This window comes from Crocuta crocuta, unplaced genomic scaffold, assembly GCF_008692635.1.
Source record: "Crocuta crocuta isolate KB4526 unplaced genomic scaffold, BGI_CrCroc_1.0 scaffold36, whole genome shotgun sequence".
NCBI lineage: Eukaryota > Metazoa > Chordata > Mammalia > Carnivora > Hyaenidae > Crocuta > Crocuta crocuta.
The window spans coordinates 7,439,875-7,506,617 of record NW_027532203.1 but is presented as its reverse complement, the minus strand read 5'-3'; the positions used below and the strand labels follow the sequence as shown (position 1 = coordinate 7,506,617).

Below are 66,743 nucleotides of genomic sequence, written 5' to 3'. Positions count from 1 at the left end.
CCAGAGCTGGAGGGTAAGGGGTGGGGGGGGGCAGTTTGAGGATAGAAAGGCAGCACATTCGCACTTGGGGAGGATACCGAGAGGACTTGCGCATTTCCTCAGCGCTTGAGCGAAAATGAGGACCAAGGACGTTTAAGGGAGGACTCACAAGATCTGGCGACCTGGGGCTCCTTCACATGTGCCGCTTCTCCGCAGCTTCCCTCAGTCTCCCTGCACCCCTCCCCCCACCCCAGAAGGCCCCCTGGCTCCCTCCAGATTCTGCCAGCATGCTCAGCGACTGCACAGGTCTGGGCCAGAAACCACCGAGACCCTTCCAGGTTGGCAGCAATGATTTCTGGATCCGCGCCGGGAATGGGATGGACATGTGCACAGAGAGCTGGTAATTCTTCCTCCAGCATCCAATGAAGCTCATGGCCTCAGAGAGCCTTCTGAGGCCCAGAGAAGCCCCTTGTAGGGAAACGCCTTCATTTGTAGAGAATGACCTTGGACAAATGTGCTTGAAGTCACACAGCCAATCAATGTCCCACGTGAGTAATCGATCCCAGCCTTATGAGGAAGCATTGTATATTCTGATAGATGCCGTACTACTGCCTCTGCGTTGGAAAGGTAAACGTCACCCACGATTTCACTCCCTAAATCCTCGAGGACAGATTTTAAAAGGGTCTATTTTATCAGAGTCAGGAGCCTGTGACTCACTGCCTGCTCTTGGGAATGTTGGGGAAATGCGATTTAATTTAATTAGAAATACTAAGTGAATTTTAAAAATCCAAAATGTTGTTTTCCATCCATCACGGGCTTGATGTACAGACATCTGGTTGGTGAAGTAACTGTTCCCAGTTTCCAAAATTTGATTCGTGAGTTGCTCTTCGGTCGGAGGCAACTGAGCAGGTCATCATGGCTGCATTGAAAGGCTAAGGAGGCTGGGCACACCTAGGCAGCAGCTAGTATCAGCAGAGTTTCATCGAGGAGTAGGTGGGGGGGTGGGGACAGAGGGACCAGATGGCAGTGGTGGCAGTAGCGTCTGCCTGTGTGGCTGCAGGAAGCCATACAACTGGCTGAGACTGGAGGGAACCAGAAGGTGCCTTCTCTGCTTTGGGAATGGATCTGCACTGAGGAGCTTCTCTTTCCCCAGGCTCTGCCTTCCCAGCTGGCAGTGTAGGCGCCGTGTCCCCTTGGGGGACCTCCTCTTGACTGCTGATTATGGGATCTCCAGCCTCCTGGTCTCCCGCTGCCTGCCTCCTCCGTCAGCAGAGCGATTTCCGGGCTGAAACACAGGATGCTGGTAAGGCACGGCCCACTCTGTTCTGGAATGTGAATATTTCTCCTAGGAACACCGAGGAGACGCGAACCTGGCGTGTGGCTCTTCTGTGGTTTAAGGCTCCACCTTGTAAGTGGCAGGGCTACTGCCCCGCACGAAGGTTCCAGTCAGATACCTCCACCAATGGTGCCGGCTACCAGAGCAAGAAGAGAACCAAAAACGTGATGCTTCCACCTCTTTCTCTAGCCACTGAGTGCTGGCTCTCAACCGGGCCATCAACAAGGTGGCATGCTGGCTGCACGGGGAGAGGCTGGCTGACGGCCACAGAAGACGCCATCTTGCTCACTGGATTATAAAGAGTTTCGGGGCGCCTGGGTGGCTCAGTTGGTTAAGCGTCTGACTTTGGCTCAGGTCGTGATCTCACAGTTCATGGGTTCGAGCCCCACATCGGGCTCTGTGCTGACAGCTAGCTCAGAGCCTGGAGCCTGTTTTGGATTCTGTGTCTCCCTCTCTCTCTGACCCTCCCCTGACCATGCTGTCTCTCTCTCTCTCTCAGACATAAATTAAAAAAAAAAAAAAAAATTAAAAAATTAAAAAAAAATTTTTTCGTGGGTTTCATGAATTTCATGGGCCGTGGTGCTCTTTGGTGACAGTCGCATGGGGTGAAATTATTGCCACACCGGGGACTCACTCTGAGAGGATCTCACCTATAACTTCCCCGCCTAGACGTGTCAATAGTGCCTCTACTCTCGCTCCTCCCAAGCTGCTAACCATCCAGCCAAATGGTTAGGTGCTGTCCAGAAATTAGTTGAAGAGCTGTGTCTGAACACGTCTACTCTCAGGAAACCCAGAGTTCTACTCACTGCAAGGATTCCTCTGTCCTACAGAGGTGGGGTTATGCTCTGCGGTGGGGTTATGATACCGTATCAGCCTTCTGCCTTGTTTCGGACTGTTGTGTGGAACCTTCTGAAAACCAGACTCAACTTCTTCTTAGTCAGCTAATTCGAGGGAACCCCCCGTGAGGTCATGGCCGAGAGCAGAAGGCAGGGGGGGAGTGTGGAAGAAGGTGGTGTGTGGGGGTTGTGCGGCGTCTGGCCAGCGATTTGACTGCTCCAGGTCCTGCTGGTATATTCCATTTCCACTCGGTGATGGCGTACCTCTGCATGCATCCAACCCTATGACTTGCTGGGTTAGACAGTGGGCACTTTATGATGGACAGCTTAAGGCTGACACCCCATAGCCAGGGATTTTATCTTCACCAGGGCGCAGCACCAGGTTAGGAACTATTTCTCAAGGGAAGAATATCAATAGCCAGAGATGGCCTGGCTTGGATCCCTGGCCTCAAGGCTAGTCACGGGATCCACAGAACATCTTGATCTGTCTGCTCTGGGTGCTTGGAGCACCATCGGATCAGCTGGGCGACAAGGGCCAAATGGCAAGCTACAATCCCTGGAGAGCCTTCTCTTGCTCAGAACTTTCAGGAACACTTCTCAAAGCACACCTCAGTGCCATGGGAGCTGCTGCCTCTTCTGTGACCAAGAAGTCACCCATCAATATGAGTCCTCAGCTTTGCAGCTACTAACCCCAGAGCCATGCGTCTGCTGCCATGTTGTGGAAGCCAGTATAAGCAGGAACCTGCTGCGATCAGGACTCCAATACAGCCAGAGACAACCACGGCCCGGCAGCTGCCCGGGAGACCCGGACACTTCCACGAGGGTTCCCAGCAAATCCGACAGGAGCCGCCAAGGTTTTGTGTTTATCTCACTTCCGCCCTCCAAACTGCACACGAATGCCTACTGGACAGGATCTAAATCAAGGTCACTGGCCGTGTTAGTCTGCTAGGGCCGTCTTAACAAAATCCCAGAGACTGGGGGACTTAACAAACAATTATTTTTTTATTGACTCGCTTTTCTAAATTGAGGAATCACTAAAAGTATAGGATTATATGCATTTCAGGGGCACCACACAGAGATGGGTTATTTGTATATATTGTGGAATGGTCATCAGAGTAAGTCAACACCCATTGCCTCACGTAGTTACACATTTTTTCTTGTGCTGAGGATTTTAATTTTTTTGAATTTATTTGTTTATTTTGAGAGAGACAGAGACAGAGTAGGGGAGGAGCAGAGAGAGAGGGAGAGAGAGAGAGAGAGAGAGAGAGAGAGAATCCTAAGCAGGCTCCACACTGTCAGCGCAGAGCCTGACATGGAGCTCGAACCCACAAAACTGTGACATCGTGACCTGAGCCGAAACTGAGAGTCAGACTCTTACCCGACTGAGCCACCCCGGCGCCCCTTGTGATGAGAATTTTTTTAAAGATCTCTTCTCTTCACAATTTTCAAATATTCAATGCAGTGACAGACATTTATTTTCTCACCGTTCTGAAAGCTGAAAATTCAAGATCCAAGTGCCGCAGGTTTGGTTTCTTCTGAGGCCACTCTCCCCCTGTGGCTTGTCGATGGTTCCCTTGCTGTGCTCGCACGTGGCCTTTCTCTGTGCATGCATCTCTGGCCTCTCTCCCTCTTCTTACAAGGACACTAATTCTTTTGGATGAGGGTCCTGCCCTGATGACCCGATTTAAGCTTAATTGCCTCTTTAAAGCCCTGTCGCCCAATNCCCGGGGGGGGGGGGGGGGTGTTAGGGCTTCAACCTGGGAATTCTTGGGAACATACTCAGTCTCTATGAGCATGCTGGCTGCAAAGGACCCTAGGGAGGTCCCCTGGTTTCTCCAGGGGACTCAAACTTCTTGTCTCTTTAAAGCAGATACAATTACTGTCTTTGTTTTTGGTCTCAGGACCCCTTCACACGCTCACAATTATCTGGGAGCCCACAGAGCCTTTATTACGTGGGTTGCAGCTCTCGATACTCATTAGAACCTAAAACTGGAGAAAACATTTATTAACGCATCTAAACAGAACAGTAAGTCTACTACATGCTAGTGTAACATATTTTTATGGAAAATACCTATATTTTCAAAACCAAAGATAATAGCAAGAGACCTGTCATTGTGTTACGGTCATAAAATCTCTTTAATGTCCAGCTTCTCAGATGATACATCTGCATCTCACATCTGCTACTGCTTACAGCCTATTGCAATACCGCACATCATGGAGATTCTGGAAGTCTCCAGCGTATACTCATGAGGGAATAATGGTTAAAAAAGGAAATAGTGTCTTGGTGTTATGGTAATGGCTTTGACCTTCTGGGTGCCCTGGAAGGCTCTCAGGGACTCGGGGTACGGGGGAGGGGTACCCAAATTACACTTTGAGAATCACTGCTCTAAATTGATACGTACACGAGAGCACTGGCTGTCGTATAACCTGTGCAAAAGCCTGAGCTCTGTGATGCAGCCCGACCCTGACCCCTCCAAGCAGGAACTTCTGACTGACGGCAGTGAAGGACGTGGGAAGACGCACACCAGGTTTTAGGGGAATGTGCAAAGAAGAAGAAAAACAGAGATGTGACCACTGAATACCCTTGACTGAGATTCAAAAAGAACAACGAAAACTTCCCTACATAATAGAGAAAATCTCAAAAAGAGGGTAGCACGTAGATAAGTCAGAATGACAGCATAAGGGGTTCTCTGCTAGCAGACACGGGAAGAGACGCAGGAAGGCAGCAAGGCAAACGGGAGGCAAAGAACAGCAGCAGCTCAGGCGTCTGAAAGGAGTGAAGAGAAGGGGTCTCTTGTCCGTTTTGTTTTAAGTGGATTCAGAATCCGGAACAGGAAGGGACTTCAGCGATTATCTGTTCAGTGCCCGCGTGTTACAGTGACCCAGCTGCAGCTGGAAAGGCTGTTACCGGTCCAGGTTCACACGCAGGTCACCACGGAGCCAGGGCCACACGAGTCGGGCAGAGGAGACAAGAAAACCCTCTGTGTCTTCTTACATGTACCCGACACAGACAACACACACACACATTTGTGGTTTTCTCCTCGTAGCTTCCAAATTTCCTATTAGCAAAGTCTAGGGAAATCGACCTGCTTCGATGATTTCTATTACCTCCTTTGGTACAAAGCACTATGAAGCGACAGCCATAGCAACATTTTCAGAGCCGGGGAAACATCTGTGCTGTGGGGGCCTTCCCCCCTTTACCCCCTTCAATGGGAGAAGTGGGTTCTGGTCTCTGCCGTACAGGATCCAGAAGAAAGCTTTAGCTGCATGTGCTCAGGTGGCCACAAGAGGGCAGCACTGGAAAGACCGGTGCAAGGTCCCTTTGCCTTGTGGAAACTCGCCAGAAGCTTCCTAGGAAAACTGTAGCGCTGTTGCTGGGCTAATTAGAAGAGTCAGAGTATTCATGGTGTCCTCGTAAATGGCCAGCCTCCTAGGAGATTTAGAACATCATGAGGACCGGAATAAGGTTTCCAGCGCATCCTTTTGGAAATGTATCTCTTATTTCTAATCTAATCTATTTGTTCTTTTCGACTGAAAACAGCTTATGATCTTCTCCGTGATTTTACTGCCTTTGTTCTGAGGAAGTTGAAATGAACATTATGCTTCATTTGTTTTTCTTTTTTTTTCTTTTAAATGTTTTTTTTTTTTAATTTATTTCTAGGAGAGAGAGAGAGAGACAGTGTGAGCAGGGGAGGGTCAGAGAGAGAGGGAGTCACAGACTGAAACAGGCTCCAGGCTCTGAGCTGGCAGTCAGCCCAGAGCCCGACGCGGGGCTCGAACCCACGAACCGCGAGATCATGACCCAAGCGAAAGTCGGACGCTTAACCGACTAAGCCACCCAGGCGCCCCAACTTCATTTGTTTTTCAATTGTTAAGATGAGGTCAGCCTGTCACACTTGACCTCAAGTTCCTGGATCTTTAACACCCAGGACATCAGACAAATGCCCAGATGTGTCCTTTCTTTTTCTTTTTCTCTTTTTTTAATTTTTTTAACGTTTTATTTATTTCTGAGAGAGAGAGAGAGAGAAAGAGAGAGAAAGAGACAGCATGAGCAGGGGAGGGTCAGAGAGAGAGAGGGAGTCACAGAATCCGAAGCAGGCTCCTGGCTCTGAGCTACTGTCAGCACAGAGCCCGATGCGGGGCTCGAACCCATGAACCGTGAGATCATGACGTGAACCGAAGTTGGACGCTTAACCAACTGAGCCACCCAGGCGCCCCCAGATGTGTCCCTTCCACCTCCATCTCCTGACCCAAGCCGAGGGACAGTGCTGGCTCCTTGGTGATGGAAATCTCGGTGGAAGGTACTGGCCCTGTTCCTTGGTCAGAGGCCAGCTGGGAGAAGTGCTCAGCCCCAGGCCGCTCTCGGGGTTCCAGGACCTGTGATCTGCCCCGACTGTGGGGCCAGCCAAGAGATACCATGAACTTAAGGACAAACCTGGAGCCTGACCCTCCTTGGGAGTCTGAGTGCAGAGCCCCTGGGTGGCCCCGGGCAGAGGCAGAGCCCAAGGAGGTTTATCTGAGTCCTCTTCCCTAGCGTCGCCCCAGACCAGCAGCGACAGCACCTGGGAACTTGTCACACACACAAATTCTCCTTTCTCGGTCCTGGACCAGCTGCATCCAAGATGTGCGGGATGCGGCCCGGCAGGCAGTGCTTCCGCGGGGCCTCCGGATGATTCCGATGCTCTCTCAAGGTTGAGAAAAACCAGCAAAGCCGTATTTCAGCGGCAGTGTTCATGATTGCCAAACCAGGTGAAGCCTGAAATAAATTGTGGAGGAAACACGAGAAAGTATAGATAAAGAAGGAAAACAGGAGAAAAGCGTTTTCAAGCAAGTACAGAACGGACGGGCTTCTCCTGCTTGGGCCGGTGGGAAACGCTAGAGGCCCCTGCCCCAGGGTATCGTCACCAACTTCCCTTCCGCCTAGAGCCTCCCACTCTACTATGTCAAGTTTATTTGGCTAAAGACAACCTTTGTGGTCATGACCTTTTACCCAGCTAATATTGCTCCCCTCCCTGCCTCCAGAGCACACAGAACTCAGAGGGCTGACAAAAATCTTTAAAGTCTACAAAATCCTAAAGCCTTCCCAAACACCGTGCACTTGCCCGAGACTTCTTTTTATTGGGAGTTCGGATTATTGAAAGGTTATCTGGGGCCCGTTCCTGGAGGGATTACAATAAAACAAAAGAGAGAAGGACGTATTGTGATGTGTGTCGGGCGCTGTCCTCCCTCAGCTTGCCACCGCTTGCCCGACCACAGTGTGGGCAGCCGGTGCGAAGGGTCTGAGGTCATTCCAGAAAACAGCACCATGAGCCAGAGGGGGAGGGGGGCGCTAAAGCAGATCAGGTGCTTTGCTCAGCACTTCTCCCCAGAATGAGAAAGTTCTCCAGCGTGACGTAATTCCTTCTGGACTTCTGCAGCTCTAGCTGTCGGAGGTGCGCGTGACACCCTCAGGCCTCAGTTTCCCTTTCTGGACAAATGAGAACTTCAGGGCCTTAGTGCCTCGGACAGCCCTCTGCCCCTTCTGCCCATCTCTTCCTTCTCTCTCCTCTCATCGCCCTCCTTGCTCCCTTCTCAGCCACAGTCATCTCCTCCCCTTCAATGTCCCGCTGAGCTGCTTCCCAGTCTTAATTTTCATTCAGTCCCGCAAGCGACTTGTTATCTTGTTTCGACCCCACAAAATCCACACCTTGAGGTAGAGTGGACTTGGAAGTCGGTAGACCTGATTTTGGATCTTTACACAAGCCACCAGAGCTGAGCCTCAGTTTCCCCATCTGTAAAGTGCTTGTTACCACACATGCCCGACAGGATTATCCCCTTTCCTCCACACAACTAGGTAGTAAACAACCCTGTGAAGTAGACACTATCAATAGCCCTGTCCTATAGTCGAGGGAAAGGAGATTCAGAGGAGTTGAGTGAGGGCCCCAAGATCACACAGCTAGTAAATGACAGAGCTGCGATTCCAGTCAGACTGTGCCCTCAGCACCTCTCATTGTTAAGCCTTAAAAAAAATAATTACTTTCTAATTATAAAAGGAACACTGGAATTAATAAGCATTTCTAATGGGTTTGTAGGATATAAGGTTAAATGACCTTAAGCTTGGTGATGATGTTTTGGACAAAAACCAAAGGCATCATCTGTGAATGAAATAGTTGATAAACTCGACTTCATTAAAATGAAAAATATCTGCTTTTTGAAAGACATTGTGTTTCAAATGAGAGGACAAGCCACGGACTGGGAGGAAAAATTTGCAAAAGCTACATCTGATAAAGGACTCTCATTTAAAATATACAAAGAAGACTTTTTAAAAAAATTTTTAAATGTTTTTATTTATTTTTGAGAAAGAGAGAGAGAGACAGTGTGAGCAGGGGAAGGTCAGAGAGAGAAGGAGATACAGAATCCGAAGACAGGCTCCAGGCTCTGAGCTAGCTGTCAGCACAGAGCCTGACGCGGGGCTCGAACCCACGAACTGTGAGATCATGACCTGAGCCGAAGTCGGACGCTTAACCGACTGAGCACCCAGGCGCCCCACAAAGAAGTCTTAAAACACAATAAGAAGAAAACAAACAACTTGATTAAAAAACAGGCCCAAGACGTTACCAGAGACACTTCACCAAAGAAGATATACAGAGAGCAAATAAGGATATGAAAAGATGCTTCGCGGCATTCATCGTCAGGGAAATGCAAATTAAAACAGCAGTGAGATACCGCTACCCACCTATCAGAACGGCCAAGTCTGGAACACTGACGACACCGAATACTGGAGAGAATTTGGAGCAACGGGAACTCTCATTCGTTGCCAGTGGGAATGCAAAATGGCCTAACGGCATAACTACAATGGACTGGCAGTTTCTTACAAAACTACACATTCTCTTACCATACGATCCAGCAATTGTGTTCCTTGGTATTTACGCAAAGAAGCTGAAAACATATGCCCACCCAAAACCTGCACATGGATGTTTATAGCAGCTTTATTCGTAATTGCCAAAATTTGGAAGCAGGCAAGATGGCCTTCAGTGAATGAAAGGATAAATAAACTGTGGTACATCCAGACAACGGAATATTATTCAGTGCTAAAAAGAGATGAGCTATCAAGCTATGAAAACACATCTTAAATGCATGTTACTAAGTGAAAGAAGCCAATTTGAAAAAGGCTACAGACTGTATGATTCCAACTGTATGACTTTCTGGAAAAGGCAAAACGATGGAGTAACAGTAAAAAAATCAGCAGTTCCCAGGAGTTAGTGGGGAGGGAGGGGTGAGTAGGCAGAGTACAGAGGCTTATTTGAGCAGTAGAACTACTCTGTATGATACCACAATGGGAGATAAATATCATTACGTGTTTGTTAAACCCATAGAATCCACAGCACCAAGAGTGAACCATATTGTAAACTATGGACTTTGAGTGGTAATGATGTGTTGCTCTGGGTTCATCAACTAACGAATGTTCTACTCAGACGGAGAATATTCACAATGGGGGAGGTTATACATGTGCTTGACATTGCTGTGGATCTAAAACTGCTCTTGTAAAATCTTTAAAAAGAAGCCATACACATTCTCAATTAAGAAAACTTAGAGAGGGGCATCTGCCTGGCTTAGCCAGTAGAGCACATAACTCTTAATCTCAGGGCTGTGAGTTTGAGTCCCATGTTGAGCATGGAGCCTACTTAGAAAAAAAAGAAAAGAAAAGAAAAGAAAAGAAAAGAAAAGAAAAGAAAAGAAAAGAAAAGAAAAGAAAGAAGAAAAGAAAAGAAAAAAGAAAAAAAGAAAAAAGAAATGAAAAGAAAACTAATGAGGCTACAGGAAAAGAAATGAAAGAAAGCAATAAAATCACTCACAGTTCTACCTCTCCAAGCTGTAAAAAGATGACTGTTAACATTTTGGGGTGCAAACTTCCAGGAATTTTTTTCTATGTACCCATTCACTTTTCCTTCAACAGAATTTAAATGTCTGTTTAAATTGCCTTCCAGAGTAACTTTATCACTTTGGGTCTTAATATATCCACATTGCAATTGTTGATTTTTATGTTACAAATGATAACTCTGAAAGCATATAAGAACATTTTTTTCCTCTGGTATTTGAAAGAAAAATGCCTATGGGTTCACATAAAAAAGAAAAAAAAGTCCCTCAACAATGGCATGCATATAAGGAAAAGTTGGTCTCTTAACAAAGGTCCTTTAATGTAGTTTACTAGGAATTCATGTCTATTTATTTAATTTATGTGCCAATATACGTATTGTGTATTCCTGACTCAACAAGTAGAGACAGACATGTTTGCCCTATAAAATCCACACAGAGGCTGCCTGACAGCTGGCCACGTGGGCAGAGATGGGCTGGTTGTTACAGATTCAGCAAGAAGAATTTCATCTACTCTCAGTTATGGACTCGTCCCGACTCGGACACAAGCCAGCTCCGAAAGAATGCGGTTGTTTCCCAGTGTTTCCCAGAATGTCCAGCTTACTCACGTTGCTTCTCTGCAGTGTCTTGTGAACGTGTGCAAATGCTCGCTCTGCATACACATAAGGAACAAACCACCTAACTCTCCAGCCTGTAGACCGGCGGGGACCTGCGCCTGGCCCTCAGGTGTGGGAAAATATGATTTCCTTTCATTCCCTCACTGGAATGTGGCCAATATCCAATGATCAATTTCTAATGCAGCCTGCTCCGGGTTCCCCTACAAAAAGAGAACTTTAACTTGTTGCTGCAAACAGGGAGAGTGGGTTTAGTTAAGCCAAAATGGGGGGGGCTTCCGAGGGGAGAGGAGGAGGGTGGTGTTTTTATCAGGTTGGGGAAGTGAGCCTATTGAAGAGTTAACATGGATTGAGAGCCTACCACTGTATTGGAAGATGTGATAATCTCTTTCCCTCCTTCCTTCCCTCCTTCCTTCCTTCCTTCTTTCCTTCCTTCCTTCCTTCCTTCCTTCCTTCCGGCACCCCACTCAGAATCAGGCTGGAGGCTCACTTGTGCATGAGGCTATCTCCACCCCCACCCACATGGCCTGCCTTAGTGCTAAGGGACCAAGAGGCTGGTGTCCATAGTCTGTCTTCATTCCTACGAGTGCCCTGTCTTCAAGCCCATTGTCTTGACCCTTCCCGAAGAAAGAGTTCTAGAAGTTCCTCAAATGAGCTAAATGTTTTCGTTAGGGTTAAGGCCTTCTTGTTTCTCACTTCCAAGGTCATTTGTCTTCAGAACAGTGCATGCGATATCGCATTTGGGCTGTGGCCAGACTTCTCCCCGTTTCCTGACCTGCTTCTCCTGAGCCTCAGGGAGGTCTGGCTGGCCTCCTGCTTACCCAGGGTTCCTACGGTTTTTCAATCCCTGATGGTCCTACCTTCCTCGCCAATANCATAGTCTGTCTTCATTCCTACGAGTGCCCTGTCTTCAAGCCCATTGTCTTGACCCTTCCCGAAGAAAGAGTTCTAGAAGTTCCTCAAATGAGCTAAATGTTTTCGTTAGGGTTAAGGCCTTCTTGTTTCTCACTTCCAAGGTCATTTGTCTTCAGAACAGTGCATGCGATATCGCATTTGGGCTGTGGCCAGACTTCTCCCCACTTCCTGACCTGCTTCTCCTGAGGCTCAGGGAGGTCTGGCTGGCCTCCTGCTTACCCAGGGTTCCTACAGTTTTTCAATCCCTGATGGTCCTACCTTCCTCGGCAATGTCCACGTTCCTCTCTAGGTTCTGTCTCACCTTTNGCTTAACCGACTAAGCCACCCAGGCGCCCCACCTGCAATTATTTGAAGAGATCTTAAGTGTCTTTTGGGCACCAGGTGCTGTACCAGGCCATCAAGTTCACTCCTCACGGGTCCCCACAAGATAGGCATAGTCCCCTAATTTTAGAGATAAGAAACTAAGGATCCAAGAGGTTGAGAAACTTGTCCAAGTTACTCACCTTGAGGTTGAGAAACTTGTCCGAGTTACTCACCTTGTGTTGTGAGATGAACCACATCTGCCTAAAATCCATGTGATTGGGGTCCAAGACTTCAGAATGTGGCCCTATTTGGAAATAGGGTCATTGTGAAGGTAATTAGTTAAGAGGAGGCCATCCTGAAACAGGGGGGAATTCTAATCCAACAGGACTGGTGTCCTTATAAAAAGGGATGTTGGGATACAGACACGCCCACGGGAGAGTGTGTTGTGAAGATGAAGGCAGACGTGGGGGTGATGGGCAGAAGACAAGGAACCCCAAAATTGCCAGCAAACCTCCAGAAGTGAGGAGATTGGCATGGAACAGATTCTCCTTCACAATCTTCATATAGAAACACCTTGATCTTGGACTTGCAGCCTCCAGAACTGTCTTATTCTGAGAGATTGAATCCCTGTTGCTGAAGCCCCCCACGGTCACTCTCCGGGACAGTAGCTCTCGTCAGTGAGTACACCTGGTGTGGCGTGGAGCGCGACAGCAAATCCAGGCTGGGCTCCAACGTCCCTGCTTCAGACTGTAAGGACAAGGCGTGCCATCAGCCTGCCTGAAAGACACTAACAATATACTTCTGTGTGCTTTAGAATCGCTAGGGAAGAGGAGAGGCAGTGTTGGGTGAACTGACCCACAAGGCTTTGTTTTCCACGCCTTCTGTTTTCCTGGCACAGGCAGTGAGAAGATGAACAGTTGCGGCCAAGTTTGATGGTTGATGACGAGAAGGGCACCGGGCACGTGGGGAGGGCCCTCTAAACGAAGGGCTCCCCAGACACTTCCACCCGATTTCCGGACAAACAGGTAATTACAAGACACGGTTTAGTCGCTGCTTTTCACCAGCTGGACTTTGTTTGCTGTTTGCAAGTCTTGGTCCTTATTAATTCAGGTCCTCGATTCAATTCAGGAAAACACTTCCGCTAGTAGCTGTTTAGCAGGCTTCATGGAGACAAACCACACCTAGAATACTTTATCTGCTTTATTTGCCAGATAAATAGCTGGAAGGCTATCCTAGTACAAAGACGCCTAACCAGCAAGGTGACTAAGTGATGGGAAATACACGATTTCACAAATTCAAATCCAGTTCTGTTGATTAAAGGCACCAAAGATTTGCTCTTCAAATACTGAGAGCATGTGTGGATTTAGACCCTTATCCAAGTACAGATAATTTTTTTTTAACGTTTATTTATTTTTGAGAGAGCGAGAGAGGGAAGGGCAGAGAGAAGGGAAGACACAGAATCCAAAGCAGGCTCCAGGCTCCACAGAGCCTGATGCGGGGCTCGAACTCACGAACTGTGAGATCATGACCTGAACCAAAGTGGGACTCAACCGAATGAGCCACCCAGGCACCCCAAAATGTCTATTATTATTAATCACACTAATGAAAAATGACCCATAATCCACAAACTCTATTCCTGAATCCACTCTTTCCAAAATCACATTCCTGTATAGATTCCGGGGGGGGGAAATAAGGGAAGTATTCACCCTGTTAATTAACATTGACGCATCTATTTACACATTCTAGTTACTGAAGAAATATGAGACATAGATCCGACCCTCAGAAGCCGTTCCAGTCTCGCTAGGGAGAGAAAAGAGTCAAAGCGGAAATATTCAAGGGCAGAGCAAGCCCCTGGGGTGAGTAGTGTGGACAGTAGGAGGCGGCAGGGACTCAGGACACGAGTGGCTTTTCTCGCGTCCACCAGAGGGCGTGGGGGCAGGGGAAGAAAAGCCGGGAACCCTGTTCCACCCCATCCTTTGTGCCATCTGGCAGGTGTGCGCGCAGTGTTTTCCCCAAGTTATTTAAAGGGCTTCCAAGAAACTCTCCTGCTGCCTCCCTCCGCCTCTCTTTGCTTATTTTCACACTGACCGACCTTAAGATGTGTGTGTGTGAAATACATCATGTCTGCAAAAGAGGGTATGTATAATGTACCTTTCGAGTTTAAAGAAAATAAAATCGACACTGATGTGTTCACCAACCATTTTAAGAGGTAAAAACATTACCACACCCCTGAATCTCACAGTGGCCCCACGCTTTGTTCGCAGGTCACCATTCTCCTAAGTGTTCACTGCTCACTCTCTTGCTTCACTTTAGTGTTTTGCCACAATGTATATATCCCTCAGCAATGCATGATGTCAATTTGCCTGGTTTTGAAAGATATAGAAACATAATTATACTGCAACTTACTTTTTCTTTTAAGGTTTTATTCTTTTAATGTTTCTTTGTTTTTGAGAGAGAGAGAGAGAGAGAGAGAGAGAGATTGTGAGTGGGGGAGGGGCAGAGAGATGGAGACACAGAACAGGCTCCAGGCTCTGAGCTGTCCTCACAGAGGCCAATGCAGGGCTCGAACTCACAAATCATGAGATCACGACCTGAGCTAAAGTCGGACGTTTAGCTGACTGAGGCGCCCAGGCGCCCCGAATGTGTGTTTTTAAAATGTTTATTTATTTGTTTGTTTGTTTGTTTGTTTTTGATAGAGCGAGCAGGAGATGGGGAGACAGGGGATCTGCAGTGGGCTCCACACGGTCAACACAGAGCCCGACGCGGGGATTGAACTCAGGAACCATGAGATCATGACCTGAGCTGAAGTCAGATGCTTAATCGACTGAGCCACCCAGGCTCCCCTTGAATGTGTGTTTTAAAAAACATTTTGAAAAGTATACCTGGATATCCCTAACCCCTGTGCATGTGGCCCACTAAAATCCAAGCTCTAGGCCANAATACCGGCAGTAGTATTGCTTGCCCACTGAGTCCAAGCTATTGTCTTTTCTGCTCTCCCAGGAATTTATTTTCCCAACAGTTCAGCTGTGCATTAGATTAAAAAACAAATTCAGGGGCGCCTGGGTGGCTCAGTCGGTTGAGCCTCCTCTGACTTCTGCTCAGGTCATGATTTCACGGTTCATTCGTGGGTTCGAGTCCCACCTCAGGCTCTGTGCTGACAGCTCAGAGCCTGGAGCCTGCTTCAGATTCTGTGTCTTCCTCTCTCTCTGCCCCTCCCTTGCTTGCACTCTGTCTCTCTCTGTCTCACAAAAATGAACAAACGTAAAAAAAAAATAAAAACAAATTCAGTGTGCCGTATTGAAAGGGATCTGTCTGAATATCTAGTCCGCCATTATTGATCAAAATGGAAGTGCTTCCCAGTGATTTGTTTTAGCAGTTAGATGCTCTTTATAGCTTGCTGACTTTTCTGGGCGAGGAAGATGCCTCTCGGCTCTCTGGGTGTCCCATCATCTGTACTTCCGCTTTATGGTGGTGGGGGGCGGGGAGGTGGGAGGAAGGCTGGGGTAGGAAAGAGAAGGGTGGGTTCATTCTGAGCCAACGCCTGGTACCGAGGGAGGGTAGCCCCCCAACAGGGCAAGGCCACGCCCATGGCCAAGGGCTTCCCTACAGTGAAACTCGGGACTGCAGTGGGACTGGCGCTCTCCAAGGTCAAGAGGAGGCTGATGCAGCAACAACCAAACTGCTGCCCCTGTTCTGGGGAGCAGGGGGGGGTCCTGCTGTCCCCTGGCTGCAGGCACCCGCCCTGGGTGTTTTCCCAGCATAGCGGGGCGCCTGGTGCTCGCTCCCTCAGGGCCCCCGCCTGTGCCCAGCACTCTGAGCGCCCTGGGAGCTGCGGGCTCCGGGCTCCGGCAGCCTGACTGCATGACCAGCAAGCTCGGAGCCTTGCGCTTGCCTCCCGCGTGGCGTCGCAAACTCTGGCATCAAAAGAAGGAGAGATTAAGAAGAAAGAGAAGTAATAAACCGCCACCAGGGTGCAAAATCCCATGTGTTTGAGCTTCTACCGCGTGGGAAGTGCTGTGCAGGGAGTAATCGCTTCTTAAGGAAAAAGGTCGGATTTCCCAGCCGGTCCTGCTTTCAAAGATTCTGCCCCAAGGTCGTCAAACTAGTTGTCAGAACGTTGTCTCCATTTGGGACTGGAAACGATGTCATGTGCGCAGATGGCTCAGTCCTTCTCTAACCCGGGACCTGCTGTTTCCTGGCTAGAGAGGTAGGCAGGTGACTTCCTCTCCCAGCCTCTGCCTGCTCTTCTGTAAGACGCAGACCCCTGCAGAGTCGTCTGTCCTCTGGTTCTGCTCGGGACCTGCTCAGTCCAATGGGGAGAATACACGCATTTAGAGAATAGCCCCTCTCCCACTGTCGCCTCCCCGTCACAGGGTTCTAGAAGGGGCTGTAGTCACGGTTCCGTTACCCCTGGCCTCAGGGGACAGCATATATCTCCAAGCAGTTAGGATGCTCCGTAATTTCCCCACGGGAATTAAGTGATTCCTTTCCTTTCTGTCTGTGGGGCTGGGAAGGGAGTGCCTTCCATCGCCGCCCCCCCCCCCCCATGCTGGCTGTTAGATGGCGGCCCCATTGAGACTGCTCAGCCGTCATCCACCCATGACAAGCCATCACTGTGACAGACCTAGCTCGGTGGGGGCTGGGGAAGGGCTCCCGGGCTCCCAGGAAGCCTCAGCCTCGTGGGCTCCTCCTGCCGTGGGGAATCGGGAGTCAATCTGCCCAGGTGGCCTGTGACCCTCCCCAGGTCTCCCCAGGCTCGTGTTCGATTTTAACAAACGCACAACCCTGATGTGCTGGCACTTCTGGCAAAAACATATTTTGGCAAATGCAAAATTGCTAATGAAATTAAGTCGCATTCCGCGTAGCATCTGTTCTGCGACCAATGTACCAGCTTCTGAGTGGATTGGCTTTGGAGCCTATCCTGAGGCCCAGCCCACGAAGCTTCTGACTTCTGGCTCCGGATGGGCCTCTGTGGGGAGAAGGGGGTCGGGGAGGGCAGAAGGGAGAGGTGTTTACGGTCCCGCAATTCCTTCTATTATGGAAGCCAGCATCTCCTTCCTATTCTCCCTTTCCATGAGCCTCCTCACACAATTGTAAGAATGTTCTGGATTGGTTACGATTATTGGTAACCCATGACAAAAACCTAATTTCACCCAGGTTAACCAAAAGGGGACTTTATTATAAAAATACTGAGAGTGTCATGGAATCCAGGACAGGGAAGAGGTTGTGCCTGGCACCTCTGGGACATGGACGTCACACGTGCTCAGGGCTCCCCATCTCTCATCTGGGTTTCACCCTGTGCATCCCACTGGCTCCTCCTCTCCTTCTTTCTGTGAACACGGTGTCTCTTCTCGCGTGGTTCCTGAGGAAACATGACTGCATGGAGCCCCAGATACGGGAGGAAAGACTTCCTGTGCAAGCTGTATATGGCGCCCATTCCTGGGCAGGATCCCCGAGGCCAATGGGATAGGCATTGAGGTCAGCCCATTGTGACTGGGAGTCTGTGCCAGGAGCCGAGGCTGAGATCAGGATCCTCCTGGAACGGGGTGGGTGGGGGGGAGAGGGGGGCTGCTCCTGGCCCTCCTGCCTATCTTGACTCCCTGCTCTTAGATACTGACCCCAAATCTGAGAGCTGGGACACTGGTCTATGGCCACACTGTCCTGTACTACCTCCCAGGAAATGCCATGTCCTCCAGCTGTCCCTCCCCAGAGGGTTGACAGAAAATCAGCTTCTAAATCTTCCTGAGATTTAGAAGGCATGGCTGACCTCCCCTCGTCATTCGTAACATTATAAGTGTCTAAAACTATCCTGCTTACTTATATTTACTTGTTTGTTCTCTCTCCCTACTACAATCAAATGCCATGCACCAAGAACCCTGTCAGTATTAGGCACTGCTAAATTCCTGGGTCCGAGGACAACATAAGCAGCAAAGACTCAATAAATGTACGCATTTAATGAGTTTCTTTAAAAGTAGCAAACTCTTAATTTTAAGCTTGGGATTCACATTTAGCAGAGGCAAGTCATGCATGCACGGAATTGTCATGTATATTATTAATAGCTTTGCTTCGTGTCTCCATGTCCTACTTTTTTAAAAAAAATATTTATTTTTGAGGGAGAGACAGGGAAAGGGCACATGTGAGCAGGGGAGGGGCAGAAAGAGAGGGAAGGAGAGAATCCCAGGCAGGCTCCGTGCTCTCAGTGCAGAGCCTGATGCAGGGCTTGATCTCATGAACCTTGAGACCATGACCTGAGCCGAAATCAAGAGTCGAATGATTAACTGATGGAAGTACCCAGGTGTCCCCCATGTCCTACTTCTTAATCTCTTCCTTTGTACCCCAAGATTCTGTCTTTGCCCCAACATAGACAACCAAAGGTGAGTTACCCCCTTTGGGGCATAAGGGATCATTTCAGAATTTGAGACAAAGGTGGTCAATTCTTGATTTCTAAGATCAAAGGCGCCATTCGGATGTAAGAGCAAAAAGATATGAAGGGGGCGCTATCTAGCACAAGCAACTTTTCTTTGAATCCCTTTGAAAACGCTAAGCTCGGGCATGGAGAGGAAAGTTAGAGGGAAACTGGTACAGGTTACAAGGGCTGTCTTCACTTCCACCCCCTTCCAGCTGAGTCCTGAAGATAGAACAAGGTATAAAGATACATGCTTTGTTCTTTTTTAAAAATGTTTATTTATTTTGAGAGAGAATGAGCAGAGGAGGGACAGAGAGAGAGACAGAACCCAAAGCAGACTCCAGGCTCTGAGCTGTCAGTCCAGAGCCCGATACAGGGCTCCAACCCAGGAACTGCAAGATCGTGACCTGAGGTGAAGTCGGATCCTTAACCAACTGAGCCATCCAGGTGCCCCATATGTGCTTTGTTCTAAGATTGGTAATTCCAGACTGGAAGTGCATCATTGGGACCTCTGAGCACCTTACTGGTGTCCCCTGAGCTGCAGTGATGTCAGATAACAGAAGAGAAGGAGATGGAGGCTTCTAAGGCCAAAGGAGGCTGAGTGATGTACCAAAACTCACTTCGGAATTGAAAGACTCAGGAAGGCAGTCAAGAGAGGACCCGAAAAGCAGACCTGGTAGACCCTGTAAGCCTGGGGCTTGAGGTGATGTGTGTGCCTGTGAAGGCTGAGGCCATGACAGGCACGTCAGTGGGGGCAGTGAGGACAGAAGCCAGTGACTCACTAGGGGAAAGGCTCACATCCAAGGGCCAGGTAAGACAAACTACATTTTCAAGGATGCTAGAGCAGGAGGGAAACAGATCAAGAAGGAGAGGCACGCACACCACAGCCTCTGACTCCCTTAACTCGGGTGCCATCTGGGCAGGAAAGGGAGGGGGTAGAGAGAGTATTTAAATACTCTCAAATTGACCCAGTTTTAAAACTGAATGTGATTCTATTAAGTTACTGCGAATGAGGCAGAAGGGGGGCTTTAATATAACTTTTCTCAGCTTTAGGAAAAGTCATTCCAGGCTGGAATTAGTTACCTTTTGCTCCCTGGAGGCCACGCTGTGAAATTGATACCTGCCACAGAACCTCAGAGGCCACAACTTTGTTTCCTTTTTTTTTTTTTTTAAATGTTTGTTTATTTTTGAGAAAGAAAGAGACAGAGACAGAGCAGGAGCTGGGGAGGGGCAGGAAGGGAGGGAGACACAGAATTCGCTGCAGGCTCCAGGCTCTGAGCTGTCAGCACAGAACCCGNCCTTTTGCTCCCTGGAGGCCACGCTGTGAAATTGATACCTGCCACAGAACCTCAGAGGCCACAACTTTGTTTCCTTTTTTTTTTTTTTTAATGTTTGTTTATTTTTGAGAAAGAGAGAGACAGAGACAGAGCAGGAGCTGGGGAGGGGCAGGAAGGGAGGGAGACACAGAATTTGCTGCAGGCTCCAGGCTCTGAGCTGTCAGCACAGAGACCGACATGGGGCTCAAACCCACAAACTGTGAGATCATGACCTGAGCTGAAGCTGGACGCTTCACCTGCTGAGCCACCCAGGCGCCTCACCACAACTTTGTTTCTACAGATGAGGAAACTGAGGTGGAAGGGGACAGATGGGTGGTTCGAGAGGACTCTGCCATGCGTGGGCACCAGAGGAGTGCAGATCTCCCGAATCTTGTCTCGAGGTGCTCAGCACCCCAGGGCATTGTCCTCCTGTGGCCATCAAACTCTTGCACTGAAGCCTCATGGACAAAGCAAATGTAAGAAAATGTCTGACTAGCTTTTTTTTTTCCCCAAATAGAGTTAAACTTAGTAGCTAAGTTTTTTTAAGTTTATTTTTGTTTATTTTGAGAGACAGAGAGCAGGCATGGGAGAGGCAGGGAGAGAGGGAGATAGAATCCCAAGCAGAGTCCAATGCGGGGCTCCAACACCAGATTATGATCTGAGCCGAAGTCAAGAGCCCCATGCCTAACAGACTAAGCCACTCAGGTGCCCCAGGAAACCAAGTTTTCAAAGCTCTTGACAGTCACATGACAGCCAAATAGCGTGGGACATACAACGAAATGAGCATCTTTGGTTAGTGAATATCATCTTCCGCACCCTCCACCCCCACCCCCAACCCCCTTCCTGTTGCTATGCTTGACACTTAGGATAAAGTCCCTTCAGGGCGGCTGTAACAACCGGTGAGGCAGAGGGAGGTAATCAGAAGAGATGACAGCGGGAGAAATGGCTTATTTTTACAAGAGCCCTGGGGCAGCAGGTGGGAGGCAGATTGAGGAAGAGAGGCGGCCAAATTTCCACGCTCTGATGATGCCATTCCTGAGGCAGTGCAGCTCTTCTGAGGCTATCCTTCCACAGAGGCAAGGCACAGAGCAACTCAGCAGGTTGGTGTCTGGCACCGTTGACCAGGTGCTGCGGATTCAGATGTGACACGAAGCGACTCATCGCTGCCCACCCAGCCGAGCTCCAGTGTTCCTTCGAGGATCGACCAAATTCCAAGTCATCCAACAGATGTCTTCCTGTTCGGTCTTCATTTAAGAATGAGTCCTACCTGTCTCCGCCAAGCTCAAGTACACGAAGGTCCCTGAGAGTCTGCAGTGTTCGTGATGGTTCCCAATACCACCGGTCTGTAGGCAGCAGCTTGAACTTGGAAATTGAACGCTGAAACTCCCACCTGGAACTGTGTGGGCTCATGCAGTCCCAGGGGCTTCAAAAGGCAGAAAGGAATAGAGGAGAGAGACTGCGTGGCATAGGGAAGGAGAGAATGAGTTGGGATTGGGCATTGGATTCAAATTCTGCCTTTGTCTTCTCTTAGCTCTATGTCATTGAGAAGGCTGCTTATCATATCCAAAGCTTGTTTTCCATTTTCTGTAAAATACGGTTTTGTTATTGATAATAAGTATAAAGAAGCATTTACCTGATATAAAGTAAATATGGGGGAAAATGTTAGTTGGTATTGACTCTGTAGCAATTCTTCACCCCCCTCCTGCTCACTCACAAGGGCTATCCAGATTTGCTAAGAGGGCTCTAAACTAGAGTCCAGACCTTTTACTGCGCCTTACCTCATTCACCCGTTATACCATATGATAATCATGTCTGCTTCAGCTGGATTCCAGAAAGGTGTCTTATTCACCTCAGGGTTCCTAGTGCTCAATGGAGCAGACAAATCCGTAAGTAAAAGACTGAACCGATTATCATCTAGGAGATCTCTTAGTTTTGTTTCTGATCATGTCGCATGAGGGAAGGGAGGGTGTATGGCCTCTGTGTAGGGGATTTCACTCAGAAAATTAGTATGCTTACTTCTCCATGGAAAAAGGAAAATAAAGCAATATTACATTTTGGTTTAAGATATGCAGTGAATCACAGACAGCTCCAGAATCAACCCCTAGGCAGAAGAATGCTTGATTTCTGGCACTAAACTCGATCTCCGCAGATGCTGGCAGCAGGGCCTACAGTAATTCGATTCTGCTCCTTTTCCTAGGTCTTTGGAGGAAATAAGCTACTAGGACCTAAGACTCTGTATTTGAGATCACAGAACTGCTGGAGATGGAGAATGAGGAGCTGAGAACAGAGACAAAGTGACCAAAGCCCAGTCAACGGGTGGGGTTGGAGACTTCGGGGTTGCTTCGTGGTACTTCGAGACCTCACTCTTACTTTCATGACTTCCTGTGTAAGAACAAGACAAACAGACAAAACTGAGGGCCCAGGAGCATCAGGAGTTGATTCTAGAGGGATCACCCCTGTCACAACCATATCATAGCTTCTGCTTTATCTCCTTCAAAGGGCCTCTTTCCCTGTTTTTAAGAGCCTAGTGTTAAGGCCATTCCTACACCAGGGTGGCAGGGAATGACCATGAACCACACAAATAAATCTACTGAACCCAAACTAAAGGTCTCTCCAACCCAACTTCTCCTTAGCTGGATCTTCAAAAGGCTTCTGTCCCTCCGACATGAGTATGACGGAGGGGAGGTTGGAATGCAAAGAAACAAGACTCAACCAATAGCAATTCAAATATCTTGCGTTTGAACATTTTACGAAACTATATGACCATTTTTTCTCCAACTCCTTCCAAACGGCCTTTGCAAGTGAAGGGTCCCAGAGTTCGCCTTTCATTAGCTTTATAGTAAGTTAGCTTCCGGGATATTTTAAACTACAACCTACCCCCTTCCCCCAGAGCACTTTGTCCCTCTTGCCTGCATTTCTTATTTCTTCTGTAGCACCACTGCCCTCTAGATACTATATAATTTGCTTATTTATTATATCTACTTCTGCTGGAACGTAAACTTCATGAGGCCAGAGATCTTTGCCCGTTTTGTTCACTGATGGTTCTCAAGTGCCTAGAACGAGGCCAGGCGCGTAGTGGATGCCTCAAAAACGATTTGTGAATAAACGAATGAAATAAATAACGCATAACTGAGTCAATGAATGATCTAGCTAATCTAGGGTCAGGGCTGCAGTATTCCAGGACTTAGAATTTGTAAAATTTGAGTTCTAATCCAGACTCGGACCTTTAACGTTGGCCATGTCATTTAGCCTTTGCGGGTCTCTGTCTCCTAGTGTATAAAATTAGGTGGCTATTTACTCATTCAAGTGATATTTGGTGCAACACAACTACGGTCAAAGGGATACAAAGATGCTTTCTTGCATTCAAAATCCTCCCACTTCTTCCAGAGCACAGAATTCCCCGGCTTCAAAAGTCCCGCCTCCTCTAAGCCCCGCCCACCCGCCTGGCCTTTCTTCGGGCTCCTCCCGGATTCAGCTCAGCCGCGGCCAAAAGAGAGGCCCCGCCTCCGCTCGGCGCAACCATCCAATGGCTGAGATACACGGTTAGGTGAATGCCAGGGAGCTTTAGGTGTCCTTTTGGCGCCTGACCAGAGCCTTGGGGAATTCAGTTCCTCTTGAATAGTCACGTCCCCGAGTTGTCTCTCCGATATGCAGGATCACTCTCTTTCCCAAGTTCGCTCGGAAGGGTCGGACGAGGCTCCTGAGTCCCATCGCTGCCCTCCCTAGGAGCTCTGGGTCTTCACTGGACGAGCCTCTCGCCCCGCGGCATTCTGGGAGTGGTAGTTTTCTTCTTCTCAGTTCCTTCCAGGTGGCCCGGTGGCTAAGACTCGCAGGACTACCACTCCCAGACGCCCGAGCGAGTCGCCGGTCACGTGGTGCGCAAGGCCGAGGGGCTGGTGGGCGGGGGCCGGGCCGGTGCTCCGCAGCTGTAGGTGGCACCCGGAGCCGGCGGGCCGTGTCGGCCCCTGGAGAGCCCGCCATGGTGCGCGCGGGCGCCGTGGGCACGCATCTCCCGGCCTCGGGCTTGGACATCTTCGGGGACCTGAGGAAGATGAACAAGCGCCAGGTAAGGGAGACCCGTGCGGGGGGCGCGCCCGGCAGCGAGAAGCGGCTGCGACTGCGGGGAGTCGGGGCTTCCCGGGTGGGGCTCCGGCAAGGACAGCGCCCGGCGCCCCCAGGCTCGCCCACGGGGCTCTCAGAGGCCCTGGGTTCAAGTCCGCGCAAACCGAGGCGTGGGCACGTGTGTACGCTTTCCTGCACTGACAGGAGCGCAGTGAGGGGAGGGCGGCCAGGAAGGGGAAGAGAATAGCAGTCTGGTCCCATGGATGTCAGATGTGGCTGAGAAAGCCAGGGATGGGTCGGGCGTGAGTGACAGCTGTCTGCACGTTGTTTGAAGGGCCACCAACCCTGGAGGAGGAAATAGATTTCTCCGTGAGGCTCTGGAGGCCTGACATCCGAAGGCTACCCGCGGATGGAAGGGGCCGAAAGGCAGGCGAAAGGAAAGAACTTTCTGACAGCGGGAACTGTCCAGTACCGCCCCCCGAAGTCATTGCTTCCCGTGCTGGGAAGTGTTTTGTCCACCTGACTCGGGACCAAATAAAGCTCCTTGGCGCCTGGCGAGCTCCCTGGTGGTGCTCAATCATTTTAGACTGATGCAGTGTTCCAGAAGTTTTCCCTAATCTCCCACTTTGTCATCTGGCTGCACCTTGAATATAGGAGGCAGTTAGCGTGTGGCCTGTGGGCAGCTGGGGTNGAGATCATGACCTGAGCTGAAGTCAGAAGCTCAACCGACTGAGCCACCCAGGCGCCCAGCTGGGGTTGATTTCTCACTCTTTTGTGACCTCAGAGGAAAACGTCCTTCTTGCTCGTGTCTTAGCTCCTTGGCCAGCATCGCTGCCTTTAAGTCTTCAGTATAAGGAAAGAATGAGGAGGGACTGGAAAGGAGGCCCTCTCCGCCAGGAAAAAATAACCGCAATAGTGTAAGCTTCTAGAAGGAGAATTTAGGGGACCTGGAGGGCACGGTACATCCTAATGGATCCTAATTCTTCTGTTGATCCTAACAATAAATTATGCTAAGAAAAACAGAACCATCCTTTGGTAATTTTGATTGTCTTTGAAAATTGTATAAATTCTCATGATTTTGAGACATCCTGCAATTGTTGCCACTAGATTGAGGAGTCAGGCGATGCCTGTGGCATGGCACAACTTACTCCTGTGGACACATGGTTTATTTATTTATTTTTTTGTCCAAATAGAATTCCATACTAGTGCGGTAGTGTGGGAGAGTTTGGTGACTTGAATTTCATGAACGGTTGTCTAGAAGCCTGTTGTTCGTAGGTTTTCATAGCCAACGAGGTCCTGAGAGTTTCTGCAGTTAAGATGAGTTGTGCCAGAGGCGCCTGGGTGGCTCAGTTGGTTAAGCCTCCGACTTTGGCTCGGGTCATGATCTCGCAGTTCATGGGTTCGAGCCCTGCGTTGGGCTCTGTGCTGACAGCTAGCTCAGAGCCTGGAGACTGCTTTGGATTCTGTGTCTCCCTCTCTCTCTCTGACCCTCCCCTGCTCACGCTGCCCCTTTCTCTCTCTCTCTCTCTCAGAAATAAATAAAAACATGAAAAAAATAAAAGATGGGTGTGGCAGTGATTATCAGCAGCTTGACAGACCGACAGCTAATTCCCTGAGCATCGATGCTGTTCCCAAGAAAATCCTCCAGAAAATAGAGCTTTATTTAAAAATCTAGACCTAATTGGCTAGCGTTTTGAAACGTCTCTGAAATTGGTACCGAATCCCAGTGGTTATCATCGCAGACTCTCAGAGAAGGCCTTCTGATGCATGTATCAATTCCTAAACTAGTTTGCTTTTTGAAAAACCTGCATATTCCCTCTCGGTGATCAGGCCTGTCAATAGCCGTTGCATTGTCTGTGTTTTGCTAGTTTTCTCATTAAAATTCAGAAGCTCAAATCTGCTGCCTCCCGGTACTTCCCCCCCCCCCCTTAAGCTTTGTCCTTTGTTTCTTTTTCTTTTCCCTTCCAAAACGGCATCCTCTGACACCTTGTCAGGCATGCATGCTTCGCCAGTCTTGGAAGTCGGATCCCTTCTCTCTGCTGCCCCAGCCTGCTCTGAAGTAAGGCAAGGGCCACATGTGAACACAAGGATTCTTTGTTTCTGCAGTGAGGAGCAGAGGAAGGAAGAAATACAGCGACTGGCATTTCTGTTGCTTTGTGGGCCGGAATCTCTGGTCTGAACTGTGTGTTTAAAACTCTCAGACATTGCCTATTTCATTTTTGGTTGACAAAGACTGAGCGTGGGTTTCCTTCTAAACTTTGCTGGGATTATGAATTGCTGAGCGTATAGAATTGGTAGGTGAAGATGAACAAACAAGGCCCCAGTGAAAGGTGGTGGCGTATTCTTTAGATCCCAGTCTGTCAGCCGTTCGATCCAAATTATGTTTCTAGATTCTACATTTTAATCCTATACTCGGATTCGTTGGTCTCTTAAAAGTAGGATATTGAATTATGATCTGTGGTTTTGCAGCTAGCTTGATGATTAGGTTTTTGTATAGTCGGTCATATTTTTAGCAAATAGATGTCTTGCTCAAAGGAAGTTTTTTTTGGGGGGGGTTGGAGAATCGATTTTACTTCCCCATGATGAATTTTGCAAGCCTAGAAAATCGTACTGGAAAAGATACTCTCAGTGCCAGATCTTTATTACATAAATGACGAGGTTTTATGCTTTGCTTTGATCAGGGTGGAGACCGATGGTTTGAAAACTGGTCTACAAATGACAACTTCTGTTTAAAACTGTGGCTTGTGGCTTTCCCAGTCAGATCTGTAATTCATAATGAAACAGCATTTACTTATCAAATCCTTCAAGTCAGGCAGAGCGGGTAGAGAAGTTTTTGAATGTGAGCTACGGTGAACAACTTTTGCTTGAGACTGATGTGCCCTGCAAGGCCGATTTTACTTTGGAAGCAACAGTTTAATGTCTTACAGCCCGACACCTATACGCTGTCTGCTTGGCACTCCAGTTTCCTTATTTGCTTTTCTGAGAATTTACCGAGAGTTTCTTAATTTGCTATTGACGCAGTAGCCAAAGAGGTTTTTGTTTTTTTTGTTTTTTTTTTGTTTGTTTGTTTTTTTAAGTTTCTATTTACTTATTTTGAGAGGGAGGGGGAGAGAGAATTCCCAAGCAGGCTCTGCACAGTGCAGATGGCAGGGTTCAAAACCATGAACCATGAGATCACGACCTGAGCCGAAACCAAGAGTCAGACGCTTAACCGACTAAGCCACCCAGGTGCCCCACCAAAGAATTAAAATATATATATACACACATATATGGTATGTAGCTTTAATTTTGAATTACGTTTGTCTTCTTTTCAACTCTTACATCAAAACACCGTCATGGTTATTTTAATTCATTTCTATGTTCCCACTTTCAGTTTCCTTCATAACTAGCTGGAATTACATAACTTCACAGATGTCTAGTCGTAGCAATACGGGCTCTGCTTTTCCTACCTTACCGCCATGTCAGATGTGCTTTCGTGTTTTGTCACACTCTTCAAAGTAGTTCTTTTAATGACCATATCATATTCTGTCAAACCCCTTTAAACGTTTATCTTCCCCAGACTTTGGAGTTCTTCCATACCCGTCACTATTTTAAAGCATAGAGAATAGCTTAAAAGAAGAAAATCCAACACCTCATAATTGCACCGTGCTGAGTTGGCCTCTGTCAGCAGTTGAGGGCGTCTCCTTGTGTTTATCTGACAAACTTTTAGTGTGTGGAGATTTTCCTGCAGCCTACACACACTTTTGTTTTAAATAGTGCAGTAACTTGCCAGTATTTACTCCAGCATTTCTCTGTTGTCGCGCCTTCATTTCTTTCTCTCTGTTATGAGAAATGGGACCATGATACGTCTCTATCTGCCTTTATTGGAGACTGAATTCCTAGAGGTAGAATTGTTGGGCCAGAAGTAACCTTGTGATACTAAGGTCAGATGGCTCTCACAGTGGTGGTACCCACATGCACGTTGCGCGTATCCGCGTATCCATATCGTATCCGTATGGCACCTCAGCGCGCCCTGGGCAGGCACTGAGTATTAGCATTAAAAACAAACAAACAAAAACCCCACCTAAGCTTGAAATTTGCTCAACATAAAAAAGGAGAGGGGAAGGGGAAGGCAGGATTTGGTTTGAACACCTGGAGTGATTCTTAATGATCCTGAGCTTTTACCTCTTTTTGTTGCTGTTGGGATTTTAGTGTTTTCCTTACTACTAGTCTGTTTGTACCCACTGTGTATTGAAGATATTTATTTTCTCACTTTTTATTCAACAAATCGAGTACTTACTTTTTGCCAGACCTGTACTGAACAAGATATAGCTGCGAACAAGGCCAAAATGGTCCTTGCTTTTGTGGAGCTTACAGTCTAAATGAAAGACACATGAAAAATGACCTGTATATGGGGCACCTGGGTGGCTCAGTTGTTAAACATCTGACTTTGACTCAGGTCATGATCTCACAGCTCGTGAGTTCAAGTCCCACACTGGGTGAGCTCGAACCCTGCTTTGGGTGAACAGGAGCCCCACTTCAGGGAAAAACACAAACCCTGGGTGAGCCCCACTTCTTTCTCTCTCTACTCCTCACTCACTTGTGCCCTTTCTTTCTAAAAAAAAAAAAAATTACACTAATTACAGTAGTGACAGGTGGCATAAAGAAGTGCAGGATGCAGTGAGAATATGTAACAACTTAGGCTGGTTTACAGCAGAGGGTGGCAACTCCAGCCCACCATCTGTTTTTATAAATAAAGTTTTATTAGAACACAGTCATATTCATTCTTTTACGTATTGTCTTTGGTTTCTTTCTCACTACATGGCAGAGTTGAGTCATTTCAACGGAGACCATGTGGCTTGTAAACCGAAAGCACTTATTATCTGCCCATTTACAGAAAAAGTTTGCTGACTCCTAGTCTAGTAGGTCAGGAAAGGCTTCTCTGGGGAAGTGATGTTGAAAGTAGGATTTAAGATGAGTGAGTATTAGGTATGCTAAGGAGTCCGGGTGGAGAGCCTCTGGGCTCTGGGCAGAGGAAACAGCCAGGTGAAGGAGTGGAGAGGGCTGTGTGCTCTCTGAAGCACTGGCAGGTACCACTAGGGTACCGAGAATGCAGCGCGCTTCACCAGCTGAAGCTGTGGATTTGGGGGGTGTACCAGACAGGGCCTAAGAGACCACACTCATCCTCAGAGTAGTGGGATACGGTTGAAGGAATGCAGTCGAAGCAGGGCGTAGAGATGATCGGATGGCCAGAGGTGCATTTGAAAAGGAGTGCAGAGTGTAACGTGGAGAATGCACGGGAAGAGGTGTGTATGGATATTGGGAGACTGGTTAGCAGGCTTTTGCAGTTGCCCAGTGGGTGACATTGGTGACTTGGATGAGACTGCAGCCAGTGGGAACAGAGAGAATGGAATAGAGTCCAGAAGTATTTAGGAGGGCAGAATGTATAGAGTGAATGGGTGGGTAGGGGGGTGGCCCCTGAAAGAACAAGAGACCTGCCAGGTAGGTGACTACATAGGGCAGAAGAACAGGTGTATGCGGGCAGGGAGAAGGGGATCATTGAAGCAGAGACATGGGGATTGAGCCTTTTCAGTTCCAGGTATGTTGCCGAAAGTGGTTGGTTCTGGTGGAGGGAGAAGGTCTTTAGAAACGAGGATGTCTAGGAACTGAGGCACAGTTCCTACCCACTGAGCGTTGGGTAGACTGTCCACATGGCTCATGGGATCACCCAGGACAGGGGTTGTGAGGAGGAAGATGGAGGCAGGTACTGGAGTAAGGAGCCATCCCGGAGGACACGAAGGGCAGATGCCCGGACGGACTTACATTTCGAGTTGTAGTAGACACAGTGACTTGGAAGACTGTAGGCATCCGGCCCAACAATTCCGCTACAGCCCGATAGGGGGTTGTGCTGCGGGCAGGTACTTTCCCCCTGGAGTCCTCAGGGGCTGGTGGCTGTGGCAGGCAGCTGTCAGCGAGGAAGAGTCTGGCGCTGCAGCACCGCCAGCCCTGTGGATGTTAACTCAGTCGTCTAAGGTGGGACGAGGTCAGCTTAGAACTAGATACCATCTTGTGTGGCTTCCTGCCTATGTTTTTAACCAGATACTGTTTACTTTTTAAAACATTTATGGGAGGCGTGCCTGGGTGGCTCAGTCAGTTAAGCATCCAACTTCGGCTCACGTCATGATCTCACGGTTTGTGAGCTCGAGCCCCGCGTCGGGCTCTGTGCTGACAACTAGCTCAGAGCCTGCAGCCTGTCTTCAGATTCTGTGTCTCCCCCTCTCCCTGTCCCTCCCCTGCTTGCGCTGTCACTCTCTCTCTAAAGAGTAAATAAAACACAAGACATTTATGGAAAATTTGAACATCCAGGTATTTAAAGTTTTTGTTCACTTTGAAACGTAATTTCAGATGCAGAACAGCCTCATTGCTAAGTACTAGAGGACTCTGTTGCTAAGTTCTAGAGGACTCTGAAGCCTCGTTGGGGCCCTCTTTGGCCAGGGGCTCAGGGGTGGTTCTCCGTAAAGCACACTGCCTGTGATGGGCTCTCACATCAGACGTGGGCTCTCTACGCCAGAGTTGTAGCCCCCGGGGTAGAAATTGAGTCACGGACTCTTCAGGGTTGAAGCTTCCGGGAAATGCAAGAGGTAAGTGGAGCCTCCACCAAGGCTTTAACAAAGTAGGTCCCATGGATTGTTCTGCCCCCCTCCCCCTTTCTCTTATTGTAAAAGAAACAATAAATGGAAGGCTCATTCCACAGACAAAAGTTGAAATGCTACCTATGTGTGTGGTTTGCATGAATTAGTTTAACGTCCTAAAATAAACACAGCTTTGTGTGTTTTGTTTGTTTAAAAACCAGCTCATGGCCAGCTTGGGGTCAGTGAATATAATTCCACTGCTTTTCACTTTGGGTCTGGCCTCTTTCGTTCCAGCTCTATTACCAGGTGTTAAACTTTGCCATGATCGTGTCTTCGGCACTTATGATCTGGAAGGGCTTGATCGTCCTCACCGGCAGCGAGAGCCCGATCGTGGTGGTGCTGAGGTAGGTTCCGCAGGCTGTGACGCGGCCGCCTCGTGACAGGTGACGGAGGAGCGGTGTCGCCTGGAGTGAAAGCCTGCGAGGCCACCCGGACTCGGGACTTTAATTGGATAAAGTATTTGAATTTTCTGTTGAGACCTGTTTTCATTGTTTCTGACTTTTGTTGACAAATCTGGTCTTTTCAACAGACGTTTTTGCTAATGCTCCAGTGCAGTATATTTGCTTCTGTGTTTTCATGCTTTAATCTGCCCAAAGTAACAAGCATATGTTATTACTGCGTTGATTGATTTTGAAACATAATTGAAAACTTACTTGGTTTCCTTTGTACAGAGCAGACAGGGGAGCGTGTACCCCCAGGGCCCAGCAGAGCGCACTGTACTTTTTCAAGCCGCTTCCGCAATACTGATGTAGGTGGCTAGTCTCTCGGGACTGTTACTCTTATAAAGCACAGGATGTTAAATTTAGAAAACTTAATACTTTAGTTAACTTCATATAGCCACAAAGTCATGCGGGGGGGAAATTTAATCAAGTCGAAATTAAATAACCATATGTGGGAGCCTTAGGTCCCTCCGGATGCTCTCTGTCCATGTGACTTTGACCATTGGGCCTTCCTGTGGGTGGGAATGGAGCCTGTTTGTTTCATAGGTGGGGCCACCTCTGGCCAGTGCCGGGAGCCCAGGCCAATACGCAGGGGTCTTGGCTCCCAAACCAGTGCCCTTTCCCTCCCCTGCTACCTGCTGCCACATGACGGAACTTCGGCTGAGGCCCCGGCCTCACCAGTTGCCCCCCGTGTGGCTGGCCAAGCAGCCTGCTTCTAGAGATGCGCTGCTTCCATAAATGTCAGAGCCTTAGGAGAGCATGCGGGCCCCCATTCACTCGTTCTCACTCTGCGCTCTGAGTGCCCTGGGGTTCAGCAGATAGGGTAGGAGGGAGAAGGGGACCACGTGTGTGGATTAGAGACACCTCAGCCTTGCTTTAGTTGTGACAGCTCCATTTTTATGTATTGTATGTGGTTATGCTTCCTCGTAAGATTTTATTCGAGGGAAGGGTTTTAGACTTTTTTTTCTAAATAGAAATTAAAAACCTCAAATTTCGACGGGCCCTTTTACTTAACAGATAAAGAGCCCGAGGCCCACCAAAGCCGAGCCATTACAGCTGCTCTTGGCAGAACCCAAACTAGACCCCACATTCCCTGGTTTTCCTTAAATCACACAGACACGCTTGTACACAGAAATTGTTGTAACATTGCAGTGTATGGGGACTTTTTTTTTTTTTTTAAAGCATCCTTTATAGTTCTAAAGCAATTTGGTCTGTCATATAAACTGTTGACATCATGAGAAATGTGTGCCCTTGGGGAACACTAACCTTTGGGGAACCCCTGACTCATGGGGAAAGCAGGTGTAGTTGATATTAGTGAATTATTTCACAGAAGTGCTCTCCTCATGGGCCATGGTCATGACTCTTGGTGACAAACAGTGCTCTTCCTGCCTCCGAGACTTGTCCGGAAGGTTTTCTAGCTGTAGTTCTTAATTGTTTTCTCTTTCTTTCCCTCTTCGTCATTTATATTTCTAGCCCCCTCTCTGTTTTTTATTCAGATTTCCTATTTTGGGATGCCAGATCTATTACAATACGCAGCGTCACTGGTTTAACTTAAAAATAACTACATTGGCAGGTACCCAGTGACAGGCCCAGCCCACTGTATTTCTCCTTGGTGATCTGCACTCGTTGACAAGCTTAAGGTGTTTCAGGGTGCGGAGGGACAGGAAGGTCAACTTCTTGAGCCGCTCCCATTTTGAGCCCACGTTTTCCTTTAAAGCACCCCATTTCTTCACCAGTCTGGCTCTTCCGGCCCCATCCTGCCCTCAACAAACTCACCGGTTCTTGATTCTGTGGCCCCTGTGTTGCTATATTTTCAGGTCTTACTTATTTTCTCCTGCGTTAAGACAGAGCATGAACGTATGTAAAATGAATTCTGTCGTGATAATCTCAGCTTCTGCTAGATTACAATTTATTTGAATCCATCGAAGATTTTGGGCATGAATTTAAACCGGCACGGTGTGGGATTGTTCATTGACCTCCACATCAGATACAGTCAGCGTTTGTTAGAATTGGGCTCTCTGTAGAGTATGGCCTGAAGGATGATGCCGCAGGAGCCCAGAGACCTGGGTCCAAATTCCGTCCCCACCCTCAGCTTGGTTTTCAGATAGATCACTCTCCTAAGGCATTCACGTGTTCGTTTCTCCTCCTCGAGCGGAAGTGCCACGTCCTAGGTGCTGGGGGTTGAGCCACGAAACGCAAGAACTGCCCTAGAGAACTCACCAGCTTGCAGAGTCTGCAGTTCTGAGTGAGAATAGTAATGTCTCCGTAGATGTAGGACTTTTTTTTTTTTAATGTTTTATTTATTTCTAGTAGAGAGAGAGAGAGAGACAGCGTGAGCAGGGGAGGGTCAGAGAGAGAGGGAGTCACAGACTGAAACAGGCTCCAGGCTCTGAGCTGGCAGTCAGCATAGAGCCCGACGCGGGGCTCGAACCCACGAACCGCGAGATCATGACCTAAGCGAAAGTTGGACGCTTAACCGACTAAGCCACCCAGGCGCCCCGATGTAGGACTTTTTTAAGGCTAAACCTTGGCAGCTTTTACTTCAAAGGGTTCACATTATACTTGGTTCTTTTGTCTCCCTAATACACGGTGCAGAGGGGCCTGCTGCTACCCTTTTCCTACTTAAATCTAAGAGGAGGTGGTTTCCTGTCTCACTCAGTGGCCTCTCCAGGAGCACTCAGGAGGAAACCGCGGCACTTGTCCTTCGGGCCCTAGACCGCCACGACGGCGGAAGTTGAGACTCCCACTGACGTGTCTACGATTGGATTCTTCGTGAGTTGGAACATTCCCCTTGGGAGCCCAGGCTAATTCGGGTGTCTCTTCCCAGTGGCAGCATGGAGCCGGCTTTCCACAGGGGCGACCTTCTGTTCCTCACCAACTTCCGGGAAGACCCTATCAGAGCTGGTGAAATCGTCGTCTTTAAAGTCGAGGGACGAGACATTCCAATAGTTCACAGAGTAATCAAAGTTCATGAAAAGTAAGGAGGCTTTCCTTCCTTTTGGTGGGGTTTGGTACATTTCGGTAGCCAGTTTTATTTTTTATATATTTTTAATGTATTTTTTCATCAGCACTGATTGTTATCAAACTTTTATTTATTTGTTTTTTCACGGTTTCCCCCCCTCCTCAAGTTTTTCTTTAAATTCCAGTTCGTTAGTTTCAGGTGCAGAATTTAGTAATTCGGTTTTGGCAGCCGGTTTTAATGGTTGATTAGAAGGTAGCAGAAGCTCAGTCTGGATTATGTTCCTCGTCCCGCCGTTTGCTAATTGGGCGACTTTGGACCTGCCACTTCGCCCAGTCTGTAGGATGGGACTGATAACATTATCATTGCCCACAGTGCTTCACGGGGCCATCATGAGAACCAAATGACAGGTGTTTCCTGAGGCACTCGGAAACTTAAATTGCTGTGTGACGTAAGGTGAACCTGCTGTAGCATCATAGTTATCTGAAGGGAGGCTCAGGGGGAGCCCCATCCCACCGCAGCTGAGGTTGACCTTGATACAAGGACTGTTGTCTGAGACGCAGAAAGCCGCCTGTTTCCCTGTGTCACTTTGGACCGAGTGGCAACGCTCTCGGCGGTCACCTTAGCCCTGGATGGATGAACGTTCCTTTCCCCGGCTCACCCTGTGGCTCGGGCAGCGCGTCTCCTGCACCAGTTATCTCCCCACAGATGCGCTTCCTTTCCTTTACATGCCAGTGGTGGCCTCTGAAGATGCTTTTTGGAAAGTAGAAATTTCTATCTCCACTATACTAAGTTCCCATGGGAGAGAGTACAGCCACAGGATTAGTGGGAATGTTACATTTCACATACTCGGTTAATCATTTACCTTCACGCAGCTTAGTGTAGCATTTTCACCGGCCTGAGGTATGGAATTGCACTTAGATGTGTGTATTTGTGTTTTTAAAGTAACAGCGTTTCTCATTTTCTAATAGTGTGGACGGGGTAGGGGCGTGCGGGGCATGTACACATGTAGTGCAGTTACGTGAACATTTCCGGAATGAGGGTCCCGTTTCACTCACTGCTTCCAGCTGTTCCCCAAAGAAGTTGCTAAAGACGCTGATACTTGAAGGAGAAATTATTCAAAGTTGAGGAAATAATGATTTTCTGCAGTTTGCATGAGTTGTGAGAGAGGCTGTGTGGATTTTTATCCTCTGGGTTTCCTTTATAACCGCAGCTGCAAATCAGCCTGCTCCTTTTGGCAATGGCTTCAAATCTTTGTGGGCTTTCAATATTTTATCTAATTATAAAAGTGTATTTTTCCATTTGTCTTATTGAAAGAAAGCCCTCTTTAGAGCTCTAGAATGTTGTAATGTTTTGTTTCTAGTGTCAGGGCTGCGTAAGCACCAGTTTCGAGGGTTTAAAATTAATCCCACATGTCTTTTTAACACACTGGTTTTATGCCATTTGTGTTTCTGTTTCTCTGCAAACCGGATTTGACACCACTTCTCTCAGTGGTGAAGGAGGTAATGCATGAACATTCCACATTTGGCAAGGCAGAGTAAGTTTGAGGAGGGGTAAGGGCACACTCGCGTTTGAATTACCTTGCGCTCAAATCTATTGACCCGGGACCCAAGTTCGTGTCCAGGGTGAAGAGGAATGTATATAACCCACGGTAACACGTCGGTCTTTGCTGACTAAGGAAGTGAAAGCAGTTGCTGGAAGCTGATCATTGTCTATCGGTGCCCTTGTGCTTTGCCGTGCCTTTTGGTTGTCAGGGTAACTTGAGCGTTCTAGAAGTGGAGCCACAGAACCGCCCGTAGATCTGTGCTTTAGCTGGATGGTTACTCGTGAGCAGTCCCCTCAGACCAAAAGCTCACGTTCTCGTCGAATGCTTGTTCCGACGCCCGCCTCTGACCGTGAAGTGCCGGGTAAACAAACTGTTTTCTAATGATGCCGTGCCAAAAACCGTTTTTGAAAAGACATTATTTCGCTTTCCAGAGACAACGGAGACATCAAATTTTTGACTAAAGGAGATAATAATGAAGTCGACGACAGAGGCTTGTACAAAGAAGGCCAGAATTGGCTCGAAAAGAAGGACGTGGTGGGACGAGCCAGAGGGTGAGCGTGAACCTTTAAGTTCTGTAAGGGATTCGGAAACCAGAAACATAATCAGAAACACACTGAATGTACAGGCTGAATAGAACCACTCATTACCAATATTGTCTGTCCGAGGAGCTGGGAGGGGGCTGAGTTGCGCTGTATGTACTGTGTTCACAGTATACATACAGCTCAGCGCTAGGGGCTGAAAATCTAAAGCTGGATGCAAGCAAATGAGCTCTATCATTGGTTTAATCCTGTTCTTGAAAGAAATCGTCCCCTAGAGGTTAGTTACCTGTGGTTTTAAATAGCAATGCCAGGAAATCCTCCCGAGATCACCACTGTCAAGCCCTTGGGTGAATGTTCTAGGCATTCCCTGCACGTATACAGGTGCGTGTGCATGTTACGTACGAGGGTTTTACTTTCTCTGTTGACCCAGCAAGAAGTCAGAAATAGGTTCCTGGTTCCTGTGTCAAATCTACATCCGTGTATTTTTAAATGGCTACGTACTGTTGCTCCCCTGGGAATCACAAAATCACACCTTATTTAGCCAGTCCTCTTCCGGGGGGACACATTTAGGTTATTTCCTGTTTTTCATGCCCCAAAACAGGTATGTGATAAATCTTGTGATATTCACCTTTGCGTAACTGCGCCAGCAAGGAGTCCTGCTTCTGACGGGCACAGCAGAGCGCGTGGCCTCTTATTTAAAAAAAAAAAACACAAAGTAGGCAGTTCTTCCTTTTTTATGTTTAACCCTTGTTGGAAGTGTCTTTTTTTTTCTTTTTTCTTTTTAATCTTTAAATCCCACCAGTGTTTGAGGCCGGAGAACACCGGTTACCCTTTTCTACGATTCAGCTCTACTAGTCAGCTTGTGATTTGAGGCCTCTTTCTTTCTGCTCCTTTTCTCCCCCGGCTCACCTTTTAACTACTGTACGCGGTTGCGTTGCCCCTTGAACATCTGTGGGGAGATGGGAGTGGCTTCCAGCTGGCCTGTCCTCTACTTTTAGACGTCTTGGGGACAGGCTTTGTATAAAGGAGAGTTGGAGCTGCCGATTTACATAAGATTGAAGGGTCCCCACGTGTTAATGTGGTTTCCCCGGAGTGAGGGAAGACCTGGGCCACACTGATTGCATATTGACATTCACCTCGTCAGCAGAATCATTGGCTGGCTTGTGCCCGGACCGGCGGCATCTGGGAGCCTAATCATGTGTGGGTAGAAATGATGGGATTCACATCTGTGTTTGCTGCCCAGCGAGCGTGTTCGTTACATCTGAAAAGCCCTGTGAAATGAAAATGATGATGGATCTTTCTGTTGCAAACTAATTCTCTGTGTACTTTGAAAGCTTCCTCTAACAGCGGTCTTCACACAGGCTGTCTCTGAATGTCACTTCTCCCCGAAAAACATTAAAAACCAGCTTGATGAAAGTTGTCAGTTCCACTTGTACAAGTGGCTCCACTAATTATTTTAATTCTGTTGCAGTGAATGCAGCTAGTACAGTCAAGTAGCGTCTCGAGCAGAAAACATGTGCCTGCTTAAAAAATGGTCCCGGCCGATCGTCGTGATGCTTTTGATTAATAAAGCCTTCGGAGGCCGGAGTGACTATTAATCTTACAGCCCCAATCAGTGCTATTCCCAAGGAAGATTTGTTCCCTAAGGCTGATTTAGAGTATTTTTAAATGTTGCTGTCATCATGTTACAATCAGTTTTTATATTTCTGGCTTTTCATCCCACAATTTAGGTTTTTACCGTATGTTGGTATGGTCACCATAATAATGAATGACTATCCAAAATTCAAGGTAGGAATTTGCGTGTATGTCTGCATTTAAAAAAAAACCATATACACATATATATTTATATATTGGCGCTTTTACACGTGCAGTTGTAAAGATGCAGTCGGTTTCAAATGTTTTGCTGGTTATTTTATTTTGCAGAACATCTGTATTTAAATACAAATTAACATAACCATTTACATTATCAATATTTGCATTAGTTATTTAAAATAGCTACTTTCATCTTTTATGTTCATTGCATCCTCTAAAATGGCACTTCGGTATTTATTGCTTTTTATCATGAAAATCTTCAAATATAACAAAAAAAAAGAAAAAGAAAGGTGATACAATAGACCCAGTAATGCTGATCTCCCTAGTTCAGTAAAAATGGTATCTATGTTTTTTTAAAAAACCACTTGACGAACAATAGGGAATGGATGCGAGAATGAGGAGGGAATTAGCTGTGTTTGTTGGGTGTTTGATCCTTGGTCCATTAATACACCGGGGGCTTTTAAAACCCGAGCATGGCATTGAGCCACTAGTTGGGGAACAGGGATGGGGGAAGAGGTCATCTTTTGATTCTGTCCTCAGCCTAGTATCCAGCAGGCTTCATCTGAATACATTTATAGACCAAACTTACCTGTAGCCCTCACGGTAATTTTCCACTGTGTTTTCTCCCCAGTACGCTCTCTTGGCTGTAATGGGTGCATACGTGTTACTCAAACGCGAATCCTAAGATGAGAAGTTCCCGGCACCAGATTGAAATGAATTCTGTTGAAAAAGAGAAAAACTAATATATTTGAAATGTTCCACTTTTCTGTATAAAAGGAAACAATGTGGAGACATTTTTGTCTTGTCCAAATAAATGATTCATCAGTGAAGACTGTTTTCTTTTGTGGGCTCCGGTTTGAATCCGCTCAGGCTCTGTGGCCCACGCGGCAGTCATTCTGAACCAAGCACGGGGGTCCGCGGCCACTTCTGGACCTGCTGGTGGGGACAGTGCACAAGCCACACGGTGTAGTTGTAACGTCTGAGTTTCAGATAGAATTCTTTGCATAGCATCATAGCATTTCCAAGGGAAACACACAGGCCCTTAAAAGGAAGTGATTTCTCGTTTATTAAAGTATATCCCAATCAATTAATAATAAAGCCTAAAATCTTTTTAAAAGGAAAGATGTAACCCGCTTTGTTTTGTGGCGTGATCTATCTTGAGATGGTTGGATAAGTTATTGGAAACGTGCTTTTCATAAATTATAAAAACAGTGCATACTCCTTTGAAAACTTACAAGAAGCACAGATGGGTAAAAGGAGCTCATCTGTTTCCGCAGCCTCTGAAGGTCTCCACCGTTTGAGCTGTACGGGCGCCCCGTGCAGTCCGGCAGACATAGCGGCCCGTCGCTAAAATGCTTATCAGGCACTTCTCTCCCAGCCACCACCTTAGGTCCTGGGGACACGAAGTCCTAGCCTGGATGGCGTTCGCCGCGTTTGGGAAGGACGGGTAAGAAACTGACGACGATTTCAGGAGTGACAGTTGCCCTGGGTGAGATGAAACAGGGTAAGCTGATAGCGAAAGAGCATTCTTGCTTTCCACACAGAGCTCAGGGAAGACCCCCCCCGGGGGGAGGACTGGCACAGAGTTAAGAAATAAGGCAGGGGAGTTCTGGGGAGGAGCATTCCCCCCAGGCATGGAGGAGGCCAGGAGAAGGGAACGAGGTTCTCAAGCTTTCCTGAGCACGCAGAGCAGCAGGCTGTTGCTAAATGCGGATTCTGACTCAGGGCAGGGGGACCCGGGCCAGGACCTGAGACTCTGCATTCCGAACTTGCCTCTGCTCCCCTCCCCGGGGATGGCGATGCTGCTGGTGCCCGGACCACAGTACGTGTAGCCGTGTTAAAGGAGCAGAAAGGAGGCCAGTGATGTTTCCAAGCGCACTCTTCAGTTTTACAGAAATGTTCCCTTTTCACTGAACGATGTGATGGTGATATCCTTCCAGTGAGAACTTACAAGTCTTCCTCCTTTGAGGTCTGTCCAAACCTGATGTGAGAGTTGAGAATCCCTAAAAGCCACTTAACCACCCGTAGGCCTTGAGCAGGCTCAGTTCGCACGGCCTCACATGGGGGACAGCGGTCGCACTTACCCGTCCCCTCCACCCCCCACCGGCCACCCCCGGGGACAGACGGCTCCCTCACCGATGCTCAGCACGGGCGCTCGACACGTGCACAGTGCACACTCATAAAAGGTACCCGGTGTTACGTAAGTTTTCCTTTTCAGCGTAAACCTGTGCCTCGTCCCACACCTGCTCTTCTCTGAGTGGGCTCCTGATCTGGGGAAGACCAGCAGGAGTGATCCGGGGGGAGCCGCTGGCCCTGGAATCTTTTATCTCTGCCGAAATAGGCTGTGGCAACAATAATGGCCCTCATCCTGTCGAAATCAACAAAGTGAAAGACCCAGCATTTACAGGATACTTTCCAAACCCATTATTCGCTTGTGCCCATTAATAAATTCTCAAGAAAAAGAGCTTTTGATTTCCTTAACTAAAAATGGAATCTGAAAATGTTGGGTCAGAGCTTTATTATTTTATCATCTTCCCGGGGTTCTGTAGCTGGTTAGTATACACTTTTAAAAAAAAGTCTTAACACGGCGAAGCTTATCGTTACTTCTCTGCACGTGTCTGACATCCTGAAATAAACTTTACAGTGACAGCTGAGAACTGTACTGTGGCCCAGCCGGAGCCGTTCCGTGGTGGCTCGTCAGCAAGCACAGCTCTAGGGGCCTCTTAGATGCCCTTGGTGCCTTCTCAAGCACAAGTGATGTGAGCGGACATTGGAGTGAAGTTCCCTTATCTGTGGGGCTCAACTCTAAGAGGCCTTCCGCAGTTAAATGGTTGTTGCTCTACTGTGTTTTTTTTTTTTAATTTTTTAATGTTTTTATTTATTTCTGAGAAAGAGACAGCATGAGCAGGGGAGGGTCAGAGAGAGAGGGAGACAAAGAATCTGAAGCAGGCTCCAGGCTCTGAGCTGGCTGTCAGCACAGAGCCCAACGTGGGGCTCGAACCCACAAACCATGAGATCATGACCTGAGCCAAAGTCGGACGCTTAACTGACTGAGCCACCCAGGGGCCCCTACTGTGTTTAAATCAATATAGGTTCCCATCAAAACCTGGAAAGTTTCTACCATGGGAGTAGGGCTTCGGTTTTTTTAAACCAGTGGCAGAGCCTCTGATTGCCCAGCCCACGGGCCTGCATCCACCTCTTTGTCCTTTGACAACGAATGCGTCAGCCTTACCCGGGTGCTGCACATGCGCACACACCACAGCAAGCAGACTGGGGACTCTAACCTGCTCTGTAAGCATTTGGAGCCTGCTACTGTCCTCAGCAAGACTGAGCAGACCAAGCATTCCTGAGAGGTGGGGGAAGTCTGCCCGTTTGAAGTGAGCAGGGTGTGAGAATCTTTCACTTAGGGGAAGCGAGCTTGGACGGCTACACCTTAGAAAACTCCCCAGGTAATGCATATGCGGCCAGGGTTGAGAACCACTGAGAAACAGCTGGACACATTAGCTCGGAATAGATGTGATTAGGATGCGGGATTGGTGGTGTCTTCCCTCATGAAGGCATTTTCGGATGGTGTGATGGAAAAACCCAGAAACACAACGTATGGATGGGCTGCCTTCCGGCCACCATTTCCCAGCCCGATGCTGACGCCTCCAGCAATGGTCATCCGGTTTCTGGGTTTCTGCTCGGGCACCTCTTCTTTATGAAGCAGCCTCCTGGCCCGGGGCTGCGGACAATCATTCGGGTCTCACCCAAAAGTTTGGGGCAGAGATCCGACCACTGCCCTCTGGATTCAGCACGTTCCCTGGCTTTCCAGTAAAAGGCCTCGGTGAGGCGGGGTGTGGTGAGAGGAGGGATTTACAATCACAGGGAGGCTTAAGCCCTGCCTCCACTCTCTAGATATGTGGTCGGCACCTCACTCAGACTCTGTTTCCTCATCTCCAGAATTAGCGTCAAAGCAGAGCGAGAGCTTATTAGTCACTCGTCTTAATCCAGTAGAACTTCACCCTCTTTTTCAACATCTCTGGAGTTTGAATACTGAGAAGTGATTGACGGACTGCCTCCCAGTCCTCTTGAACCTTCTTTCCTATCGTCTGTCCCCTGGAACGCTCTCTAGATTTTCTCTGAACTTTTCATTTGCATCCCTATGTTCTGCAAACAAACCCCACGACAGGGGCATGTTCCCTTGGAGCCTCAGCTTTTAGCCACATGAAGCCTGAGGATGATGTGAGAGGAGCACATTTGGTCTCACCTCTGCGTCTGTTCTCAGTGCCAGTTCCACTCAGTGTGGGCGCGGAAGCTTCCTCTACATGCTTTCTGTTGGGTCTCCTCTAGGCTTCCCTCAGTCCTCACCCAAGGCCAGCAACCAGCAGCCACTTGTCAGGCTTCATGCTTTCCCCACAGGGGTAGCTTTCGCTATTCAGCAGGCGTTTCTTTTAATGGACTTCATTTTTTTGGAGCAGTGTTAGGTTTATAGCAATTTGAGTGGAAAGTACACAGAGTTCCCATAGAGTCCCTATCCCTCAAACACATAGCCTCCCCACCATGGACGTCTACAGCACAGTAGTGCGTTTGTTAACGATGGATGAACCTACGGTAGCACGTCATTATCTCTTGGAGCCTATAGTTTACATCAGGGTTTACTCTCGGTGTTGTTTCAAGAGCTTTTTTAAAAATTGTTTTTATTTATTTCTGAGAGACAGAGACAGCGTGAGCACGGGAGGGTCAGAGAGAGAGGGAGACGCAATCTGAAACAGGCCCCAGGCTCTGAGCTAGCTGTCCACACAGAGCCTGACATGAGACTCGAACCCACGAACCGCTAGATCATGACCTGAGCCGAAGTTGGACGCTTAACCGACTGAGCCACCCAGGCGCCCCTCAAGAGCTTTGACAAATGTGTAATGATGCGTGTCCATCATCATAATACCATACAGAATCATTTCACTGCCAAAATCCCCTGTGCTCTGACTCTTCATGCTTCTGCTTCCTCCAGCCCCTAGAAACCACTGATTTTTTTTTTTTTTTAAATCTTAATGTTTATTTGTTTTTGAGAGAGAGAGAGGCTGCACCAGCATATGGGGGAGAGACAGAAGGAAAGGGAGAGAGAGAATCTTAAGCAGGCTCCACACCCAACGCAGAGCCCAATTCCCACGACCACGAGATCATGACCTGAGCCGAAATCAAGACTCTGATGCTGAACGAATTGAGCCACCCAGGCACCGCCCCCCCCCCAAAATTGATATTTTGTATTGCTTCCATGATTTTGCCTTTTCCAAAATGTCATGTGGTTGGAATCACACAGTATGTAGCCTTTTCAGATTGGTTTCTTTCACTTGATTATTTCCTTTAAATTTCCTCCATATCTTTTTGTGTCCTGATGACTCATTTAGTTTTATCACAATATTTCATTGTATGGATGTATCACCATACAGTGATGTATGGTGTGTTTATCAATTCACCTACCAAAGAATATCTTGCTCACCTCCAAGGTTTGGCAGTGAGCAAAGTTGTTACAAACATGCATATACAGGTTTTGAGTGGACATGAGTTCTCAGGTCTCGGTAAATACCAAGGAATGTGATTGCTGGGTCTTACAGTAAGAGTGTGTTTCGTTCTAGAAGAACGTTGCATCCTCACCAACAACACATGAAAGTCCGCATTGTTCCCAACCCCTGCCAGCATTCCGCGTTGTCGGTGTTCCCGAGCCGGGCCGTTCTGATGACCATTTACAGATTCTCATTGTTGACAAGTCCAGCTTGTCAATCATTTTTTCCAGGAGTGACGGCTTTGGTCTAAGAAGACATTGCCATTCCCAAAATCACCTAGATTTTTCTCCTGTTACCCTCTAGGTATCTGATAGTTGCGTATTTACACTTAGGTCTATGCTCCATTTTGAGTTAATTTGTAGAGAGGGTGTAGAGTCTGTGTCTCAACTGATTTTTTTGCACATGGAGGTCCAGTTATTCCAACACCATTTTTTAAGTGTTTGTTTATGTTTGAGAGACAGGCAGACAGTGTGGGTGGGGAGGGAGAGAGAGATACAGGATCTGAAGCAGGCTCCAGGCTCTGAGCTCTCAGCCCAGATCCCGACGCGGGGCTCAAACTCACAAACTGTGAGATCATGTCCTGAGCCAAAGTTGGACGCTCAACCAACTGAGCCATCCCGGCGCCCCAGCACCATTTGTTTTGAAAAGACTGTATTTGCTCTATTGTATTGCTTTTGCTCACTTGTCAAAGATCAGCTGCCTGTATTTATGTGGGTCTGTTTCTGGGCTCTGCACTCTGTTCTGTTGATCTATTTGTCCAGTCTTTTACTAATACAACACTGTCTTAATTACTCTAGCTTCATAGGAGGTCTTGAAGTCCGGCGGTGTCAGCCCTCCAACTTTGTTCTTCTTCAATACTGAGTGGTTTTTCTGGGTCATTTTTGCCTCTCCATAGAAAGTTGAGAATCAGTTTGTCAATACCCACACTGCAGGAGTTTTGCTAGATGTTCGTATTTGGCAAAAACATAGACTCTTCCATTGCTGTCTTTCTTTGTCAGCTCCATCCCTTATACCCATCGATGAAAAATTCCTACCTTCTTTTAAATATCAAGTTAATATTTATCCCATTCGGGCATTGGTATAGAAATACCTGAGCCTCTTCTTCCCCTGAGATTCGCCAGGAGCTTCCTTTGTTATTTTTCTGTTTTGCTGTGACATGCCTCATATCCTCCATAGCATCTGGTTTATCTGCTGTGGCTGCATACATGTTCCCCTCCCTCTTGGTTATCAGTTTCAAGAGCTCTTGATTAGATCAGTGGCTTTAAAGGCAGATGGATTGACTCTGGCTTCTCACTAAGGAAAAAACGCATCGTAACAGGATCAGGCTGCCATTTAGAGCTTCTACCTGGTAGCACTGGGAGCATTCGACTGGAGCTTGGTAGTGGATGAGAGACCCAAAGGGAGCCTGGTGATTCATTCCTGAAGTTAACAAATCATCCTTAAGACAGGATAATTTAATTCCTGTGAGTCCAAAGCTATGCTTCATGGTCCCACGCCATGCATTGTACATAGGCCAGATGCCTTTTTAAGTCAACATGGGAACCAAAAATGGAAAATAGCATTAAAACACCATTTTTCACAGTTTTATGCTTGCAATGTTATATTTCCTACTTTCCAATTTTTAATGGCAACGTGAATGAACCACTGTGAAACATTTTAAAGCCAAGCAAAGACCCATAAAAGAACTTCCTTACATGAACGTAGAGAGTCCGTGTTCTCCAAGTGCTTACTTGTCCTCTGGCGAGGCAGGAGTGAGGTCGGCTGCTACCTTAAAGGTCATTGTGAGTAGTCTTGCCTATTCAGAAACTAAGTGGAATAAATATACCCATGGAAAATCTTTTCCTCTGTCGTTTTGAATTTTGTTTTCAAAGAATCTCGTGAATCTATTGCTTCATAGATGATGGGGTTGAGCGTATTCTTCCCATGAGAAAGGTCTCTCTTAGACATTTCTAGATTTCCTCCCATACTGAGATCCTGGAGGTAGAAAATTTAGACAAGAGGGCCTTCTATATCCAAAGAGTGAATACAAATGAGGCCATTGCAGATGCTTTGATAGGCACCTGGGTGGCTCAGTTGGTTGAGCATCCGACTTTGGCTCAGGTCATGATCTCACGGTTCGTGGGTTCGAGCCCCGGGTCGGGCTCTGTGCTGACAGCTAGCTCAGAGCCTGGAGCCTGCTTCAGATTCTGTGTCTCCCTCTCTCTCTCTCTGACCCTCCCCTGCTCACGCTGTCTCCCTCTCTCAGAAATAAATAAAACATTAAAAAAAATTTAAAAAAAATTTGGAGGTGCTGAGGAATGTGAATGCCCCAAGGCTACGGAATCACATTGCTATTGTCATTCGGTGCCCTGCACCAAGATCCTACCTGCAACTTCTTCAGCAGGTGTAGACCCAACTGGCAACAGCCACCCCAGAGCCACCTCCTGCCTCACAACATGTGCAAGATCTTTTGTAAGTGGTTTTTGGTGGATTGGCCAGTGTAAAGTTGTGTTCCAAACTGGTAAAATAATAATAATAAATTTTTAAAAATAACAAATTTGTATCATTCAAGCAACGGATAGGAACTTGCAATGTCAGAATCCCAGTGGGCACTCTGACAGTTAAGATATAAAATGGAGATTAAGGGTTTTAAGCCAACATTTGAAAAACAAATGGCCTCAGATAAAAAGAGAAGTTAAGAACCTGCTTGGGAATGGAGCTCCGGACCGCACCTGTAATTCTTCCCAGCTCCAGCCTGGGCCTCCCGGGTTGGGGGGGTGGGGGGTGGGGAGTCGGGTGGAGGCCTGGGCAGGAGAGCCACACTGTCCCCCCACCCCCCCCAGGGCTGTGATGGGTTTTCTTGTCAGAATGCCTCTCACTTGCAACCAGGACTCGCTGCTAGGACCCAAGTCTTCGAGAGCCCCCAGTGCGCTGTGGAGCCCCCTCCTCTCTCTCCCCTTCTCTTGCCATTTCCAGCTTTTGCCAAGTGGGGAGGTAGAGAGAGGCAGGGAGAGGCCAGTGGTGCGGAGGGCTCCGCTGGGGTAGACCTAGCAGCTTGAGTTTCTATGTTCATCAGCGCCTTTCAGGCCTGGCCACCCATTCGAATCTCCTGGAACTTTGGGCACACCGTGTTTGAGCACTACCCCCCCCCCATGTGATCCCCACAGGGGTCTTTGCAGGTGGGACCAGACGTGCATGTTGTGAAGCGCCCAGATGACTGTACCTGGGCCGGTGAGGCTGGGTCAGACATTCCTCTTCCAGAGGGTATTTCCAGGGCAAGAAAGCCCTGCATCCTCTCAATTCGCCAGAATTTCCGGAACGTGATCCCCACCCCCACCCCCCGCCTTTACTAGGGCGCAAATGCCTCCCCCTAGAACCACTTCTTCCCTCCCCTCCTCCTTGGGCACTAGCGCCAGGTCCCTCCCCACTCACAGGAGTTCGGGTCTGAGAAGGGGGGGTGTGTCTCTGAAGAACTTGGGGAGGGGAGGGAGGAGTGGGGAGGGAGGTTGGCACTTTGCTCCCCACCCATGGGTGGCCCTACATGCATAGGAATGGCCTGGGGGGCTTGTCAGAATGTGGATTCTGACTCAGAGGCCTGGGGTGGGGCCTGAGACTGCATTCCTAACACACTTCCGGTGCTGCTGGTGGTGCCCGTCATTGGGCCACGGTCATTGGGCCGCGTGTCGGAGCAAGGCCATTGGAAGCTACTTCCCTCCCACACCTTCCTTGGAAGTTTCTGGGTTTACATTTGGACTGACTGCGTTATGTAGCGTCGCAGGGGAGGGAAGCAGCCCGAGGGGGACCTGGGATCCTTGCCTGGGTAGGGTAGGAGGTGACTACTGATTTGGCTCGGTCAAGGTGTTGACGCTACATGGAGACCAGAGCCCAGGTGAGAAGGTATGTCCTCTCCTAGCCAGGTAGCTGGGCTGGGAGGCTGAGCCACAAAAATCCAACCATAACCTCGAGGCAGCATGAAGGGATAGTCCCTCTCCTGTCTGCGCCCTCTGTGATGCCCGTGTAAGGCTACCATCTGAGCTCATGTTGACCTGCTTGTGCTGCAATCACATGCCCTCATCACCTGTCTTTCCCCCAAGGGCCAGGTCCTATCCGTTTTCTTAGCGCTCCAGGAGAGATCGTAGGAAGCAATGTATGTACAAATCTTGAACTGAGAGTGGGTGCCTAATAGATACGTTTGTCTGTCGGGTGAAAGTGAATAAAAGAATTCGCTTGAATATTCCACTCAGTACCTCTGAACACCCGCTTCAGGACTCAGCGGTGTCATTTAACAGGAACTGTTAAGCAGGGGCCCCAGTTGCACACATGTCCCTGATCGCCACCACTAACGGGTGTCTTTGATGTCATTTCTTCCCCAAACACTGGCTTACTTGGCTGTGAGTTCTGAGTCTCTTCTGTAAGCCCTTCCCCCACAGAGGAATTAGCAGGAAGGCAGGGAGAACCACCTCCCCAACCCCCCCACCCCTGAGATTCCAACCTCTGAGGAAGGCTGAGGCTATTTGCATCTCTAATCACAAGGAAATAACTTCTGACAGCCCCGACTAAAGCAGAAATAATTAAGAAAGAGAGAGTGAAATTCCTGTGCCAGGAGAAAAATGGCACGTTAATAAATGTATGAGAGGCCAGAGCATAGTCGTAAATTACAGATTATGAAATCATATTTGAAGCCGGCTTGAAACATGGTTAATTTTGTCCCTTGGAGTTTGCAAANTATATATAGCTATGTATATATATATATACACATATATATATGTTAGGGGAGCTTGCATTACAGTCAAATAGGCTGTAAGATGTTAGTTTTTCTCTGGTCTCCTCCCAAAACTAGCAGTCTAACTGGAGACTCTGTGGGTTGGTCAAAGTAACACACTCATATGTGGTATATGTTGCTTCTAAAATTCAAAAGGTTAATCAAACGCTATGCCTCCTTTTTCCTAGTGGATGCAAGGTGTGGCAATTTATCTTTCACCATAGAGGGAAAAGCTTGACATGTCCAGGGCCACCGAACCCCCAGAATCATCAATTAAGTGGTGGACACCTGAATCACGTGAGATTTATCCTCTGATGTGCGTGTGCCTTTAGGAAGGGCATCTCAAGTTACTTCCTACTTCCTGCTCATCAAATTCAATCAGCACGTCAGTGTGGTATACCCGTAACGTCGTGTGGACTGTCGATGACTGAGGTCTATCTAGACCATATCATGACAGAGGGCACAGAGAATTGACAAAACCCTGAGACAAGACTGTAAGTGTATACTGTTGTCTCTCCCAGGGAGAAGCAAATTGTCTTTGATGGTCCTTGCACATTGGTATGGAGGAAAAGGCATTGTCTAGGTCAGCAGATGTGTACTAAGTCCCAGGGAATTGTTCAAGTAAAGATACTACATCTGGGCTGGGGCTGTATTTGGAATTACTACCTGCTTAAACTTACAATCATCTGTAGACTTTCTCCAAGGTCTACTCAACTTCTGCACAAGCCAAACAGATGAGTTAAATATCACCTCCCACCCTGCATCTTTCAATCTTTTGATGATGGCCTTGATCTCTATGCTTCCCGTATCTCGGTAGGGAGGGAACATTTTGTAGGCCTCAACTTAGCCCTTCCTACCATAATGAGAAGAATGTCAGAGAGAATTTGGAGAATTCTGAAGGGGCCACATATATCTATTCTGAATATACATCTAAAAACTGGGGAAATAACCACTGGATGAGTCTGTAGACCGATTAATCCCACTGTGAGTCAGACTGGGGCTAAGGCCCAGTCATTCACTTGACCACTATAAGCCCTCACTTTGATGTGTGAGAACAGTCACATTTAGGCCTCCAGGAATTAAGGTCAATTCAGAGCCACGGTCTAGTAAGTCCCAAACTATCTACGTCTAGATATTTCCATTTCCCCAATGCACCGTCTCTCCAGTAAATGGTTTCAGATTCTTTTGGAGAAAGCTTTAAGGAAGATTTACAATGCATACATCAATTGTTTGTACATTTATAATATGTACTTTTAAATTTTTTTTTTTTTTATTTCTAGGAGAGAGAGAGAGACAGCATGAGCAGGGGAGGGTCAGAGAGAGAGGGAGTCATAGACCGAAACAGGCTCCAGGCTCTGAGCTGGCAGTCAGCACAGAGCTCGACGCGGGGCACGAACCCACGAACCGTGAGATCATGACCTAAGCGAAAGTCAGACGCTTAACCGACTAAGCCACCCAGCCGCCCCTATAATATGTACTTTTATGTACATTTATAATGTGTATGCTTATGTACTTCCTCAAGGAGACCCAGGTTTTCTGCAGCTAAGGACTCTGGATCTGGTAGTTGATTTATATCTGGAAATTCAGTGAATGGTCATGAGAGTTACTCAAGTCAGATTTGGGGCTACCAGACCTAGAGGGTTTTTTTGTTTTGTTTTGTTTTTTTCTTGTTATCTAAAACAGTACAATACTCTAGTGGGCTGTCTATCCATTGTCTTCCTAGAAACACCAGAATCAATTCACCACCACTAAAGATCTTTGAAGTCCAAGGCATTCTTATCACTGGTAACATCCCTGCTGCTCTTTACAGAAGATGTGCCCACTTTGACTTTGGTAGTTAAATGCAGCCACTTGTTTACTGCTACTCTAGGGTGACTTTATCGCCCTTGAAATCATAGAACCCATCTCAGTGGTGTTTTCCAGGACTTCCATACCTATACTCCAAGGTGAGCCACCACACACTGTTCAAGGGTTCAGATTCTCCCCTCACTTATGTATCTCTCAATGCCTCTGTTGAGAGGGTCTTCTGGACACTCTTATGGAAAGTAGTTGGGGGTGAGTGGGGGTGCAGCATTCCCACGATAAATTCAGTCCAACATTCCTACCTAAGCACATTGCAACAGAACTAATCTCACCAAGAACTGGGGTCTGTGTTTCCTCCCTTGAATCTGGGTGGGAAAATGGAGATGCCCTGGCCAATGGAGTACAATGGAAATAATGTTATAAGACTTTAAGACTAAGTAAAAAAAGGAATATAATTTCTCTCTTTCTCTCTCTCTCTCTTTCTCATCACTTGCTTTGGGGAAGCCAACTCCCATGCCATAGACACTCAAGTAGCCATGTGGAGAGGTTCCGTAAAGATGAACTGAAGCTTTCTGCCAGTAACTAACAATGTTCTAACTCTGTGAATGAGCCACCTGGGAAGTGGACCCTCTAGCCTCAGCCTCCAGCTGCCGAATGATCGCAGCCCCAGCCAACATCTAATTACAACCCTAAGAGAGACCCCAAGCCAGAATGGCCAAATCAAGCTACTCTTGAATTCCCAACCCATGGAATTTATTTTGAGAAAACAAAAGATTATTGTCATTTTAAGCCACTATGTTTTAGGGCAAATTCTTACACAGAAATGGAAAGTGAATATGTATGCATTGCTCACCGATACATATATATGTAATAAGAATAGAGAGAAACATGTTTGGCTGTGGTTTCTATTTTAGGATAGTTGATACTTCTAGGGACAGAAAAAAGGAGATGGGACTGGAGAAGAATCCAAAGTCAGTTTCAGAGAGATCAGTGATGGTATTTAAAAAAAAAAAAAAAAAAGATCTAAAGCAAATATGGCATAAGCTATGTTAAATCTGCTTGGTAGATACATAGGGTGTATTTTATATTTTTCTGTGCATTTCTATCTGTTTAAAAATGTAATTAAAACACTGAGGACGAGAGGGCTAAAATATAGTTTTGCTTAGATCACAATTTGCCAAGGTTGAGTTTACTCCAAATTTTCAACGGTGGAGTCGGAGTTTGGCTGTTGGTTCTTGGTCTGCTTTTCAGATTTTCATCAGAGACATCAGGGTTGTTAGTCTTGCCATAGAGAAGGTGACAGAGGAATGTCCCCAAATTACTCTGGCACTCCTCCTGTGCGTAGAGCTGGGGGAGTCTATTTTCTTTTTTTTTTTTAATATTTTTTATTTATTTCTAGGAGAGAGAGAGACAGCGTGAGCAGGGGAGGGTCAGAGAGAGAGGGAGACACAGACTCTGAAATAGGCTCCAGGCTCTGAGCTGGCAGTCAGCACAGAGCCCGACGCGGGGCCCGAACCCACGAACCGCGAGATCATGACCTAAGCGAAAGTCGGACGCTTAACCGACTAAGCCACCCAGGCGCCCCTGTGGGAGTCTATTTTCTAAAGCCACATGTACACGGAGGTAGCTGTTCATAACCCTCTAAGGGATGGCTTTTATAGGTTTTACCTCTGTGAGTGAGAACGTTTATGAAGGAATTACAGGAACATAATGTTATGGATCATAGAATTTTAAGGTGGAAAGGGAACTCGGTTCACCCCCTCTCTCCCATGACAGGGAGGCGTTTTATAATGTCCCTGACAGGTAGTGAATCAAGCCCTGATTTTATACCTAATGGTGACTGATACTCTTTCCTGGAGCACTGTGTTCCGTGGAACAGCATGGAAAGTGCTCAACTCCTATTGAACAGAAGCCCCTGTGACTCTCACCCACTGCTTTTAGCTTCTAAAGCAACACATAAAAAGTTTACTCACTTCCTCATGACAACCCTTCAAATGTTTGAAGACAACAATCTGGTCCCTCTTCAGACTTCCCTCCTCCTGGTAATGCATCCTCAATTCCTTCAGAAAGTGAAGAATCCAGCAACTCGTGAATGCCTGTTATATATGTCAAGTGGTTTATATCCAGGGTTTTATATAATCTTCAAATTCCCTATGACTGTCCACATCACAGATAGGGAAACTGAGGCACGGAGAATTTAAGTAACTTGGCCTAAAATCACAAGGCGAAACAAACAAACAAACCAAAAAAGCAGCAAAGCTCACTGACCAGGCTGTTTGTGAGACGTGGGGTTCTCACGGGACACTACAGCGCTCCCCGCCTTCTCCTGCTCTAACATGCAGCTTCTGAGATGTGATGCCGAGAGTCAAACATGACCTAATGAGCTCATAGCCCTTTGTAATATTTTAGCTTCCTCGATAGTCTCTCCAGCCCTTTGAATAGGCAAGAAAGGCATCAGACCTCATGTACTGTGGATCAGGAAACAGGCTCAGCAAGATGAATGGCCCAAAGAAATCAACAACCCTTGAGTAGGAGATTCGGGATGCAAACCCACATCTTCACATTCAAGGTCAGTTCTCTCATTATGTCAAGATGCGTCTCCACGATCCAGAACCTCAGCAGCGTTAAGAACTGGCCCCACCCTAGTTAATCTGGATTCAAGTACAATAATCGTTAATACATAGCCAGAAATGGTCATAACTTCTCTACCAGCCACATAACACTAGGAGAGTGTGGTTCTGTTAGCAAGCGGTCCCCCAAATCTCTTTTAGAGATACTCCTGCGACAACTGAGTTTCCATCGCTCCTTGTGAACCTCCCCCTTCCCTTCACCCCACTGAACCTAACCCTGAGCTCCAGCCAGGGAGGGCCTTTTGAACTAGCACCGTGTCATCCCGTGCAGTAGCGACTCCTGTTGGCGCCAGGGGACAGGCACCCTTGACAAGCACTTGTTTGTTCTCGTCATGGACTGGTTGATGCCACTGGGGAAAATACAGGGCTAAGGACTGAGCTCAGGAGTGTGGGTTCCAAGCACAGTGCCCGGAGGAAATACGATTGCAGAAGAGGGAATTCAGTGTTCGGAGGCCACCGGCGCACCGTGCCCGGGACAGCTTCAGGCGTGTGGTGCAGGCACAGCACGAGCACCAACCAGCCTCCTGGGGACACAGACTCCTACACAGTGGGGGAGGGGCGGAGTTGATGGATTTGGGAGGAAGGAGACACCTGTGGAGACACTCCCCCCATCCTCCTAATAGGAAATCATTCTAATTATTGCAGACCTGCTCAACGTCACAGCGAAGGTCATTCGATGCCCTCGCTTTCCTCCACCTTTGCCTCCTTGGTGGGAATCCGGATTGGAAAAGTCCCATCCCAGCCCCCTCCCTCTGGAGCTGGCTGGAGACGGCAGCGGACCCCCTCACACCCACAGTTCCTTCCTCTAAAGGCCTAGCACGCTCTCCTTTTCCTGGTACCGTTTCTCCTAAGCAGATGGTGTTTATCGACAGGGAAGGGATGGGGAGTTCTTCAGCGGCGAGGCTGGTAATCAATACCCAGAAACCCGCCCCCTGAAGATGCCCATGGGGGACGGGTTTTCACAGATGTGGCGGCTCAAGGAGCTCAGGGCTGACACCACGTCTGGGACAGGATGTGTCCGGGACAGGATGACAACCTGTTGTGGCTTGTGGCTGGCTGAGGGCATAAACAGCTGTGCTTCCTGCGGCTGCTTCTTTGGCCTTCAGGGCTGTGTGTGTCGGTTTTATATCCACGCAGCCAGTAGTGAGCAGAGACCGGCTTTTCCCCAAGCGGTGGTTCATCCCACCGCTACGAGGTATTGACTGAGCTCCACTCTCTGCCTGTTGCTGTGGGATCCAGGCAAGGCCAAGGTGCTTTGGCTGCTGAGCCGGCTGCGCTGCAGGGGCGGCCGGCCCTCCAAGAAACCTTGGCAGTGAGGGAAGAAATAAGATGGGGGCAGCGCGTGTGTTCGCGCACCGGGAACCACAGGAATAAACCAGTAGGTGTGGAATCACACACACGTGCACAGGCGCCTCGGGCACCCAGGCCTCTTGGGTGCCGTTGGCAGGGAGGTTTGGGTTGAAGATGGGAGGGGGGCCTGATTTCGGATCCAGCTGCCGGGGGAGTTTGGGCGGAGGGGTGTGGCGGTGAGTAGGGAGGGGTAGGTGGCCCCAGGTGCTTGGAGAGATCATGGAGAAGGACCCAGACTCCCCCATAATCCCAGGACGCGGGGTTGCAGACAGGCGTCCTGGTTGGGTCAGGGGCAATGCATGGGAGCTTGAGGCGGGCCCCAAACCTTAGCCAATAACTATTTCAGGACCCCCTGGATGCCCCCTTCTCCTTCCCCATGAAAAGGCAATGTCTCTTCTGGTCACTGCTTCAAATGTCTGTGGCAAAGATAAGTACCTTCATGCTGTAATTTGCCAGCGAGCCTAAAACGCAGCAGGTGCCGCTGGCAGGGACCCCACGTGTTTAGAAGCACAGGCTTTGGGTTCCGGCGAGGCCTGGAATCCATCCCAGCTCTGCTGTTTGCTTCCTCAGTGATCGCTGTCACTCTCTGAGCCTCACCTTCTCTGACCAGGGACCACAACAGTGCACCTTCCTTACAGGATTCGGTAGGGGTTAAAGGAGCCAAAGCACTTCTTGGTGTGGTCCTATTGGCTGCCACCAACAAATGCCACCAACCTCCCCTGCCGCTGATTGGCAAAGGTCCATTGATCAACATGTACATGAAGTGTCCCTACTTATATAAGAAGACAAGCGAAGAAAACTCAGAGGACCCCCAGGGGCTCAAAGGGGGAGATGAAGAAGAGGAAATTAGCAAAGATGACCACGGCTGGCAGCTGAGGACAGAGATGCGCAGGCTTCCGCACGCTGCCCACAGGTACATCTGGACCCGGCGAACACACTCAGTGAGGGGTCACCGTGCTGTCAGTCACGGAAGCAGGTGGCTCAGCTTCCAGTCTTTTCCATGGCTGTTTCACTGAGATAAAGGAAACTCATTCCCAGGCCACCTGCTAATTAAATATAGCCCAGGCTGAGAGTTGGTCTCTGCCCTCAAGCCATAGGTAGAGTGGGGAGATCCGGTACCAGCCGGACAATGAGCAGATCGGCTCATTGGGAACTGGGAAGGAGCGGAGCACTCGCCGTGCATCGGAAGCAGGGGCCCTGTGGCTGGGACAGCCGGAGGCCACCAGCAAGAGTGGCATTTCCGGCTAAGCCTTGGAGAGCAGGGTCAGTACAACCAGAATGAATGGGAAGAGCATTCCTATGGGCAGAACAGCAAGAATTAGGGGGAGCCTGGTTGCTTGTGCCCCGGGATGCCAGGGACATGTCCGTCTTAGCTGAACATAGGGAAGGTTCTGGTAAGGTGCAACTCAGAGTTGGGCTTCTGGTTTGGGCTCAGTGGTTTCCTGAGGGGTGGGGAAGGGCCTGAGGGAATGGAAGGGGAGATCAAAACAAGGCTCCCACGGGGCCCAGGTACCACCTCAGAGAACACAAGGACAGGCAGGGCACGCTTGGGGACAGGTAAGATGTGGAGGGGCCTTGTCAGGGGAAAAGGCGGTGCTTGAGTTAGGGAAGGCGGAGCTGGGGAAGGGCCAGGTGAGGTGCTAGGTTTCCTGATTGCTCTTTCAAGTGGGAACGAATTCTAGCGCTAATAAAAACGATGAGGGGGGATCTGGGGGGCTCCGTCGGTTAAGCAGCTGACTCTTGATTCCAACTCAGGTCCTGATCTCATAGGTCGTGAGGCTGAGTCCCCCATCGGGCTCTGTGCTGACAGTGCGGAGACTGCTTGGGATTCTCTCTCTCTCTGCCCCTCCCCACCTTGCACCCTCTCGCACCCTCTTTCAAAATAAATAAATAGACTTTAAAATATATGTATTTATATATTAACATATGTTAATCAACTCTCCATAAAGATTACGAACTTCTGGGAAATCAGATAATAAGTCTACACAAGGAAAAAACAAGACTTTGAGCTGGTGTGTTGTCTGACTTTATTTTGTAGCTCTTTCCCTCCATTGCATCAACCATGTGTAGACAACTGTGTCCATTCATATATATTCAGTTCATATCATCCCTGTCCTTTGGAAGTCACTGTAGCTATGATGCTGTGAGTTGAATGATGACAATTACGTGGCAGTTTTCATTTCTTGTTTTTGTTATCTCCGTACATACTACTTTAATGGCAAAGCAATGAAATTGCCAGCCTGAAAGCCACCAACGTCTCCCTGTCCCCAAGCTCATTCCTGGATTGTTTTGTCTGAGGTTGGAAAAAAAAAAAACAACAACAACAGTAAATAATCTTCATTCAAACTCGGGGGATAGTCTTTAATATTCATACTTTTAATTCGATTAAAATTGGTTTATCTGGTTTCCTTAGAATATAGGAAAGTTAAAGAGGTCATGAACTTTGGGCTCCAATTAAGGAATTTCCTCATGAACCAACTCTACTGTCAATTCAACCTGTTTCTTTAGGATATTTAAGCCTCAGATGAAGAATAAAATCTCAGCACCTAGGAGACTTAGAGTCTGATTTGTGTTTAAATATACGCCTCGATTCAAAAACTATAGAACGTACCGGGAGCCCTCCAGCCACGCTGAAGCTAGGTTTATAGCCCCACTCCATTCATCAGGATTAACAATTTTAATTCAAAATCAGTACAGGCAGGCACTCCAGAGAGCCTCCCAGACACCCTGGACCCAGCACACTAATTTCCTGACAGTCAGCAACGAGCTGTTTTACCTGAGACGTTCATAAATGGTGAGAGGCCCAATATTTCAGGTAGAGGTAAAACGAGTCAGGCAATCCCAGGTCTCAGGGACACAGCGCTATTTTATAGGTGTGTTCTGGGATTTGGGGAATGACTAGAAAATTCTAAATGTGCACATATTCAGATACAGCAATTATTCCATTTTTAGGACGATGCCACGGAGAAATATGCATAAATGCCTGGGAAGTTTATCACAGCACTGTTTGCGACAGCAGGAAGCGGGTAATAACGTAAATAACCACCAAGTAGCAAGAGGTTAAATAAGTGATAGTCCGTTCACGTGCAGGGACAATAGTCCTGCAAAAGGAGAAGACAGATTTATGTGCAGACAGGAAAATATCCTTGGCATACTGACTAGTGAGTAAAGCAAGCTTCGGAATGGAATGTGATGCCAGAGAAAAGATAATACATTGACGCATACCATGGGGGATAAGAGGGGACACTGTCGGCAGACGGCCCAGGCTCGAATTCTAGCTCTGTTACTTACCAGCTGGTCACCACGAGCCTGAGAAGGTGGCCTTGTTCTCCTCATCTGCAAAATGGGGATAATAAACGTGCCTGCCTCATAGACACACAATCGGCTTTCAGACAAAGTATTACACTATTAGTAATGAGCAACTCTGGAAACTAGACTTGGAGGAAAAGGGGATTTAAATTGTTACCAAATGAACTTCCAGACTATTTTGCATTTTTTGTAAGAACGCTTAAACAGACTTTCAAAAACGTTCTCTCTGAACTAGAGGCCCTCTATTAACAGACGACAGCTCCTACAACAGCCTTAGTTGACTGAAGATTAACAAAGGGTGAAGATACTTATCCAGGACCTGGAAGTACTCTGAGATGCTACATCTAGGTGACGGAGGCCTTGGTCGTCGGGAAAGTCAGGCCCACGGAAAAGTGCAAACTTCACAGCACAGATGACTCCAGCGCCCCCCCCCTCCCCCCCCACTTAGGGGCTTGACCAAACGCTAGGAGATTTCTATCAGGCCAAAGCCAAGTCCCTAGGATGACCCTAGTTCTCTTAAGATGCCAATCTAAGAAAGCTTGACACTGTGAAAAAGAATTTACTATTTGTTCCATCTAAAACACGACTGTAGGTCCCTGGCATTTCGTTTCTTGGAGCAGTTGCTTGAGAAAAATTGCAATTCTAAATCCCTTCTCTGCCCCTTTGAGATGTAAATCTTCTACCACCTGGAAATGTTTCCTCAAGGATCTGGGAAGCACCTCCATGAAAGGCAGGCATCTAAGGCAACCCCTTCCTGGACTCCCAGTTTGTGGGAGAGGAGGGGCCCAACTCTGGGGGGCCCCTTGCTCCAACCTGCAAACTATCTCCTATCGTAGCAAAGTGTGTGTCTCCTCTGCATAAGCACCAATAGGAAACACAAATGGCCTGATCACACTGACTCCCTCTCAAGTATGACCTTCAGTACTTTTCCTTTAGCCCAACCCAGCGTTGAAAAATTCTCCCAATTGTCTCAGGCTTTTAGCTAAAATCCAGTGTAAAACTTCTCCCACCTTCTATTTCAATTCTATACTGAGGGCTCTCCCCTACTGCACTCCCTTTCACAGCTGTCTGCCTCTGTTTCTCTTTGACACCACTGGTGAGAGGGGAACTCGGTCCAATAGGAATCCATGACCACGGAGGAAGGAGGCCCAGGGAATTACCCAAATGGTATGAGTCTCTGCCTCCCAGTAAACAGTGGAGGAAGAAGGTAGTGGTGCTCACTAAGCAAAAACCAGCTGAACTGTGCATAAGTTTTCCTTCCCCATTTCAACATATTAAGAGCTCCTTTCCTGAGTACTTTGCAAAGTACTGGGAAATGTGCTAAGCTCTCAATTTACTGCATCTTATGAAATCCTTAGAGCAATTCTTATGAGGTAGGTGCCATTATTTTCTTGGAATCGAACCCTCAGGAAGCTTATGAAATTTGCTCAAGGTCACACAGCTCGTAAGTAGCAAACCCAGGTGTCACACTTGGTGTCCCTGTCTCCATAAGCCTTTGCACAGCTAAGATAAAAAGCATGGTAGTATGCACATGAAGGACAGCTTAAACTCCCTGTTTATTCTGGAGGGTTTTCTCTCTGTGAAAGTTAAACTTAGTATGTGTAATCACGAGATGGCCTTACTACAATGATAGCAGCAGCACACATCTCTGTGGTAAAATGCTCAGCCTTATTCCCTCAAAACTGGGTTTCAGGCCCTGAAATGGGTGGTCATTGAACAGAACACAGAACCCTCCCTTCTTCTCTTCATAGAACCTACCGGTCTCTGAAGTGTCATCTACCGTTTGGATCTCACTCTCCAGCTAGAATATCAGCTCCCCATGGGCAAGGATTTTGTCTCTTTTGTTAACCTATCTATCTGCAATGTTTATGACAGTGCTGGGCTCATGGACAGCGCCCAGTAAATATTTGTTCAAAAAAGGAAGAAAGGGGGGGTGCCTGGGTGGCTCAGTCGGTTAAGCCTCCGACTTCGGCTCAGGTCATGATCTCACGGTTCGTGGGTTTGAGCCCCGCATCGGGCTCTGTGCTGACGGCTCAGAGCCTGGAGCCTGCTTCAGATTCTGTCTCTCCCTCTCTCTCTGCCCTTCCCCCACTCGCGATCTGTCTCCCTCTCTCTCAAATGTAAACAAATGTTAAAAAAGTTTTTTTTAATTTAAAAAAAGAAAGGAAGGATAGGGAGAGGAAAGGAGAAATAAAGGAGGGAATCTGAACTGGGATTTAGAAATATACTGTCTCTAATTTAATCCCCACCCTCACCTATTTTTAGTATATGTGCTGCCGAAGCGAGCACAATCCCCACCCTCACCTAAACTGAGCGATGGGGGGCTGTGGTCAGCCAGGTGAGGGACTGGCCAGTGGGAGCAGGTCTCTCCACTCCTCGGCCAGGTTGGTGGTGGTGATGGTGGAAGAGAGGCCCAGCTTTGAGAACAGCTCAGATATCGCAGGGTTTGTCAGCCTCAGCACCATTGACATTTGGGGCCAGAAAATTCTTTGTTGCAGACTTTCCTGTGCATTTCAGGTGATTAGCCACATCCCTGGCTTCTGGTAGGAGGTGATGCTGGTAGCACTGCCCCCCAACCCCCACCTCTGAGTTATGACATCCAAAAAAGTCTCTAGACGTTGCCAAATATTTTGGGGTGGGGAGATGGGAGCTGGGGATGCGGGTGGGGATCAAAATTGCCAGGGTCAGGAACCACTGGATCAGAAGATAGTGTAAAACCTGGCTACTAACTAGGTAAAAAGGGGTAATGAAACTCCGGTGCTTAAACGGAAGTGGGGGACACTTCAGGCTTTTGGGGGGTACTCAAAGCCATGGCACACACTGTGAAGAGAGCAGGAATCTTGGTATCTGCTAGGATTCCAAACTCCAGAGGCAGAGGGATATTCATCAGCATCGTGACTCAGGAAATGAATTTCCTCATGCACTGCCTGCCGTTTCAGGTAAGAATTTAAGAAATTTAATAAGAACATCGCTCTGTCCACACACGGTGGAAGAGAATCTAATGAGCATCAAGCCAGGCAGATTCAAAAGCCTCAAATTATTCTCTCTCTAATACCGGCACAGCCATCTCTGAACACAATTATGGCCTTGAAACCCCGCAGGGGAATTCAGTGGAAATCATTTAAATATTTATTTGATAGGAAACCTCTGACCCAGACAATTCATAGAGCAATTAAAGAAGGAGGGCCTGGAAGATTTGACGGAACATGGTTTTGAGTTCTGCTGACAAATGGTCAGTGCGAGTAACAATTAGTGGCATCTTAAATTAGATCTGAATGTGACTGAGAATCAAGGGTCCATGGGCCTCAGTGCAGGAAGCTGTATTATCCAATATACGGGGCTCATTAACAACCAGGAGGAGAAAGCAAATCTGACTCTCGATTTAGATTAAATTTGCGGATAATGCAAAATGAGTGACAAATGGCAAATACTAAAAATACATTAAAGTCAAAATCACCAGAGGAACTGGGCATTTGAGAACCCTGGTCAGAGCTAAATAAGATGGTGGTGAAGGGAGACTGGGCTTTCCTCCAAAGTACCTCGGAAGGTTGGCTTCATAACTTAGTGTATTGTGGTTTGTTTGTGTTTTTTTGAGAGAGACAGAGAGACAGAGTGCAAGTGGGGGAGGGGCAGAGAGAGAGGGAGACACAGAATCCAAAGCAGGCTCCAGCCTCTGAGCCATCAGCACAGAGCCCCACGCAGGGCTCGAACTCACGAACCACGAGATCATGACCTGAGCAGAAGGTGGACACTTAACCTACTGAGCTACCCTGGGGCTCCTAGTGTATTCTGTTTTAAGGAGATTTTGCAGCAGGAGAAGTGGGAATGGCAGATACAAACCTGCTGTCCCCGCGGTCCGCATTTAAGGGGGTAGAGTTTTGCTAAAGGCAAATGGAACTCTGGTGAAGTCCAGACCCTCATCTGGGTACAAGGTGATTTGGTGACATTCTGTCACTAGCATTGCCATCACCAATACCACCACCTCTTGGGTTCCTACAGATCACCCAGACTCTGGCAGAAGAGCTTTATTTAGCAAAAATTTGTAACAAAAGCTAGTAAATGTCTATCTGCTACTTTAACACATGCATGCTGAAGAAAAGAGTGCTGGAGAGAACATAGGACAAGAAGATAAAGATTGGTATAATGAAAAAGATTTCTCTTTTCCCAATAACTGAATAACCTAAAAAGCACTTTAAAATGCTTAAGTCATAGAGGACACTTATCCTGATGAGCACTGAGAAATGTGTAGAATTGTTCAATCATTATATTGGACAACTGAAACTACTGTACACCTGTCACACTGCATGTTAATTAAGCTTCAATAAATTAAATAAAATAATATGCTTAAGTCAGGATTTTTTTTTTTTAAACGCTCACAACAATCCTTACAAATGAGCAAACAGATGCAGAGCAGACCTGTATTTTGGCCAAAGTTACACATAAATGGGGGAGAAGGGATTAACCACCCATTTTCCTTGGGGGACAAACTGCACCAAGAGGAAATCAGTGAGAAAACCTAGAAGAGTCTTAGCAAATTTGAGAGAAGAATGTGATTCTATTTGTAGGGAAATTCTATTTGTTGGCTCTGGTCAAAAAAACATGACATTTGCCTTAAATATACTCTTATCTCCGTTTTCAGGATCTGACTGTGTTGGCGACCGATGTATCTGGCTGTCAGAAAAACCTTATTAACAGTGGCTTAAACAGATAGGGTTTATTCGTCACATGTAACAAGGAGACAGAGGTGAACAGATGCTGGTGACGACGTCCCATTTCAGCAATGTCAGGGCTGACGTCTCTGTATTTCTGGGCCTTTCCGGTCATGGTTGCAAGATGGCCGCCAGAACTGGGTGGAACAAGGCAGGAAGAAGGTGGAAGATCGGTGCTATCCACATCCGTTCCCTTTCTCATGAAGGCAAAAGATTTCCTACAGCCACAAGCTGACTTCCACGTAAGTCCCATTGGCCAAAATAGGTCACTCCTGCCCCTGGAGAGACTAGGAAAGTAGGAAGCAGTACTGCTATGATTGAGTTAAGCAGCCGAGTTCCATCGAGGAAGGATGGGGATAGCAAGAAAGAAGGAAATGGCCATTGGGAAGTGAGTCAGTGGATCTACAACAGCCTCCTTCTCTCCTCTCTTCTCTTCAGTCAAGCAGCTGGATTCCTACAGTGCCTCGATCTGAGTAGCTGACGTGCTCTAGCTAGAGTGTGAGTCCTTAGGGAGCTAAGCTGTGCCTGTTCACAATAGTTCATTTTCGGTAGAGTGTTTTCGAAGGAACGTAAATCACAAATCTGTAGAAATGGGTTCTAGAAATCCATCCCTTTGCAGGGGCAAACATCCTTGGAGAAGTTTGAGTGTTCAAACTAGAATAAAGCTCTGGCAGGCATTTATTTCTGGGCAATAAATAAAGTAGAATTAGAGGCACTTCAAACACAAAGGAATAACTTGATGGATCACTCAAACAAGGAGGATTGGCTTTTGTATCAGGAGATGATGCTAGGGAGTTTTATAGAACCTTAAACATATAGTTACCTAGTTACCATACAACCAAGTAATTCCACTCCCAGGTACTTACCCCAGAGAAATCAGAACATATGTCTACTAGACAAAGATAGAAGTGTTCATAGCAGCTTTATTAATTATAGTTAGAAACAAAGAACAGAGCAAACCAAACCAAAACAACCCCCCCCCCACATTGGAAACAATCCAAATGTCTGTCAGCTGATGAAAAAGGAAACAAATTGAAAGACAACCGCAAGATGGAAGACTATTTATCAGAAGAGAGGAACATCTGATACATGCAACAGTGTGTCTAAATCTCAAAAGCATTATGGTAAATGAAAGATACCAGATGCAAAAGATTATTGACTGTAGAATGCCATTTATGTGAAATTCTAGAAAAGACAAACTGATCTGTAGTAAGAGAAACTGCAACAGTGATTTACTGAGGCTGGGGGTACATTTGGACTTGATGGGGAAGTTCTTGATTGGGGCGGTCGTACACATTTGTCAAAACTCAACTAAGTGTATCCTCGAAACAGGTGCCTTTTAATATGTCAATGATATGTCAATAAAGTTTGTTTAGGGGTGCCTGGGTGGTCGATTGAGGGTTTGACTCTTGATTTTGGCTCAGGTCATAGTCCTAGGGTCTTGAGACTGAGCCCCACCTCGGGTTTTTCACTGATTATAGAGCCTGTTTAAGATTTTCTTTCTCTCTCCCTCTGCCACTTTCCCCCACTCATGTGCTCTCGTCTCTCTCTCTCAACTTAAAAAAAGTTGGTTTATATTTTTAAAAAAATCCAATCCAAGTCTCCATTTTCATGTTTTCGTTTTCTTTTTGTTTACTTTGTTTCTAGCCAAGCTGCTTTGGAAAATTCCAACTTTGGCAGAACTCCAGGGGGAGCAGTATTTGCCCAATACCTATAGGAAATGCAGAGTGCCTTCGAGATGACGGTGGCAGTCACAGTAATGGTCCAACTTTGACAAGACAGTATGATGGTTAATTTTATGTGTTAACTTGGCTGAGCCCCAATACCTGGATATTTGGTAAAACATTATTCTAGATGTTTCTCTGAAAGTATTTTTTCAGTCATATTAACACTTTAAATCAGTAGACTCGAAAGTAAAACAGATTGCCCTCCATAATATGGATGCGTCTTAGCTAATCAGTTGAAGGCCTTAGTAGAAAAAGACTCACCTTCCTTAGGTCAAAGGAATTCTACCTGCAGTCTGCCTTTGGAGTCTGCAACTCTGCCCTGAGTCTCTAGCCTGCTGGCCTAGGCCATCAGATTTGGGACTTTTAAGTCTCCAGTATTGCTTGAGCTAATTCTTTAAAATCTATAGCTGTTGGTTCATCTCTCTGGAGAACCATGACTAATGCAGACATGTAGAAATTAGATGTGAAATTAGATAAAGTTCTTTACCTAATACTCAAGGTAACACTCTTTAATTTAAAGCTAATACTCTTTAAAGTACAAATTGCTACACCAGGGTCAGCAACAAAGAGCTATGTTTTAACAGGGAGGGCCTGCACCATACAGCCAGGGCTCTAATGCCCGCTACTTGACCATGGGTGCGTGTCTACATTTTCTAAAACTCTCCCTCCCCAAGAAAGGGAAAAATAAAATCATCTACTTGTTAATAAGAGCTAAGTGAGATATCAATACAAAGCAACTCTTCCTTTACCAAAAATACTATGACTACGAGAGGGTCACGCAGAGTTAAGCCTCCTCACGACTTCTGGAGCACTTCTCTTTTCATTGTCTCTGCATACCTATGTAGTGTTCCCTCCTTTGTCTTAGATGACGACCAAAGTGGCCCCACTTTGAACCTTAAGAGGACCAACACTAGTTTAAACTTGAATTTGATGATTGTGGCGGAAAGGATCATCACACTATCATAATATTAGGTGCTGTGATCAATCATTTTAAGAAGCTTCTATCTATTTCATCTGAGCTGATGTTATTCTCCTCACAACTGTCGTCAGCAAGCTTCGAGAAACACCACGCGTGTGGCAAGACCCTGCCACAGTGGGTAGGACCCACTCCTTTGCCAGCGTTCCCAAGAGGCCATGTGGTAAGTCTCCATGTGTGCACTTGACCCACCAGGCGCCCTTGTTCCCACTGTAATGTGATATATTGGTCTGAATACCTGGGTGCCGCAGAGCTAGGCGCCATTGAGAAGGAGCGAAAGAGAGACAGATAGATGTACCTTGATTTGATAAGTCAAATCAGATTAAACTAATAGCATTTCAGAGACTTTCCTGAGTAATACTTTTCTTAGGAACTCACTACTAAACTCAGTTGCAACTTTGCCTGGCTAGAGTTGAGAGACTATGGCCAAGAGAAGCCAGCTGGCAGGGGCTGGGAGGGAAGTGGTGGGGATGATGACTTAGAGATAACCATGCTTCACATTGATGTGGTCAACTTCTCACATCGTCTAGAAAGTGTTTTCACATTCATGGCCTTTTTATTGCTGTCCTTCCAAATTTCCCAGGAGAGAGGCAGGGTGAGGATCATAGCCTCTATGGATAAGTCCTTAAAAGAAAGAGCCGGAGTTGCTCAGGCTCAGAAATATCCCTCCTACAGCCTCAGTGCTCACCTCTGTGCAGCCTGAGGTGTGGGGATAACGTCTGAAGCCTCCCAGCCTTCCAGCCAGAGTTGACCTGAAACAGGCAACAGCCCATACACCGGCTTTCATTTCCCTAGGAAGCCAAGAGACATCAGCATATATCTGTGGAAAGTTCTGGCAAATAGTGCCTCTTGTCCACCACATCTCTTGACCAATGCTCAGTTTCCTCTGGGGGGTGATCGAAGCAAGTGATTCCTTTGCGGTTACCCTCAGCAGTACCTCTGTCTGTCACTTTCTTAAGTTTAAAGGGGACACAGTCACCCTGGAGGATGTCCAGATCAGTAAGGATTAGGAAGAGGAGGAACAACCATCTGAGGTGTACTTATGGCACAGGGAATATCGAGGGTAGAGGAGAATTAGGGCAGACATGATGGGGTTTGTAAGCACGCAAGGGTGTGTCAGATGGACTGGGCAGGGCAGAACAGGACCACGTGATGGGGGAGCTAGAAACCTTCACTCTAAGGAAGAGTTTTCCAATGTCAGGAGAAGCATGAGCTCTCCAGTACTGGAGGTGTTCCAGTGCGAGCACAAATAGCACCAGGTGAGGAAGCAGTTAAGGAGGATGAGCAGTTAGGTTAGGCCAGAGGTTCTCAGCTGGGGATCACTATCCTCTATGAAGGGGATATTTGCAATGTCTGCAGATATTTTGGTTGTCACACTGAGGAATGGTACTAGCATCTCATGGGCATCTTACCATGCCCAGCACAGCCCACGCAACAAAGGGTGATCTGGCCCCGAATCTGAATGGTGCCGAGGTTGGGAAACCCTGGAGCAAATAAACTGTAAGTCTGGAATCTAGGTTAATGGCCCAATCTGTCCAGTTGCTCGGAAGGCCGCGGAAGATAACCAGTGAAATGCCAGGAATATCTGGATTTCAAGGAAGATCGCTCAGTGGTATGTTCCAGTAGACAAATCTCAGGAACATATTTTCGGTTTCAGACATTATGGGCTATATTTTGAGACTCCGGCCTTCCCTGCTGCAGCCAAAACTCTGAGCCTCTCCAGAAAGCAAATTTGTACGTTCCCACCGCTTCTGCCTACTTCCTCGTGTAAGTTGGAAGGCGATGTGCAAAAATCTAGAGGCCGGGTGTGTGGAGGGAAGGGGGGATGGAGAAGAGCTGACAAGCAGAGGAGTCTGCAGTGAGACTTCACCCAAGGGCCTCTAAAAACTCCCCCCCGGATGTCTTCTACCATTATTTTTAGTATCCTGTTTACGCCTTCTGGGTGGTGAAATTTATCAAACCCCAGGAAAGTTCTGGAACTACACAGAAATCCATTTTTACCAGACTTAGCACACTTAGAGCTTGGGAATCAGATGGATCTGAAGTCGACTCTTGGCTCTGCCAATTACCATCTGGTCATTGAACAAGTCATTTAAGTCTTCTGGACCTCACTTTCCTCATTAAAAATGGGATAAGTAACATCTCTGTCAGGACAGCTGTGAAGACCACACGAGTCAATGTACATACAGCCAGTCACAATGCCTGGTATATCATAGCTGCTCACTAAGCAGCACCTATTAGTGATAGGATTACCTACCTCCTCAGAGGATTTAAATAGCACAGGACATCGGGTGAGGCACTGAACAAGGAAGTTATGCTACCTCGACGCTCCCAATGTAAGCTAAAAATTCGCTTGCCCTAATTATA

The 66,743-nt window shown here is 47.5% G+C and overlaps 1 protein-coding gene and 1 non-coding gene across 2 annotated transcripts; both read left to right on the top strand.

The window, feature by feature from the left end:
• Positions 1-14,894: 14,894 nt before the first annotated feature.
• TRNAR-UCU (transfer RNA arginine (anticodon UCU)) lies at positions 14,895-14,986 on the top strand. Its single transcript has one exon. It is a non-coding gene; the product is annotated as a tRNA-Arg (tRNA).
• Positions 14,987-23,457: 8,471 nt separating this feature from the next.
• SEC11C (SEC11 homolog C, signal peptidase complex subunit) lies at positions 23,458-38,418 on the top strand. Its single transcript, XM_077777565.1, has 6 exons — positions 23,458-23,625; positions 30,527-30,636; positions 33,560-33,709; positions 35,669-35,788; positions 37,507-37,564; positions 38,220-38,418. Exons 1-6 carry the CDS (start codon positions 23,539-23,541, stop codon positions 38,271-38,273), a joined length of 579 nt encoding a protein of 192 aa, XP_077633691.1. The 5' UTR covers positions 23,458-23,538; the 3' UTR covers positions 38,274-38,418.
• Positions 38,419-66,743: the final 28,325 nt, after the last annotated feature.

Coding starts and splice junctions, on each gene's coding strand:
- SEC11C (XM_077777565.1), top strand. CDS start 23,539: ATGGTGCGCGCGGGCGCCGTGGGCACGCATCTCCCGGCCTCGGGCTTG. Junction 23,626..30,526: donor GGAAGATGAACAAGCGCCAG/GTAAGGGAGACC, acceptor CTTTCGTTCCAG/CTCTATTACCAGGTGTTAAA. Junction 35,789..37,506: donor GTGGTGGGACGAGCCAGAGG/GTGAGCGTGAAC, acceptor CCCACAATTTAG/GTTTTTACCGTATGTTGGTA.